The 71,426-nt window shown below is 47.0% G+C and overlaps 3 protein-coding genes across 6 annotated transcripts in view; all 3 read right to left on the reverse strand.

The window, feature by feature from the left end:
* Nucleotides 1–4,918: 4,918 nt before the first annotated feature.
* Nucleotides 4,919–55,490, reverse strand: LOC125944709 (alpha-tocopherol transfer protein-like). 2 transcript variants are annotated; one of them, XM_049665666.1, is made up of 6 exons: nucleotides 25,655–25,891; nucleotides 23,768–23,905; nucleotides 19,171–19,422; nucleotides 11,328–11,521; nucleotides 8,506–8,616; nucleotides 4,919–5,358 (listed from the first exon to the last, which is right to left on the reverse strand). In XM_049665666.1, the coding sequence occupies exons 1-6, from the start codon at nucleotides 25,686–25,688 to the stop codon at nucleotides 5,119–5,121; spliced, it is 969 nt and encodes a 322-aa protein (XP_049521623.1). In that variant the 5' UTR covers nucleotides 25,689–25,891; the 3' UTR covers nucleotides 4,919–5,118. The 2 variants fall into 2 exon arrangements, with proteins under 2 accessions (XP_049521623.1, XP_049521624.1); XM_049665667.1 differs by lacking the exons at nucleotides 23,768–23,905; nucleotides 25,655–25,891 and adding an exon at nucleotides 55,253–55,490.
* LOC119448653 (alpha-tocopherol transfer protein-like) lies at nucleotides 33,918–48,262 on the reverse strand. Of its 2 annotated transcripts, XM_049665668.1 has the most exons (6): nucleotides 48,112–48,262; nucleotides 45,763–45,900; nucleotides 42,547–42,798; nucleotides 37,452–37,645; nucleotides 35,291–35,401; nucleotides 33,918–34,372 (listed from the first exon to the last, which is right to left on the reverse strand). In XM_049665668.1, exons 2-6 carry the CDS (start codon nucleotides 45,887–45,889, stop codon nucleotides 34,127–34,129), a joined length of 930 nt encoding a protein of 309 aa, XP_049521625.1. In that variant the 5' UTR covers nucleotides 45,890–45,900; nucleotides 48,112–48,262; the 3' UTR covers nucleotides 33,918–34,126. The 2 variants fall into 2 exon arrangements, with proteins under 2 accessions (XP_049521625.1, XP_049521626.1); XM_049665669.1 differs by lacking the exon at nucleotides 35,291–35,401.
* A 12,990-nt stretch (nucleotides 55,491–68,480) lies between the features above and the next one.
* Nucleotides 68,481–71,426, reverse strand: part of LOC119448157 (alpha-tocopherol transfer protein-like) — a 15,156-nt gene continuing 12,210 nt past the window's right edge. The window contains exons 4-5 of one of the 2 annotated variants that reach the window (XM_037711615.2): nucleotides 70,774–70,884; nucleotides 68,481–69,028 (exon numbers count right to left, since the gene is read on the reverse strand). In XM_037711615.2, the coding sequence (XP_037567543.1) occupies nucleotides 68,852–69,028; nucleotides 70,774–70,884 (288 nt within the window). In that variant the 3' untranslated portion in view covers nucleotides 68,481–68,851. The remainder of the gene's footprint in view (nucleotides 69,029–70,773; nucleotides 70,885–71,426) is intronic. The other variant, XM_049665673.1, reaches the window with a different exon arrangement.

Raw genomic sequence — 71,426 nt, forward strand, 5'->3', positions numbered from 1 at the left:
TTTGTGACCCAGTTGCCAAACCTCTCGGTGTTGGTGACCACACCTTTGTCCCCACTGCTTTCAAAGCCATTCTGTGATGATTCGATTGGTGAGAAGTCGGAAATATCCTGTAAAAGTGCCGTCTTATTTACCGCATATAGTGCGGTCGTCTATAATTATGTATATTTCGAGAAAAAGCGCTGGCCCACAACACGGGAGCCTGGCTTCACGCACTGCGTGGCTACCCTACACCTGGATAATGAGAAAGGGGGAGAGAAAGCTGAGAAAAGAAGAAAGAGCGTGTGTGCTTACTCGCAGGGGAATATTCACTTAAGTACGTATACTTCTCACAAGTGCTTGTATAGGCCAGTTGCCTTTGGTGCCTTGTGCATACTAGAGTTCTTCGTCAAAGGTGTGCGCTGGCAGTCTACGCAATACAGTAAAGTGCTTAAGCTGACACGGTGACTGCACATGCGCTAGCGGTATAAGTCTTCAGATCATCAGCACCGGCCGGTGTTGAGAAGAGCGGTTGCTAAGCGCTTGAGATCCGCACTCGCCAAGCGTACAAACGATCTGAGCAAAGGCGAAGCAGAAAATTTCTAAGGACAAGGCGAGGGATAATTAACTTTATGGCACTACATTCAGTTGTAATGAGGAACGGGAGAATAACGAGAAATTAAGAAGGAAAGTGACTGTTAAGTGTATAGAAAGAAAAGGTGACGACAGCGCTTAGTTACGTCATCTAGGGTATAAAGCCAACGTCAACTCGGATGAGCACGACCTTTAGATATGTATCTTGATTATGTGCAATAAAGGAGATTATTTACACTTGCACCTGAATCAGTGTACGCTAAACGACCATCTTTGTATTAAGGACGCCGCCAACCAAATGGCATTGTCGGCGTTGGCGCTGCTTCCTTATGCTAATAGCTAATATTCCTTCTTCATGCAAAAAAAAAAAGCAATGTTGCACAGTACGTGATGAGATAACGCTCGCCAGTTGCCACGGCGTCAATCCGACTTTCATCCTAGCGACAGCTGACATTATAGCGGGACTGTACGTGTACACCTGACTGTTGCTTAATACTGTTTGGGGCAATATGCGCATTGTGTGTCGCAGTTCGTTAGTTGCCGCTGCGTTGTCTCCCAGCACCAATGAAATTCTGTCAAGGTGAGCGCCACCCTACGCGGTAGCCCACTGGTATGGCTGCGCTGCTAAGCTGGAGGTCGCGGGTTCAATTCCTGCCGTGGCGGCCGTACTTCGATGAGGGCGAACTTCAGAGATGCTGCGCGGAAAAGAACCCCAGGTGGTCAAAATTAATTCGGAGTCCCCCACTACGACGTGCTTCATGATCATTCTAATGGACAGTGCTGACCTCCGAATAAATTTTAATTGCAGAAAGAACGCTTATGTATAGGATGATGCAATGCAACGATGAGTACGGAAACACTGTTGTCATCTACTCCACACCACATGAAACGGATGTTCTACGTTATATCGAAGGCACGTGTTATATATGTGGTTGCACTAATACAACTCTTTATAGGTGCAGGAATGGCGTAATTAATCGGCGTAATTGTAGGCAGGAGTTGTGCAATAATCACCGGCGAAGTAATTTAGGCTGCCGAGATGGCGTGATGTGGCAATGTGTGTGCAAGTGTGCCGTCAATTGCCCTCACCGGTAAAGAGTTGGATTATTTGCATATAATACGTGCCTTTCATATGGCGTAGACATAGCAGTGGTTCCATGTGGCGCGATTAGATGACAAAAGTGCTTCTGCACTTGTGATTTCATTGCACAGTCCCATGTAAGTGTTCTGTCTGCAAATAAAATTCAGTTAGAAGTCAGCACTGTCCGTATTATTTTTTGCTTTTGTCCGCTTTTAGCCTTGCGCTGTCAGCATATATTTAGGAATGAACAGCGAACTATACCAAATATTTACCTTCCTTCATAACCAAATTGCGGTTCTGAAACGTCAGAATGCAGAATTTATTTATTTCATTTTAACTACGGCGAGAACCCGTTTGTCCTACATGCAAACCAACGCGATCACGTCGTGTATTTTGAGAAGCGCGACATCGAGACATTGATTGTTCAAGAGATGCCACAGCGGTGCGTGATAACAAGACCTGTCTTTTCACGAGCAAGAGAAATAGCGAGCAAGAATTTCTTTAAAAGAAGGTGAATGAGTGGGGATGAGGTCATAGCACTAACACCAGCTAATCTGCAGTGGCTCGTAATATCAGATGCCAAAAAAAAAACACCTTCTGCACTCTTAAAGTGACCGCCTAGTTCAGTATGGCTCCTGAAGGTCAAGACAGCGCAGCAAGTCGAGTACAAATAGAAAGGAAGACAACACAAGCGCTGCCTAACAACAGTTGCTTTATTGCGACAAGGCAATGCATACCGTGCTCAGCCCAACGCCTTCGTACAGATCTCATCGTCAAGGGACAATAAATAACAAAGTTGTCAAATTGCATCAATAGTAGAAGGCCATAAATGAAACGCAGGAAGAAGCCAAGAAAGACGATATTGCTGCTGGAATAAGGCCCCTATTGTTATTCAGTGCTTGTGTTGTCTCCCTTCATATCTGTTCTCGTCTTGCTGCGCTGTGTCGGCACTTCAGTAGCCAGTAGTTCACCTAGCCCTACGTCGAGCACTGCTAGTTCACTACATATGGTGTCTCCTCTCTCTCCTTTCGCTCCTATATATCTTGAAGATTAATATGCAGAAGACAAAGATAACCTTCAATAGCCTGACAAGGGAACAAAAATTGAGGATAGCCAGTCAGCTTCTAGAGTCTGTGAAGTAGTACGTTCATCTAGGCATCACGATAAGCTACGCTTTAAGAACAACTCCGGCGATTTTTTTTAACACGACAAGGTAATGGGATATTTGGGCGCGCAAGGCATGCCAGTCTTGCCTGCGGGGCGAAGGAAAGCGGCGAACAGCAGGCACTCAGTTGATTCGTGACCGCTCCGGACCTTCGGCTGACAATGACAGCCGCACCAGCTCTTCGGATTTGTCAAACAGTGACAGCTACGATCCCGACGAATTCAACAGGCACGAATCGCCGTTCGCATTCGACCCGTTACCAAGAGAGCCAGCGCTGCAACATGAACACCAAGGGTAGCCTTAACCACTGATTTTATACGTGCGGCTTTCTCTTTTACGTGTTTTACCCCTTCTCGGGGGAACGCTTCGCATACTCACTATAAGGTGCGGAGCTAGACCTTCCGCATTTGTATCCCTCGAGAACGCCGCTGAGAGTACAAAGCTCCGACCGGTTTATTTGTTTACATCGGCAGGTACAGCTACCACTCGTTGTTCGCTTGAGATACACTGCTAGCGGCTCATCAGTGACATTAGTTAATGTCAGAACATAGCTAAACACGTAGATTTTGTGCATGTAAGCACCTTTGCATCACTCTGACTCGCGCCGATATGAGCGACCGCACACTTTCGACAGCAGCGAGCGGGTGACGGTAGTATACGGAGCGTCTTTATGCTACCTAGTTATCAATTTTCGTATTCTCTTCATACACACAATTAGTGTGTTCCGTAAAGGAGACATAGATTAGTACAATGCTCGTATGATCGTTCATTTACAGAACGCGCGGTTATCTCGCGGGAACGCCGATGACAGTATGGACACCTTCGGCAGCTGAAGCTGAGGTGGTTGTTCACGCTGTTGTATATATCGAAGGGACCTCCGCTTGCTGCCCATTCGGGATAGGAGGGAAATATTGCACCTCAGAAGCCAAATAATGAGTCAGCATAACAATGCATAAAAAATACACCCATGCACGTTGCTGCATTTAATTTAGGGAAGTGCCGGCGAGTGCTACTGGTCGCCTTCGAGAATGGCAGTGTACCGATGTTGATAGCACGCCGTGTCGTCGCTTCTAGCTTTTTGTGTGTGCACTGCACGAAATTAGGAATGGTTTATTGCCAATCCGTATGATAAAAACTCAACTACAGAAACACTTTTCTTCATCCTAATGGCTAAGTTAGCTTCAGGTCAGTCGCTCAGGTCCGCCAGCAGTAGACGCACTAACTCGCCGACTGTGATAAACTTAAATTCGGCTCAACGCAATCGGCACCTGTTTAAACTATGTGTGCGGATGGCGAGGGCTGAAGTTCGTGCAGCCAACAACGCAACACCACTTGCCTCCCATCTCTTGCCCGTCCACACAGAACGTAACTTTTCAAGATAGCAACTTATCACACCAAACACTAGCTCAATATCCCTAGCTCACTTCACCGTCCTGTCGTCTGCCATTCGTTCCCAGCATGCTCTGCGTATACCTCCTTTTACGTCATAACGCAATGTTGCCAGTAGCTGAGGAGCAAGTAAGGCAGGTTTTTCGAGGGAATGAAAGAAATTCATTTGTAAAAAATCTGCGCAACTCTCAAGCCTCATGTCTTTAAGAAATGAACTCAGAAATTTCATTCCGTTGGTCCGCTGATCTCGAAAGAACATGAGCCATTCCACTATGTGAAGGTGAATCACCAGCGAACCTGTTTAGCACACGACACAGCGGTGACACAGAATTTTGATCAAAGGTACGAGCACATTTTATTATCTTGAGCGGCGGTGGCGGTCATCGTCACGAATGGCACACACACACACGGACGCGCACACACATTTATTCTTGATCGGTGGTCTTGATCATCGGTGGTACACACGCAAACACACATTTATGCTTCATCGGTAAGTCCTGATTGGTGGTATACAAACCACACACACACATTCTCGATCGTCGCCGCCTTTCAAATTCTCATCTTTGTTCTCGTCGTCGCTCTTTATAGGCGCGTTGCTCCTCGGGAGTGTGCACTACCCGAGGCCTCCCATTACGACGGGAGAAGTGAAATTCAAAATGGAGAACATCAGCTTGTCTTTATGGTTTTATTTATATGCACGGGCGACGGGACAGGAGAAGCGCGTGACGACTCGACGGTGCCGCCACCACGGGAGAGCGGCACAGAAAACTAGGCGCGCAAGCGGTTGGAACGACGACAAAGAGAAGGCGGTGTGAGTTTTTGCTCGCGCGCACGAAAAATGCACGGATGCCTAGCCATAACCAGCTTCACTGTAAAATCGCTGGATCTGCCCTTTAAGCCCATTGCAAAATTCTCAAAGGCGCACGTAATCGTCGCTTGACAGTTCCTCCTCAGGGCTCACGCCGTTTGGTTCAGGTGCCGTTTCGGTCAAGGTCTCGCGGTATCCGTAAGAGCCCATCGCCTGGTAGAAACTCTCCGCACTCTCCCAATGGTCGAAGTGGTTGCTTTCATCCTTCTCTCCGCATCCCTCCGGAATGACGTCATCTGGCACGAGATGATGCAGTTCCTCCAAATTGTAGCCGAAAAGGCGAGTCTGTAAAAATAACGTTTAAATTGATTAAAATAAGTATGGGGTTTTACGTGCGAAAACTACCATATGATTATGAGGAACGCCGTAATGGGGGACTCCGCATTATTTAGACCACCTGGGGTTCTTTAAACGTGCCACTAAATCGAAGTACACTGGTTTGTCCAAGCATATAGGTTTGATTTATATGTATATATATACACACCAGGTGTCCCACGTACCTTTCGCCAAACATTAAGAATATGCAAATGCCACGTAGCTGGACAGAACCATGGTAATGTTGTTTGCCGTCACTTGGAGATACTCCGATTACTTTTTTGCATTTCGCCTAATTGCCTAATTACATAATTAGTCTTAATTATTTTATCAACTTCTCAAATAGTATAATTACATGAAAAGTGGCAATGAGAAAATTGTAGAGCAACATGAAAACTCCCGATACAGCTTTCTGTTGCTCAATACGTGCTACATAAGTGTTTTTCTGAGCGTGAAAGAAGCCCGCGAATACACGCAAAATTGGCGCGCGATTGGCCGCTCGAGGCACTTCGCGTGTATTCGAGTGTTCGAGGGCCGATATGACCGAGGTCAGGCACGCTAATGAAAGACACGCTGGAAAATAGCGTATAACAGCGGAGACGCTAGTTTCCAGCGGATCGCTGCATGCGTAGACTGAGCGCCCAGACCGAAAAAATATCATCATCAGCAATAGCTCGAGTGTCGTCGTCTTCTTCCACAGCTGGCTCGTTGGCACCCCTCAGCGCAACCACGCGAACGCGCTCATGCCACTGCTAGCGCGTTCGTCGTCAACTTCTTCTACAGTTGGCTCCGTTGTGCAAGAAACTGAAAATAGCCAATGGGTGTATCTCGTTGGCTGGTGACGTCACGCACTGCAGAGGCACGTCATCTCAGTTGCGTTCCGGAGGCGTGATGGGTAGGCCGCGTATTGTACGGACCGAGGAAGACCAGCATGCATACGAAGAACGACGGCGCGAGCAAAAGCGGGAATGGGCGCGAAGGCGGCGGGAGGCTGCTAACGCCGAATCCATGTCGGTCGATGGTTCTGGTCCATCGCGTATACTTGCACCGGAGGAAGAACAGCGTGCCCGTGAGAGACCGACGTCGACAGCAGAAACGCGTATACGGGCACGCCGGCGGCGGGAGGACAGTACGGACGATGACCGGGCCGCTAACGCCAGCGTTTGCGTGTCGCACGTCAGGACCCGAAGTATCGCGAGGCGGAAAATGGTAGCCGTCGACGCGGACCCAATCCCGCCAACCTGGATCGCCTCTCGGGCGCAACGGCTAGGTTTCAAAGGGAGTTTGTGGGGAACCAATTTGGCGTTGCGTGACCGTTTGTGGTTTCCGGGCGACCCGAGCAGCATTAGCGCCGGGCTGGACGTTGCTGAGCGTGAGCGTGCGTTGGTAATGTTAACACAATGTGTGTCATCGTAGTGTGTTCAGCAGGTGAGCGTGTGCGGTACGTGTCGCGATGCATGGGTGAAGGGGTGCGGTGCCTCGTTTGCTACCGTAAATGGTTACGTGTACACGCCCGTACCTGGACACCTCCCCAAACTCAACGTCGTGGAGGAACGGCTAGTCTCGCCTCGCCTTGTCTCGCCTCGCCATTTTGATGCACGGGAGTGGTCAGTTCGGCATCGAGGGACAAGTCATCAACGTGCCCATTTACGTGCAGGACACCGTGCAGTGTCTTCCACGCCACATTGGTGACGATATAGCCATTGGCGTACACATCAAACGACGTTTGCTCTCTAAGCGCACGTACAAGAGGGGCATTGTCAAAAAGGCGAACGTGAACGCGTAGCTAGACTATCTGATCGACACGTCTTTTTGCGTCATCGGTCCTGCATAAACTGGCCGTCTAGCATAGCGACCACAAAGTCACCTTGGTGACAAAATAATAAAGATGATGTAAAATGACAATTCATGAGGTATATGTATTGATTTAAATCGATATAGTTTATCCCCATATCTACACCTCTGCTGGTCACCCGCCTTCACAGAGTGGAATGGCCCGCAACTACGACTTAAAGTTTGTTGACTGACTGACTTACTCGTTTACACCAGCACATTTCGAAATAAACCTTCGGTCAATTATCGCGCCTTGTATTTTGTCCTCTTCCTAACTTCTTTACCTCCATTCTGAATTTTAGAGATCGGTGATTGGCAAGTTAATTGGTAAACTGTCCTCACGTATTTTTTTACAGCGACGCTGTCTATGGCTAGGATCCCGGGATTTATTCGTGGCGTAACGTCGACAGAAAACTATCATCATCAATGGCTCATATCACCTAATGCGATGGCTCATACCCCCGTAAGGCAGAGATTGAAAGCACTCAGAAAAGTGAAGCGAACAGAGCATACATTCTGTGGAATCGCGCATGCAACCTACAAAACACCATACATTTCAATAAAGAACAGACTCAAAACAAGCATCTGAACCAAATAATTGATGATAACGCGCTGCTCCCCGCGCACGTTTCCCGGTAAATATTGCTGCTGCGCAAGCTGCCGCGGCGACGGCAGCTTGCGACGTGGGGAGTGACGTCCCTAGCCGTTCGTATATAAAATAACCAGCGTATCAGCGGATTTCAATGATTTCAATGATGTCGTTGTAGCACCGCTATGGGCGGCCACGTGCTGTAAAAATTACTATCACTCCCGTCACTATGATTACTCTATAACAGCATTACAACTATTACGCTAAAGCCGTATAGCATTGCATACCCCACTCAGCAGTTGTAGTGGTGGTTTTCAACGGCTTCGCTAGACATCCAATTTCGGAGGGCTGTGATGGCGAGCCAATTTCCTTTTTTTTTTTTGTTCTTGTTTTAGTTTGCAGTTGCTTTTGGTTTACACGAATCGGTGGTATCACTGGGAGATACTCGTTGAGGCTAGCAATAATTATTCTGCTGCGCTCGGTACATGTTCTGTAGCATCTTTTTCGAGGTTAGGTCTGAACAGTAAACTTTCTTTGCAATGCTCTTTGAATCGGAGTTGTGTGCACGTGCGTCTGTTTTGTGCTTTTGTGCGTGCGTGCGCGCGCGCGTTCGCTCGCACTGTCTGGGAGAAGCCGAAATCGTGAATGCATAACCAAAGAAAAGTTAAATAAAGAAACATGCAGGAAAGTCTTACCCGCTTCAGTAGTTTTGCCTTGAGGAAGGCCTTGACAATTGTAAACAAGAGGTCAAATATTGGAGGATTGTTGATAATATATATTCTTTTCAGGCGCAGTGGAAGAGAGTCCTGGAAAAGGTTTATGCACGTTTTTGGTTATGGGCCTGATACATACACATTGTAATCCTAATTACAGCACCACGTTCCACGCATTTTAAAAAACAGGCTCAGAGTTGTAGGGTCCGTCGATGTTTTGGTCGGCATCATATCCAACCGGATAGAATAATCTTGGCGAAAATCAAAATGCACAAGTGCCAAGAGATTCATAGCTAACAGTAATATCGTTTTATAATTTAGGAGCACTTAAAATGGAGCGAAAGGTCCATTAGAAAATTTAGCTGAGCGCCGCTAGTTAGAATTTTGTGGTCTACCTTCCTTAACCGCCCACATCGCAAGGTACAAGGAACAGCGAATACAATTCCCAAGTCCCACAAGAGTTTAAGAAATCAACGTGTTAGACTCTAGCATCTTTACTGACTCTCCGTAGGAGTAGAACAGGTGCCCAGGGGGGGTATTCTGCAAGAGTACAGCTAGTGGACTGTCCACTTCGGCTTTCGCCATTGGCTCAGGCCTCGCGAACGCGAAGGTGCCAGCCAGTCTCCTTCGCGCTCGTGAGGCCTGAGCCAACGGCGACAGCCGAAGTGGATAGTCCCCTAGGTGGACTCTTTCAAAATAACTCCCCACTTAAGGGCCAACCAAACGCGACAGATTATCACGGGACTTAAAGAAAAACTTCAGGTGGCCAAACGTGGCTAAATGTCAGCAAAGCGCCGCCGACCCTGAGTTGCTGGAGCGCGATGTTGAGGCCAAACGTCAGCGTCGTATAGCCCTCCAGGAACCCGACAACGGTGGTGCACGCCTCGACAGCGCTAGCGCAAACTTCCCCGGTGCGACGGCGAGGTTCCAACGCGAGTTTCTCAACTGGAACTTCGGAGCCAGCTGCAGTGCGTGAAACCGGTTGTGGTTCGAGCACAACGTGGTACTCGTCGGTGCAATTCGTTCGGAGGAACACCGAAGGAACACTCGACAAGCTTCGCGTACGCCATTTCCTTGACAGGGGAAGGGTCACGAATTTTTTTCTGTTCGAACTTTGCATGGTATTATTATTTAAATAAATATCAAACTGCACATAACGATGAGAGCATTACCCGCCGCGGTGGCTCAGTCAGCTAAGGCGTTGCGTCGCTGAGCACGATATCGCGGGATGGAATCCCGGCCGCGGCGGCCGCATTTCGATGGAGGCGAAATGCAAAAACGCCCGTGTGCTTGCGTTGTAGTGCACGTTAAAGAAACCCTTAGGTGTTCAAAATTAATCCGGAGCCCTCCACTACAGCGTGCCTCATAATCAGAACTGGTTTTGGCACGTGAAAAACCACAGAAATAAAATGAGAGCATCAGCGCATGTCAAATAACAATAATCTATACTTCTAGAGGAAAACTGGTCATGGCAAAAAACTGAAATCTGATGAAATGAAGTTTTGAAATTTCGCTGATGAAATGATGGTGATGTAAATTGTAACCGCATGCACAATCTGCCATGCCGCATTACGCAGTCAAAAAAAAATGATTCACCGATGATTACGATACTCCCTAATGCGCAATTTGAGCGCAGCTCGATACGTGTTCGCGATATATTTGCTAGCGCGGACAATCCGTCTCGTGCGGCGCGTTGCAAACGGAGCGAAGTGTGGCGCAACTTCCTCGCTAATCAGGAGGTCGCGACATCCAGTGCGTGGGTGACGCGTGGGCGCGATTCACAGCAGTGGCCGCCGACAGACCTACCAGACGACGTGCGTCACTCTGGCGCAATCTCGTAGCCATCGTCGCCGCACTACACTTTTCTTCTCACGCTTTCGCCATGCCCTCCTCCGGCTTCCGCCTCGTGGTGCCGCTGCACCCTCCTCTCCGCCTTTCCGCGCGTCTTTCATCCCCCTCTGCGGTCCGCGTTCGCTTTCATCTTTCGCTGTGCTCGTTCGCTCGGTTACGCCGCCGACACTCGCCGCAGGAACGGGCGTCTATATGAGCTGCGCTCTGAAAAGCTCGCTGCTTTTAGCACCTCGCCCTTGTCTAACGATGGCATATTGGCCTTGTCAAACGTAAGCCGCTGCACAAGCACGGGTACAGTGTTTCAAACCGATTTAGAATGATCAGTACGTGAAGCACCCGGTCGTTACGTGCCGGCTCACAGGCTAGAATGAAAGCAACGCGTTCCAAGTCCTCGCAAGTAAGCTATGGGTCTCAGCCATGTTAAACAATTGCCAATTTGACAGCGAAATAATGTGAGGCTGGGGCCCTCGAGCAAAAAGGTATAAACAATGTCGAGCGGCACTGCTTAGTTTAATTCAACATAATTATAACGATATGGGTATGGTATTTTCCTGTATTAAGATTTGTGTTAGAAATATGGCGGCCTCAACTCTCATATAAGAGCACCTGGTCGCTGTGACTTAGCGGCCTTGGCGCTGTGCTGCTAAGCCCAGGGTCGCGGGTTCGTTTTTATGGCTTCGGCGGGCATATTTCGATTGGAGGGCGAATGCAGAAACGCTCGTATACCGCGAAATCCTCCACTGCGGCCTCTCTCGTAGCCCGAGTGTTGCTTTTAGTGGGTGGGTGGGCGGGTCGTTCGGTCGGTCGATCATATAGAAACAGCGTCAATTTTCTGGCTTTAAAGACGTGCTTGCTCACCATACAGTGCATCTGCCTCTGTAAGCGTCGAGAGAAAATTACCTCTACAATTATCAAAGTTTTGTTCTGCAGGGAACAAAAGGCTTTGAACTTACCTGTACAATCTTGAGGAGTTTTCTTATCACAGATGGCGTGTAGTGAGCCAGATGATAGACGTTGAGGCCTTTTAAATCTACAATGCACACGATGCCCTTTATCTGAACGTCTTGCCGAAGAAGCAAGTACTCCAACCCAGCTGCGCCCACTCTGAAGTAATCGTTCAGCGTGCAGATGTCGGTATTCCAGGCTCCTAATGACCGTAAGAGAAATCAAGAAAACGCACAGTATTTTTTGTAAAGGACATCACCCGACTACTTGCTTTGAAGATAGCAAGGGTTCAGAAAATCCGTCAACAGTAATGCACTAGTCCATTGCCCCTCATTGTTTGCTTTAAGTATCCTTTTAACTTGTCGCTGAATACAAGCGTAGAAGGGAAGTAGAAAGGGAGTTCCCATGTCAGTTCTCTGTTCACGCTGTGTTTGAACGATTAATGTATACGAAGGCTCCGGGGGGGGGGGGGGGGGGGGGGGGGGGGGGCGTTCTGCGCCGTTAGCGCCCGCCCGCGCGGCTGTACCCTGAAAGCCATTTACGGCAGAGGCAGAGTCCGCCCTCCCTGTGTTTTCGCGGCTAAGATCGCATTAATGCGAGTGCCGGCACGAAGCTCAATTTGGTCGCTACTGCAGCTACGCTAACTCCAGCGTTTTGACAGCGAATTTACGTGGTCATCGAGTGATATGCGTTCATATTTGCGCGTGCGCGCGTGCCACCATGCTTGTTAATTTAGTTATTGTACCTATGTTTACAAGTTTATAGGGCCGATAAAGCTGCTATCCTTACTTTGTATGGTTGTCCACTAATTTCCTATCGCAATCGTTGCTTCGCCTTTCGGGCGAAACTGCGGTTATCATCTGTTATCAGTCGGTTATCATCTGTACAAAGCTCTAGCTTTGACTAAACTCGGTTGTAATACGGCATTGTAATGTGTATCGTGTTGACATGTCTTTTGTGTTACGTTATGTTGTTTTACCCAAGGATGGTGTTTCTTTTTTTTTTCATACCGACCTTGACGCGTATCTTCGCCTCCCTGAGCGTTAGCTCTGACATAATGCTATTTATTCTAACGGCTCCCTCGGCTTTTGTGACTGCAGTGATGTTCCTTGATTCCTTCATTAGCCTCTACCATTCGAGCATGCTAGCTATTATCAAGGCAGCCAGCTCGTCGTTGTAAACCACCTTTAAAGGACCATTGAAAGCAAAAGTTATTGCAATGCCCGTTATTAATTGCCTCATTTGTTCGAGCTAGCAGAAGTGATCCAATGAGGCTCGCGGATTTCGATGATCATTGATTTGAAAGGTCCATGAAAGTGCGCATATCAATCGTAACAAGCGAGCTGCATGCGGCTACGTTAATGAAGGGACTACATGGCGAAACACGCCACTGAACAAGACTAGTAAACTACCTTTTCTACACTATATGTTAAGCTTCTTGGACGAAATATGCGTATCCTTAGTGGATAAGGCGAAGGCCGATCGACGTGGCGGTACACATGTGTCTGCGCTCTCGCTTATTTTCATCATTATAGTGAAGAACAAATGTCCACGGAACTCGAATGCGTGAATACCTGCATGCTTAGAGATGAGTTGCAGTCAGATATTCGTATGGGGAACAGTTACATAGCCGCGAACAGACGTTAGCAACAGTGTGTGTGTGTGTGCGCGCGCGCGTGTGTGTGTGTGTGTGTGTGTGTGTGTGTGTGTGTGTGTGTGTGTGTGTGTGTGTGTGTGTGTGTGTGTGTGTGTGTGTGTGTTTTACTGCAACATCAGTGTTCGAAACTGGGTTTGCCTTGCGCGTCTGCCTGTCCGTCCGTCCGTCCATTCTGTTCGGTTAAGTGAGGTTGATGACAACCATCGTCATCATCGATGAATTTTTGTCGTCCTCAGGCCGCCTTATCATGCGCAGATTTACCCTCGCAATAGGGGAAATTTGTAAAAATACAACTTTGTTCTCAAGCGTTACCACTATAGGAGTCGAACTAACATCAGTGCAGCTCTGTGTTTTTGGAGCAGGGTGCGCTAACAGTTGAGCTATCCCACAGCTATTTTTGTAGCAGCGAAGCTGTTTAAGCCCGCCGTAATTTGTGGTGCGTGTCGATCAAGAAACTACCAAGAAAGAAAACAAACTTTCTTGTCGAGGCGGGATTCGAGCCCGCGTACCCCCGGTCCCAAAGCGAGCTTCGTAACCACTAGGTTATAGAGCCACGCTGGCAGAACATCCATTTATGCGAACCATATGATTGCGTTCGAGCGTCATCGTCTTCGTCCACAGCTGGCGCATTCGCACGCTCGTGCTCTGCGAGGTGAAGAGGTTTTGCGCGCTATGAGAGCGAGACGCATTCACGGAGCGGGTCTCCTGGAGCGCGGTGTCGGCATTGGAACGCGGTGTCGTTGCTGCAAGCTTCGCTATGCAACGCGCAGTGACGGCCGTAAGTCCGAGACGCGCGAAAAGAAATTATCATCATCCTGAGTATAATAAGGTGAAAAGTTGGCGCGCACTTCCAGAAAATGCTGGGCTACGATCGCCCAGCTTCGCTGTTTCAAGCGTTGCGCGGCCGAGTGCAAGGTTAAGCGTTTTTTTTTTATCCCCTATGCCAGACTAAGACCACAGTGCCGTCCTTCTGTTTAATAAAGGGAATAAGGTCAATTTCCAATCAATCAATTCGTCCATTTTAAAGTAGAGCTTATAAAGATTAGTGTGCAGAGGAGCGATAGGGTGCAGTAGACATGTCGTGCGTGTTCTCCCTACGCTGAAATATTGTCCTGGCTACGACGAAAATGTATTTTTGCTTTTTTTTAATAAATACCAGAGTAAGTTGGAGGAAGTACAATCCGAACTGTACAGATAAGCGCTGGACAGGTTAGGATATCCGTACGCCTGATATATGCTACTGCAGATGTCTAGAATGAACGATAAAAATTACAAGCAAAAATAAAATGAATTGAAGACATAGAAACTAAACAGCTTAGCCAAGCCGTATGCCTGGCATGCCACTTTTGTGGCAAGGGTGAACGTGAAAAAAGAACGCATTAAAATAGACAGAGGGAGAGAGAGAGAAATGAATATTTATTTTCTGAAACGGCAATCCGAGTCAGGACCCGGTTCACCCTAAGTGGGAGGACTCCTTATTCCAGGAACCCTCTGGCTTGGGCTGCCTCCTTGGCCCGGGCGACAAGACAGAGGGGAATACTTTAATTTGAATTTGGTAGTTTAGGCTATACCAGTACAAAGCCTGCCACTATGAGCCGTTTGAGTTTGAGCTGAAGTGGTCGCCTCTAAATGCAACTCAACTTGTAAGCAATGAAACCAGCGATGAATCTACATGTCAACTGTTCTAACCGCTGTTAGATGAAGGGGGCACATTTTCTCACCACTGAACAAACGAAATATGTGATAATATTTTCTTATTTTATTTCATGGCATTTATTAAAATGAGTAAAATTGTGCGTGCATAGAAATTATTTACAGTACGTATTGCATGCACCAGATGGTCATGATTATGGACAGCATAGAGACCAGTACATACAAAAAATATCAACATCACACAAAGCAACACTTTCCATTGCCCTAAAAACAAGACGGAAAAAATGAAACCCCTAATCTAAAGTGGGTACTAATCCGACTGACAGTCATCTTGATCCTGAATGTCCTTCAGGTGCATAATGATCTCACCAAAATGTACTCTTGATGAAACTTGTTTCTCTATTTCGGCGTTGCATTCGAGTTTAGCAGATGCTATGCAGCCCTATGCGTAAAAACATATCAAATGCTACACCATCATATGGTACAAGAAGATATCGAATACTCAAATAATTTAGATTAAACTGTTTTTGCAATCTCCTACGCAGAACCGCCCAGACATAATGCACTAGCAAGACTTCGCAATATCTAAGCTTCCCCTTCCACAACAAGCTTTCTTTTACAAGACCGTAGAGGCTTGGGCTAGTCGGTACATACTTACAAATTACACACTTAGTTATTTTTTACGAATGACTTCGTAAAAAAATATTTTTTCCTCCATCTACTGTCGCCTTTGTAACGTGCCTGAAACTATTGAACAGTTCTCAAATAACTGTAAAGATCCTATTTTTGTACTGGGATGCTTTCAATATGAGCTACCGTAGAACAACACCACTGGGCAATTACTGCAATTTTTTGTGTTCCACATGGACTGTGAGGCCGGTGGACGTCTATGCATGTATTTTGGAGACCATAGAAGTAGTACCACACCAGACAAGGATGACGATAGAAGCTGATATTAGTTTTATCGGCCATATGAATTTGGAAACATTCGCTCACTAAGCACGCAGTCATGGGCGCACAGGTAAAGATGAACACATCTCGCTCGATGACCGCGGAAGCTCGCTCTGAAAACGCTGGCGTGAGGAAGCGCGCGACACCAACGAGCGAACTGACCTTCGTGCTGTCTCCCGCTTCAACGCGAACTAAACGTTGAAAGCACAACGCATACGAAACTACTGTCATCGGCGTATTTTGCCCACTCCCTGTCCAAAAAGCGAGACATAACCACATACAGAGAAATTCTAGAACACTATAGAATGGGCAGAAGAACCCTGCCCCCCTCCTCCCATAGATCTCTCAAAAAGAAGAAAGAAGTTATCTGGTGAAAACTGCATATGGTACACCTTCCCAAACCCGTATATCCTACACAAATGGCATCCTGAGGTGCACTCTTCCAAATGCAAAACTGTGAAGGCATAGCGACCTTAAATCAAATGCTCAGGGCTTGCCCAGCGCTAAACGGTCTACATAGGAACAAAGAGTCATGGGAATCCTCCCTCCATAGCCAGGAAGAAGAAGCCCAAAAACAAGTCATCGGTCAAGCCCAGGCCGCCGCAGGAAACCAACTGATTCCGGCCGATGTCTAGGGGGGGGGGGGGGGGGGGGGGGGCGTAGACGGTGAAAGGGGGAGCTGCGTCTCACCCCAATCACCAATACTCTCTGACGGGTGCAAATAAAGTGTTTTCTCTCTCTTGTCCACATCGCACATTGCGATGAAGATGAGGCCCGCGCGGGCGCGCAATTTGTCCACGCTGCAGATCGCTTTGATCTGCGCGGTCCCACCGTAAGCAGCAACCGCCAGAATAGAACGCCCCCCCCCCCCCCCCCCACTCTCCCTCCCTCCCACGCCTTTTCCCGTGTTTCGCGAGTGACAGAAGACGGCGCGCTACCGCCCCGCCTTCCTTCCTCGCGCGCGCGAGATTGAACCATGATCGTAGGCTGACTTTAAGCTTTCACTCGCACATACAGCGTATGGTGCGCGACGACGATGTTATCGTTTGTGAACTATGTACGAAACATCACGGTGACGGCGACGGCAGAAATGCGCTTGGAGTGCCCATATAATTGCTGTCACAATAAAATAAGACTTTTACACAACTTCTGGGGACTTACTACGATGACAAGGTGACCTGACCAAGATAACACAGAAACTATGAAGAAAATAAGCATGATGTTGCAATATTGTCTAGTTGAAATATATTAAAATAGTAAAGCGTTGGACCGTATTAAAGAAAACTGAAATTTGCGTCAGCATTTGGCCAAACACCTGCGAACGTAAGGTTTCCTAAGGCTATGCATTTGCTCTAAGTAAATCTAACCTACTTGGGCATGGGGATCTGACAGGGTATAAGTCTGTTCATGTATTTCGGAGACCACAGAGCTCCATGTACTCACTCGCAAAGTAGCGCGCGCGTAAATAAGCGTTCATGTGCGCCGCCATGCTATGAGGGACCCGCGGCTAGCCCCTACTGCCGGTCACCGTAGCCATGGCTACGGTGGCCGGCAGCCACTCTATAGCCACGGCTCAGCCGAACCACTAGCTGCCGCGAAGACAGTTCGGTCGTTGGCGTCAACTTTTTTAGCACGTAATACGCAGAGAATAAAGCGTAAGTGCTTATGAATGCCTTATTAATACCGCGATTAATACAGCCGACGTACGTACAGTAATCTGGTTGAATACACCTCAAGTACCAAGGTGTCACTGCCAGTTCGTGCCGCATACAGTTTCTGGCAACAGTCTGCGCCAATTGAAAATTATAATTTCTACTTAAATCGTGAACAGCATGCTGCATTCTATCAATATAAATTGTGATCTCTGTATTTGCAACAACATGTCACAACACGTTCTCGGCGTTTGTTGATCCCTTTAATGAATTGTTTCCTGGCCACATTCATAGATAATAGCGAGTTAATGCCTCTAAGTTCAGACGGATTAGCAAAATCTGCACCTTTATTCGTTATACGTGCCGATATAATGGAAGATACGATGAAATATTTTTTCTGTTCTTGCCCTGCGACGAAGAAAATGTATTAAAATATTTTAATTCCAGACATTTAGATCGACATCGCCGACTGCCGGTGGAGACATGCACTGCTACGATCCGTTGATCGTTTGTTTCTTAAACGACAGGTAGCGACACCAGTCTGCTTGGCCTCCTACGCACTGGTGGATGTGGCTGGCCTCGGCGGCTCTGGTTCTCTCAGCGGAGGAGCAGCTTTAAAGTCAATGCGACCGTCAATAGTCATTTCTCTCTCTCTCTCTTGCCTAGTCTGGCTTCTCCAATGGAGAAGGTTCGATGGCAGATTACCGCCGTTTCGTCTGGATGTGTGCTTTATTTTGCGATTGATACCAGTATATGCAAACTCAGCGTGAACGTTCAGCGCTAGCAAAACAAGCGTTAAGCGCAACTTCTTCATGTCGCTCTGATAGTTGAGCTCTCTGTGGCTTCGCAGGGTACACTTGAACGCTGGCGCGCTTCAAGAAGCAACTTGGTTCATGGCAGCATTCTAGAACCATTAAGTGAATGATCACTGACCTGGTTCGTACTGGGACAATGACACTCGCCATGTATATATTGTTTTTTCTTTTAATTTTAATATAATAGGAGCAATTCCTGTAATTATTGCAGAACATTGTAATATTTCCATTCACACGTTCAGCTGAACTAATCACCTATGTGTCAAGCAATTTTCATAAGAGAAAGAAAATAAGAAAGGGTAGGAAAGCAGTCAATTCAACCAGAGTCTGATTTGCTACCCTACAAAGCGGATAACGGAAGAGGGAGAGATTGAACACTGCGGACACGCGGGAGCTTTTAGTCCAGGTAGCCATCCAGAACTATCTGGTGAATGAACTGAATGAATGAATGAATGAATGAATGAATGAATGAATGAATGAATGAATGAATGAATGAATGAATGCACAGGGAACGTATTCTCGGACGATAACTTTCGGCAATCCCTTTCGCGTGACACAGTGCTCAACCAGCGAATCAGCTGATACAGTCTTGTTCAGTACGCACTGAAAGGAATACCACCAAAAGCGACCATCCGACAATGCATCCTCAGGGGGACTATGAATGGTTGCTCAGGCGGGGGCATTTCAAAAACTGCGCTGGTCGGTTAACATAAAAATAAGGTCCATATTAGGAATTCAGAAATTTTAGAGGAAGAAACCGTAGAACTTAGCTCATTGATTGGCGTCGTGGCTAGCGTGTGGGTCACTAAATGACACATGCCCTCCTGCGTGGTGCGTCTCTATCCTTATTTTCTGCGTCTCTATCGGTATTTTCTTGTGGGTGACCGCCAGATGCCGGCAAAATTCAACGTTCTTGAAGAACCCATAACATATACCGCGGGCACTAGGAGCTCTCGTCGTACGCACGCGATGTAAGGCTTTATTGAAAGCGTGGTTTACGTGACAAAAAATTTGACTTGCTTTATAAGTTTATTTTGTGCACGCCATTTTTCTTTCAGATGCGAGGTTTAAAGGCCAACCTAATTAACCAAAATGCAGCACATAGCGACTTCATTGGGCTTACCGATCTTGTTCAGCACAACCATTCTTCCCAGTGAGTCTGTGCTGCGCGACACCCTCAACAGCCGATGCTTGCGGCAAACGACGTGGAAAGGAATGCAGCTCGGAGTTAGGTCTTTAAACACTTCCGGATGGTCCCTTCGAACCTCGAAGTATTTCTTGATGTTGTCGAAAGCGGACTGCGCATCGTACTTGCGGGCTCGCAAAAACTTCACCAGAAAGGCATCATCCGTGGGGCAGTATAACGATGGTTCACCTTGTTGGAATAGAAATGCGAGGAATACAAGAGGTCAGAAAGTGCATGCAAGTAAACAGCTATAGAATCACTGCGACTGGGGATATAGGTGGCTGTGCATAGTTCAAGCTGTTTAGCCAGGCTATTTGGGAGCACTTGACCTAAAATCACATTGAACAGCGACACTAAATCAGCTCAGATTGATAAAGTATTACTTTGAGTCCCCATTTTCGTCAATATCGCGGTAATAGAGTAGATTATTCGACGAGAAAGTGAAGGTCATATTTCCAGTATTTTTTTTTTTATGTCGCGCGGCAACCCCAGAGCCAATACGTCATTGGGACGTGAATTGATTTCAACTTGCTTTTTTCAGTCTTGGTGCCGATGTCGTGCTGTAAAATCTACTGACGATAAGTTGGGTCTAGCACTGTTCTTGAACCCTTTGTAGTACACCTATACCCGTGACGTAACTACAGACCCGAGCCCACGGCTTCGAAATCTATGACTTCACGGCATGCTAGTGCGGTAACTTGAAGATGACGTCGCCACTGCATGTTTTGTCGTTCTTGCGTCTCTTCTGCCTTGCAAATCCTGCTCTCGAGGTAAGAGTTGTTTATATTGTCACGCTTTAGTGACGTTGAAGAAGCAGACAGTAAGGAACGCTGTGAGCAACAAAAACTAACCGTTTATAGGCCGAATCTGTGCCCTGAAAAACGAGTTACACTCAATGCAGAGTGATGGCGGCTAGCACAGTCGGCTATCATCGAAACCTGATCTGCGGCTCAAGCACGGCGGCTCCTTATAAATATGTCTTCGAAGATTCCAGCGTAATCGCTGGTGCTTGCGTGCCTTCGAGAAAGTGCAGCACTATTCGTGTCGGGCATTCAATATGATTACAGAAGGTTCAGTGACAACAAAATGTTACTTACAAGCTGGCATAGGTTATCATAGCTTAGCTGTTTGTAAATTAGTTGAACAGATATAATCGGCTACAATCACAAATGTTCGGATACATGCAAGCGCGTTTTGCGCAGGGCGATGACATTAACATTTTTTTTATTGGGTGAAATAAAAAGAAGTAACAAGGACGCGCGTCAGTATTATGTTTCTCTTTAGTGTGACAGTGTTACCGCGAACTTGTTTATGTTTATTTAGCACTGCTCGATTCTCCAATCGAGATTCCCGCTGAAGATTTTTCACGAGGCCATCAGAGAATTCACTCACGAAGATCTAGCAACAGATGTTAATGATTGCGCGTGCACGCTAGAATTCGAAAAATGCCAGTTCCATTACACGTGGTAAAAGACGCAACGGAGATAGTTACCGTCAAGGCATTTTTCAAATCTGATTAACTTGGGAATGCGAATGCGCAAGAGAGTCGTCTGCCACATAAATTCCGAAGGTAGCAGTAATCGTGCAGATAACCTGGAGGACTGAAAGAAGAAAGCAAAAGAAAAAGCCCCGGCGGCTTAGTGGCTATGACGGTGCGCTGCAGAGTACAAGGTCACGGGTGTAATTCCCAAACGCGCCGGCCGCATTCCGATGGGTGTCGGAATGCAAACACGCTTGTGTACGGGTGCTTCGCCGAACGTTAATGAACCGTATAGCTCGTCAAAATTAATCCACACCATTTCACTACCGCACCCCTCATAAACCACTGGGCAATTTCGGATAGTTAAACCCCCCAATAATAAATAAATACATTGAATAATTTGGTGCGTATATGCCTCTTGTCGGGGGAAAGGCACGGCATCAGCGTCTATGAATTCAAGACTGACTTTTCCGAAATGAACAGTTGCTACTACTGCTTGTCTTACATTTTCAAACAGGAATTGCCGCAGGGAACGCTGGCGCTGCAATCCACAGTGTAAGAAGAACAGGTGCTCTGACGGAAGCGTGTGGCGTGTCTCACTAATGTTGGGCCGCCACTATAGGGGGCACACGCAACTAGGAGGCTGGGGCACCGGGGGGCCAGACATTCCCTGGCCACCGTGCTGGGAGCGCGCTTTGCAGCATGAGTTTTTTACAGTGCCTGCTACTGTTTTTAGCGACAAACCTTAAGCCACTGTCTATGCGTTACTAAATCTTAAAATGGGATTTTTAATTGCTGAGGTGCAGTGCTGCATTTTCGAAACAAAAGCGTATATTATTTCTCTCAGTGCCGCGCTGACAGTTATTAAACATTCACGACGGAAAAGAGACCAGAGACAAATACAACTTGTAAGCCAAAATAAAAAAAAAGAAATTGTCGATCGATGTGCAGAAGGCACGCACGTACCCATGTGGCCTACTCGTAGCCTAGTTTTACGCGAGCGTAGCCATATTTATCAAATTTGCTCTTCTGAACGTGCTTACGAGAACTATACTGTCCATGAATTTGTGACGTACGCCGGATCAAACTGCCTCTCGCACCCGTACTCTCCTGGTCGCAGGACACCTTTCCACGTTCGAGAGCATCCTACGAACCATGCAGTCGGCTCTTTTCACTGAGCATGGAAACTCTTCTTTGCACATGAAAGACCCGCTGTTGCATTAAGCTGCGAATCACTTCTTGCCTACAATCCGTCTCGACCAGGCAACGTCGCAGCTCGGGATGCAGACTTACTTCCCTTCCCTCTCTTGAGATTCAGACTCTTTATCTGAATATTTAAGCACTTACCAGGAACGCAGATGACAGATTGCTCAATTTTGAAGTAAACATTACTTAACTAAGCTTATCGTCTGCCCGCGCCGCTTGGCGGCGATCGCTTCCAAGGATCGCCACACGCCGTCTGCTGTCGTGCACTGTCGGAGTAATTATCGTCTGTTTCGGCGCCTGAGGGATTTTAATGATTAGTGGAAGGCAGAAACAGGGAATTTTTTATATTTTTTTTTCGAAGCGCTTTGCATACAATTACAATTACACGTTCGAATTTCCCGCTTTTTCAGCCTCCTAACGTGTGCTGCCGTGCATCGGTGCATACGTGAAGCACCACCATTATTGACACGCGTTTCTCACCAGCGGCCCCCGCGTCGTCGGACCACCTCTTCGCCTTCACGATAGCGGACGACGTGATGAGTAAATGCAGAAACGCGCTGTTTTCTCCTTGTGAGTAAATTATTATTCGCCAGTGATTCGACGCTTTCAAGCGAAAGCGTGTACGGAACGTTAGTGCTCGTGATAAGTTACACACGGCGTTATGTTAACCCGATGTCGGCGAGTGATGTCGGCACGTATGCGTGCTCGAATGAAGCGATTTACCCGATGGCGTGAACTGCTTCTTCTTCTATTTTCTCGTAATATGCAGATAGCTCTTACCGCCTCAGTACTACGTAATCCGCCGTGATAGTCTTTATGTGCAAGCAATCTGTCGGTGACATGTTGTCAGTGCATTAGAAATGCATATGTTGTTTCTACTGCCTCTCGCTACCATCGGTTCTTCCGAGCAGGCAAGAGACTGACTCTCTCTGGAGATGCATAAACAGAAACAACACCCAGAGCTATAGGTAGATAAAGGTCTGCCTACTTTGTTAAGCTATTGTTATATTAGCCTAATAGTGACCATTCGGAGTTAGTCATTCGGATAAAAGAAGGATAGAAATAATTAAAACTTTCCCCTCAAATTGCTTTGGTGGTCTTGCGCTTTAACCAAGTTGCAGTCGCTAAGGGCCACTTCGCTGTTCTTTACGTGCCCAGAACAAAATTTAGAGTGAAAGAACACTTTTTTTTAATTCCTGTACTTGCCACAACATAGGAACATTTTTCACACGGGTAACGTTCTCGGTTTATCATCATGACTGTATGCGCGATGCTCTGCGATAACGCGTACCTCTGAGCTCTGACCGGTCGTCGTCTCCTGTTAATAAAGTGCGCATTACTAGACGCGAGATCTCCGTTAAGAAGCAAGACAATGCGATGACATCAATTAAAAATGCAACCTCATTCAAAGCTGTACATATTTGTAAAAAATAGTCATTCATCCATGGCAGAAAACCATTTAGTTTCGGCACTGTCCGCAGAACACACCAAGTCATGTTTCCTTGATACCTCAGGATACGCTGATATCGCATGGTGTCGGAGGACACGTTGTCAGGTGTATTAAGCCACACTTTGCTTCATATGAGCAATATGCTATCATATATAGTTAATGGAGTTAGCACCAGACTATTTCTATTTTGTGGCGATTGAGGCATTCGGTTGCACTCAGAAGGCATCGCATGGCTTTGCAGCCGGTAGCGCCATCTATTTAGCGTTCCGCAAACTCACCGCTGTAAATGGTCTATACATCTACAATGCCAGTAACTTCCGTGCGGCAACAACGACCGTTATGGACAACAAACGACAGTATAGCATGGTTTCTGCTGCCTGCTTACTGTCACTACTTACCTGATATAAGCTTACGCAAATCATTCAGAGCCGTCTGTTTTACCGCAGGCGTTTCTCCTAATTCTCTGCGTGCAACATCCTCCAGGGATTCAAGCGACGCACTAGCATCCGGTGTCACCGCACTCATGTCAGTGGCCACTGCAAGATGAAACACATACGAGATGCAGTGGCTAAGGTCGCTGGAGAAGAGCCAGTGTAACACTGGCGGAGGTTAGCAAGTGTAAGTACTGGCTGGCTACCCTGCGCCGGGGAAAGGGTTAAAGGGAATAAACTTTGATAAAAGAAACAAATAAAGCGCGATATGAAACCGGCGGCAAATGCCAGCGCCAAATGAAAGGATTAGGGCCGCTATCTTGTACGCGTTCGAAAAGCCGACGTTAGGTTTCGTCTCACGCGATTGCCGAGGCCGCGCCAATATCGCGGCCTAAGCCAATCTAGGTCAATCGCGTTCTGCGAAACCGAACGTCGGCTTTTCGAACGCGTACAAGACAGTGGCCCTTGGTTACTGTCTAAGAGGTTGTTTTTGCCATCAAAATTTATACATGTACGCCAAAGTTCTGCTTGCAAAAAATCCGCTGGACTCGATGCAGTGATGATGCATTCCGAGCTGTGAAATGACTTTGAGCGCAGGACGAACTATCTCGATGCGCTTGTCTCCACGATCGTTTGTCTCTGCTGTCACCATGTATATGTGGTCGCCAGAACGTATTTGTAGGTGCACTCAGTCAAACTTTCGCTTTATAAGTTTCTTATTGTACGTTATGCACTTAATAATATTGGTCTTTGTCCATGTGCACCAAAGCTCCATATCGCTAATATTATGCATACGTAACCACATGTATGCTATTGGATGTTGGCGATTCAGACGAGCTAGAAATGCCACTTTGACAGCCACTGCGAAAATTTTAACTAGATAATTAAAACCAAGCTAAGGTGCCAAGAAATTGAACCTCCATTGCTAATATCGCTACTAAGACGATATCAAAACAATTTTTAAAAGCGAAGCATTTCTTTGCGAATCTCGTCGGGTTTTCGTGACCATGGGTGCTGCGTGGCTGCTCTCTAGCCTAATAGGCTAACCACTCACAGCGGAGCACGCAAGCCGCGCGCGCCGCTAGGTTCCTTTTACCACCACCGGATGCCGCTCGCCTCTGAGCATCCGCGGCAGTTGCCGCGCCGGCCGTTAGAAAAAAAAAAGGAACCAGAAAGCTCGCTTTCGCTCATCTGTGGTAGCTTCGGTGGCATCGCGTTAGCCTGTCTACAATGCCCGAATAAAGCCGTCTGTGTCACTTTGTGCGGACATTCAATAAACACAAACTCGTGTTTCGACTCTTTACGCACTCACACAAAGCTTCGCTATATATAGATTCCAGCTCGTTGGATTTGCTGCATTTCTTGAATTTCTTTTATACAGACTGTACCTGCAGAATTATGTATGTTTCGCATGGCATAGTGAAGAACACTATCTTTTATTGTTATCATTATTATTATTATCATAATTATCACTGCCTAGAAGTATTCTTAATGCCACTCCGCAAGCACGGGGAAGATGTTCATTTGCGGGACTGCGCTTTTGTAGGGAAGCTTTGTAGGGTAGGGAAGCTTTTGTAGGGTAGCTTACTTCAGAAAGACGATTGCTTGCCACTCGGTGGCGTTCAGTGTTCCCAGAAAGCCACCAGATCGTCTGAAGGGAAGTAATGCTATTGCACTGATTGCTTTTGTTTACATGTAGTGATCAGCAATACGCCATAAAAGAGGTGCCACAGACAGAGCAGTTGACCGCCTCGTCTGCCAGGCTAACCACACGTGCTCCAACATCGCCATAACCACCACCGAGAAAGTTGAAGCGCAGTATTGCTATGATTACTGAAGAAAAGGCCAACGTACCACGAATTGTCTTGATCTTCTGGGCACCTTGCATATCCTTTTCTACGAGGCAAGTGGCCACGACTCCCCCAGGAAAGCTTAGAGTTCCATTAGGCTAAGTGCTCGCTCTTCAGCGCCCAACCTTTTTTTGCCCTGCACGCTGAAGAGTGCGACTGCTAGGCATGCTTTTAAACTAACAGCTAAATACCTCAGAGGCAGGAGAAGGTATTTTGCTTACACATAGAGGAAAACCGGAGCCTACTCTCACACAGCAGCCTTGAAATCAGTCTCAATGCCATTTAGTTCAATGCCGCGATAAGCATGTATGTCTGAGATGAAGCAGGGAGGGGGGGGGGAGGCAGAATCGCCAGAAAAAACACAAACAGCGCTTCGAGAGCCGGTCAACTCCTTGCACTGTGGAGAATGCAGACCCAGTCGCTATGGAAGCCTGACGGCGAGGGAACAGTTTGCCTTCGTTTGCGTGAGCGTAAGAGTTGCACAAGAATGTCGCGTCGTCAGTCGCTGTAGAAACCGCAAAAAGGATAGACCGAGTATAGGAAAGCAGGTTATTTATACAGGGGTATTCATTTTCAACTTCATTAGTTGCCTTTCTTGCTTTTTTTATTAGTATAAATGTGCGCTTAGATTACACGCAAGCGGCAGTTTTCGATTTCTGCATTGGCTGTACGCCCCGTCAATACTATTGCCCTGTCTTCTCAGCAGGTGTGGATGGTGACGGAGCCAGTTTACCGCCATGCATACGTAATTACTTTCCACTCGACTGTGCTGTACGCCAATACGGTGCTGTCTTTAATAAACAGGATACTTGCAAATTTGTCCTTTTAACGCGGTAGCACTAAGGACCCCGTGTGCTCCAGTGGTCGTTAGGAGTACGTTGCAGTACGTGGCAGTAGAGCACTTCACGGGCTCGGGCTTACACGAAAGCCCGGGCGGGCCGGGTAAGGCAGTTTTTTCACGGGCTCGGGTTTTTTACCGCGGGCTCGGGCCGGGATCGGACTTTCTGGTGGTGTGCATATAACGTGCAGCGAGTTATTCTAGCGCGTCTCGACTCTGAAAAACATGTCGTTTTCGGTCTCAGGTCGGGTTCGGGCCGGTTTCGAGCCGGGCTCGGGCCGGGCTCGGGCCTAAGGTAAAGGGGTGGCGGGTCGGGCCGGGCGGGTAACGTAGATTATTTCCGGGCCCGGGCCGGGCCCGGGCTGGAAAAATCGGCCCGTGCAGTGCTCTACGTGGCAGTATGTCGTTAAAGTAAATTACACGGCCTACATGGACAGCGCCCTAATGGACCAATCGTCATAATGCATGGGAGAGTGATTTTCTTCGTGATTCAAATCGAAGTCAGTGGCGCAATAAATGCTCGAACTTCTCTTCTGAGGTGCAGACATCGAACGCGTTGCTTTTGGTCGTTGGAATTAGTGTATATAGCGGTGACGGAGAAGTCAAGTAAAGTGCAGCAAAAAATCGGAGAAATTTCAAAATAAAATTTGTGGCAAATCTATATATTCAATTTCTATTGACTAGCTTACACGTTCGCCTAGACCAGAAGTAACTGTACCGGCCACCTAGGGCTAGCGTCTGACCTGGTGCATCTGTAAATTACCTTGTAGAACTCGCATAATCCGCCGCAGTAACTGAGCGGCTGCGCGTTGCGCTCGAGGTCGCGGTTTCGATGCCGGTCGCGGCAGCCTCATTTCGATGGCAACGGAATGCATAGGTCCCGGTGTACTCAAATTTGGGCGCACGTTAAAGGACCCTAGATGGTATAAATTCATACGGACTCTGCCTGCCGTAACTACGGCATTTCTTTTTAAAAACCTGTTGGGATGTACTGAACCAGAGCACTAAGTTAAATATGAAATTAAATATGAGCATGCAGACCCGTGTCATGCAGATACTGCAACAGTGACTCATAAAATGTGTTGTCCATGATCTTCCAACCGAATGGCACACAGTTGTACCCATATATGTAAAACAGTGTTATAGATGCCTTCTACTTCCCGGAGACTTCCTGGAAGGTCACCTGCTAAATTGCACAAGTGTATGTGTTAAATCTAATAGTATCTTCAATTATCATTATATGACCGTCAATGAGGCGTAATATAGCTCGTTTGGGCGCTGATTAGCTGATAATCGGTGCAGAGCCTCGGAGTCTGATCTTCTTTGGGAACTGTGTTAATTGGTGACGCAACAGTGGATGTGGAGAGTCTTTGGATCCCAGTGCCCGGCATTTCTTTTAGCCTCCGTTTATCCATATTTTCTTTTCTTGGTATATCCAGTTGAAATAACGGATATCAGCTGGAATAGCCAGGATATCAATGTAATTCATAAATATAGAGGTATAATAATGACTAACGTGACCAGATTCCTGGACGGAGGGGAAGAGCGAAGGGAAGAGCGAGAGAGAGAGAGAGAAATAAACTTTTATTTTCCGAAACGGTAATCCGAGTCAGGACCCGGTTCACCCTAGGTGGGAGGATTCCTCATTCCAGGAACCCTCTGGCTTGGGCTGCCTCCTTGGCCCGGGCGACAAGACTGCGTTGATCGTCCAGGTCGTCAGAGGAAAGCTTCGCCTCCCACGTTTCAGTGAAGTGCGCTGAGTTGGGTTGCTCCTCGTGTCTTGTGTCGTCTTGTTGAGCTTGTGAGCTGGGGTCTGGGGATGTGTCACGCAGTGGGCAATCCTGGACCGTTTTTTTTTTTTTTTTTTTTTTTTCTTTTTTTTTGGGGGGGGGGGGGGGAGCGGGGTCGGAGGTCATCATCATCATATTTATTTTTCCAACATTTATAACATTTTGGCGAAAACCAGATAGAAACGAGAGTAAAAATGCCTTCTACCTTTTGCTTATCTGAAGGGAAACTCTTTACCAGGCTCTTCAGTAAATTTTCGATTGCGTTTCGGCCAGTAGTGCTCCCCGAGATTTCTTTCGGGGATGGAGTGAGAAGAACCAAATCGGGGAGGAGGGGGCTAGAATTTTCCTTGGAAAAAAAATATTGAAAGAAAGACGCAGTGATGATCCCAGACATAAAATTTTCTTGGGGGAGGGGGGAGAGGCAGGAGAGGGCGAAACATTATCCTTCGGCAAGGATAATGATAATGAGCCGCTGATCGACTTGGCATGCTTCGCTCAAGAGATGTTTGAATGGAACTCGAAATCAAGGCTTTGTGGTCGATCAGTACTCTTTGTAGTCCTTATCACGTGGCACCTATCTTTAATTGATCCCACTCGATAATCGTTGATGCGGGCAAACCCAAGCAGGGCTGCTGTTTGTGTTAGAAGATGCCTTCCTCAAAATCGTGGCATCGGACGTCGTCCTCGTGCTCGCCTCCGAAGTTCGCAGACGCATAAAGGCCAGCAGCTTCGAGAGATAGGTTTCTGCAGCAGCAGTAACGGCGTCTCGTGCTGCGTCACGCCAACATGTCGCTCCCCCCCCCCCCCCCCCTCCCGTATTGTCAGAGCAACATCTTAGGAGATTCAGCGCAAATTTAAACATTGCTATCGCTTTCGATGAGTCGCCCGTCGGGCGGTACGCGGTAAGTCATGCACCGCAGACAGAGGACACCAATGAAAGTGAACACTTCAGTCACTTGGCGTGAGGCAGCCGGTGTCATCCGAACCCGCCGTATGGCTCTTTTCGCACTCCCGTTCATCGGTCTTAAAGGGTAGTACACTCCATCGAAGGCAGGCGATACCTTCCTGATGTCAGGTGACAGCCGCAGCGGATACCTGCCAGTCGGTTTGTCCACATAGTAGCACCAGCGTTTTATAGCCGGCGGCACGCCACGCACACTTCTTTTCTAGTATGATCGGTTATATGGTGGGCTCCCCAGCAGCAAGATTTTATTGCGATAGCAATTAAATGAACACTCCAAGCAGATTTCTGTCGTCGGCGTCACCGTGCTCGTCATCGTGAGGTTCCGTATAAAGTCCAAGGGCGATAAAATCGTAGCCGCGCGCCGTATGCTGTATGTGCGAGTGAAAGCGCGCGAGGGACGCGCGCTTTCACGGAGAGCGAACGCACGGCGGAGAGCAAACGCGACGTCTTCTGTCGTGCGAAAGGCCGTGGGAGGATGGGAGGGAGGGAGGGGAGGCGACGTTCAGCTGCGGCACCAAATGCGTATCTTGCGACCGGGCACAAAGGGAACTGGCGACTCAATCTCCCACGCGAAAGGAGGACAGCGGGAAGGCAGCGCGGGAGGGAGGAGGTGCGGCTTCTACTCTGCCAGCAACTACGTAATTGTACCTTGCGTGGCTGCAGGCTGTCGCATGCACCGCGTCTTGAAAGAGATCTCCACACGGATCTTACCTTTGTATGTGCTGTGCTTTCGCCGCTCAGTGTCCGTTAAAGCGATAGACCGCACGAGCCTTCGCTCGCTGCTGCAGCCGTGCTTGCTCACGCCAGCGTTTTGACAGTGGTCACCGAATGTGATCTATTCATGTTTGCTAGTACGCGCTGACACCATGCTTGTTAATTCAGTTAGTAAGCGAATGTGTCCAAGTTTATGCAGCCGATAAAACTGCTATCCTTACTCCGTATAGCTCTGATAATTTGTTATCGCAATTGATGCTTCGCCTTTCGGACGAAACTGCCACTTTATTTTTCTTTCGCCTTCTCCGTGTTCACGCAAGTTAATGATTAATTTGCAAAAGTATTCTGCGCATACGAGAGAAACCTATTTAACAGAGAAAGAACTATCAACCGCTAACAGATAGAATTGTTGGCTCTCCTGTAATCGAGAGTAGATATAAGCATGAAACGGCGACCGGCAAAGCATATTGGTTAGAGATGATACTAGCCACAATCTTAAAAAGGGTATAGTGCATGTTCGCAAGGACACACCACACCACACAACCATCCGCGGCGCGCCGGACGCTGCCGGCGTGGTCACGTAGCGTGGCGCCATCTGTCGAAGGAGGCGGCGCAAACCTTCCATGACCAGCCGAACTCGCGGACTGCTGGCGTTCAAAAGAGCACAGGCAACCCTGTCTTAGCGCCAAAAGATGACAGTCAAGTGTATGGGGCCCTGTATCTGCATTTTGAACGTCGCTGTTGGAAATGACAAATAAACGTTCAGCGTACTAGAAGTTACAGCTCGACTGACATTGTGAACAACATTAGGAAGAACTCGGAAGCAATTTTTTGAACTTGTTTGAGCAGCAACGGGCGTATGTAATGCGGTCCTGTAGAATAGGTTGGGGGCCAGAGACCGCATTTTCTTAGCTTTTGACTGATTGCCCGGATAATCTCGTCTTGTTCACGCAACGATGCCTGGATGTTCTCGTTTGAGTGTCCGGATAACGGCTCTGGCTTTTGGCTCAAGGCCACTTGAAGGTCGCCGACAACAGGAGCTGAAAGCATTTCATGCTTAAAAATTATTGTCGCCATTCAGCAGTACCGGCTTTAGTATCGCAAAGCCCCTCTATTGTGCGAGAGAGTGGCAGTATACATTAAATGCTACTGAATGGTGACAATGCCGGATGTTTTAGCGAATACTTTAAAAAAATTATAACCGCCTGTGGCAGACAGCACAATTCTAGCCCATGAGCTGGTCTACTAGAAAGGGAGGAAATGCACAAAAAATTGAAATACATAATCACTAATCAACAAAAATTCACAAATTAAGTGTTTAACTAATTACGTTATGACATTTATTGCAATTTACAATATGCAAATTCTAGCCGGGCGGTTTGCAAGGCGGATGCACTTGGAACGAAGTGTCAGAATGACACCAGTGTCGAGATATTAATTCCCGAACTTTGCGGAGAAATGCATTGGTGTTCCAGTTACTTTCATGGCTCAATGCATAAAAAACCGTGTTGTTAAGAAAGCAAGTGGAACAACAGTGCATTTTTAACGCAAGTTAGTCGGCGCATATCTCGTATATGGAGTCATCCACACAATTATTTTCAAGTGGATATACCTTCCAGTCTCACCCACTTGAATTTGTAAACTGCATCATGTGCCACAAGGTAATCCGTTAGGAACATAATTAGTGAATTTTTGGTAATTAGGCTAATATGCATTTCAATTTCTTGTGCAAGTAATGTCCGCCTCTTCGATTAGACCAGCTCATGAACTAGAAGTATGCTATCTGCCACAGACAATGTTTAGAATTTTTTGAACAAACCTATAACGCCATCGGGAATTGCGAAGTTGGCCTTCTCGCAGCTTCTAAAAGGGCTCAGTCGTCTGAAATCTGGCAAATTTTATCAATTTCACACCTGTCATTGTCATTCATCGCTAGTGGAAGAGACTAATCTTTCAAATACCACATTGCGTCCAGGGACTCCCGGACCATAGCCTCCTATATAATCTATGCCTGCCGGATGAGCCCGAAAAGGCCATCGTCTATGGCGGCGCCACCTACGTAGGGTAAGAGTCAGCATATTGAAAGGAGCGGCAAACCTCGTCATGGGGATGTCGCAACTGCCGCATGATAGCAGTAGCAGATGACGAAAGTTGTTCACACTCTTGTCATAATAAAGGTTTAAATCGGCGGTTGCGGTGGTAGCAGACGATTTCTTTTTTGGAAGCCGCATAATTGGAAACGTCGCTGTGAATATTTCGCTGCTTTCCCTAAGTTTTTTTCTTGCAGCGATATCGTCGAAAATGCGAAGTTTACTTTCAAAAACATTAAAAAAGCGCACCTTAGACCCCTACGTAAGTGGCGCCCCCATCCCAAGTTTTGACGACGACCGCTTTATATTGCTATATTATTACAACACTAAGATATATAAGTATTTACACAATTTTTATTTACTTTAACGTATTTTTTGTCACCTATGAGCACCAAAAACGTAAAAAGCTCGCACGCGACAACCCTACGTAAGGGGCGCCACCGCCATAGTTCCGACGACGGCCGCTATCAATGGGATCGCCGATAATCCGGCAGGCATATAGAATATATAGGAGGCTATGCCCGGACTATACGTGCGTTGTTCACATACTAGTGTAGTGTTTACCAAACTTTACATGCCCCTACTTCAGCGTGCCGACTCTACCAGCGGTGATTGTTGTGACGGGCCGGAATCAGTCTGCCCATAGCACGTGCGTGAATGGAAGATGGTTGCTGACTCTCTATCCAAATTATGATATCGGCATCTTACTGAAGCTGTTCTGTACTAGGATATTTGTCTGACCGCAAGTTCATTTGGCAGTGCAATTTGTGGATTATTTGAATTTTTTACACACCATGAGTATGGACTCGTGACTAAGAAAGTCCTTGTGAAACATATTTTTGCGATTTATTTTCATATCGTCTTCATTAATAACCACTTTTCTCTCTCCTTTATCGCGGCGCAAAGTAGATGCCTTGAAGAGCCCACCTCTCTGAAATTCCTATAACTTCTTCACCTCTTTCTTGACAGGTTGCATGGTCAATGGGTCTCGCTGGCAACTGAAGCTATTTTTTACTCGCCGTATTGCAGTGCAGATACGAATTGCGCCAGCAGTGTAGGGATGAAATCCTTGACATCTTTGTTCCGTTTCCTAAACGACGTAAAAATTAAATTATGGTGTTTTACGGGCCAAAACCACGATCTCCCGTGGTGGGGGACTCCGGAAATTTGGACCACATGGGGTTCTTTAACGTGCACCTAAATCTAAGTACACGGGTGTTTTCGCATTTCGCCCCCATTGAAATGCGGCCGCATGCATAGCCGGGATTCGATCCCGCGATCTCGTGCTCAGCAGCCCAACACCATAGCCACTGGCTAAATGACGTAACTGGGCATCAACGTGTTCTGTACTGTAACACAAGTCAAAGCGACTAGATATTGCTAATCATCGAAGCAAATCTCAAGTAGCGTATCGTGACCAATAAGGCTTGATGGTCTCCTTGAACATTAGATTAATTCTATTTCACCACGGTGTTTCCACAGCAGGGACTTTACCTGTTTGCAAGAAGTGCACACTGCACCAGATCACAGATCACCAACATAAGATAAAAGAAGAGGACATTCCATATCCTCCCTTTTCTCATGAACGCTGTTATGATGACATCGGGAGAGCACCTTACTTCGTCACACTTCCACTTGGTTACGAGCGAGTGAAGTCCTACGACAAGTTAAATCTCGCTTTGTCTGAAAGATCTGCCAAGACGGGGGTCAAAAACGCTGGCTTACGTAAAATATACTTAAGAAAATGTAAACTTAATTTCTCCACCCCAGCATAGAAAAAACGAAGAAGGAGAGAGCGAGAAAAAAAAAGAAAAGCCAGAGAGGTCTACAAGCAGCCATAGAAAAACGAAGAAGGAGAGATCGAGAAAAAAAAGAAAAGCCAGAGAGGTCTACAAGGAAAAAAGTCCGGTAATGCATTTATGGTGCCATTATATGGAGGGGGAAGCAGAGTAATGAAGAGAGAACCACATGGGAGCCGCGTTATTGACAAGTGGGGAATGCAAATGAACAAACTCCTCCGCATAACTTTCAGTTTTCGCAACCCAGAGGCCACAAGAAGCTTCATTGGATCACACAGTGATTAAAGGTGCACGTAGTCTTCACTTGGCAGTTCCTCGTCAGTGAGCACGCCATTCGTTTCTTTTGTCGACAACGTCTCGCGGTATCCGTAAGAGTTCAGCGCCTGGAAGAAACCCTCTGCACTCTTCAGCTCCCTCTCCAAACGGTCGTAGTCGTACTTCTCGTTCGTCCCTTCGTGTTCCTCCGAAATGACGTCATCCGGCACAAGTTGGTGCAATTCTTTCAAATTGTAGCCAAAAAGGCGAATCTGCAAACATAACGTACGTCAAATAGTTACTGTTTATTGCAGTAAATGTGCTGGTGTGATCGAGAGAAAACAGAACCGACACCAATTATTGGCATGTGACAGATTGGCGCTTATAAAATGCCATATCGCTTCTAAAAGAACTTCTTCTTGGGCAAGTTGGTGCTGAGGTTTCTTAGGTATACTTGACTGTGGCCCGAAATTTCGTGAAAAGGAGACAGAAGAAAAGAGAGAGTGAAGCGCCATCACGAAATGTTTTTCGTGCCACAGTCAAGTATACCAAGGAAATCGTATCGCTTCATATAGAAAATTATGTGTGGTAACAGAATATGACGTAAGGAACATGAGACATCATTAGCATCATTATTTTGTAAACACGTGTAAACATATAACTTCGAAATAAACACTTGGTCGATCGTCGGTGTTTGTGTTGTGGCCTCTTTTTCGCGTCTTTGTTTGCACGCTGCCTTTTCAACGTGAATCCTTACCAAATCGATCGGCTAACTCTTTTCGTCATTTTATGTCAACTGCTTGAGTAAAATATACGAGATAATAAAGTTGTGCGTCTATGAAAGTTTCTTTGGTAGAGGAACGGCACTTCATCATGCCGATAATAAACACAGTGAGCATGTAGTTGAATGACTCATTCGTTGCAGCTTGCAGTTGTTTTCAGTGCACACGAATTCTTCATATGGACTTTTATTCTCCACACTAGATTCGCGTCGAGCTTCGAATAATTAATGTGTTGCGAAAAGTACACGTCCTATGGCATTCTTTTCTATGGTGGGTTCCAGCCATCAATTTCAATGTTCAAGCAATATTCTTTGATTCAGAGATTGGTATTTTTTTTTTACTTCATTCAAAATCATCAGTGACAAAATGATGAAAACTTGAAAGAAATGACCTGTAGAGAAATCTTACCCGTTTCGCTAGTTTTGCTTTAAGGAAGGTCTTGGCAATCGCATATAAAAAGTCAAACACTGGAGGATTGTTGATGATGTATACTTCCTTCAGACGCCAGGGAAAACAGTCCTGGAACATGTTTAAGCATGTTTCCAGGTTATCTGCCTGACGAATGCGCAAACCAAAGCAATGATAATAACAGTAGCGCTGTCCACACACTTTATTACACAACCTCATGGCTATAGTTTTCATTGAGGTTTGCATCAGCACCACATCCGGCAGGCAAAAATACTCACAGGAAGAATAAAAATCTACGAGCGCCAGGATAATCTCTACTAACGGTCATAAAATTTAACACTTTGGCGCACAAGAGAGGAAGCGAGAGTGCTTTTATAAATAAATCGAGTTGAGTGCGCAGTTTGTAGAACTTTTCGACATACGTTAATAGCCCACGTCGCAAGGGATGAAGAATTGTGAGTAATAGTTTGAGATCTCTGAAAAGTTCAAGGAAGTGGCGTTTTTCTTGTTCAATGAATCTGGCGTTTTTCTTGACTCTCGGCAATGCTGGCACGAGGAGGGGTCATCGATTTTCGACCAGGTGCCACAGACTACCACTGCAATGACTGTTACAAAAGTTTGGATGAGGCCGTACCACATTTCATGTTCATGCAAGCAGAACCCTTGCATTAACAGAGCCATAGCCTCCTCATACACACAGATGTGATTTAGGAGTGCTCGAACACTGAAATTTCCGAACCAAATTGAAGTGGCATATTCGAGAAAGATAACGTACGAAATTCAGAACGAATACCGATTGATTTTATTTTTCGAAGAATGAAAAAAGAAACGTTAAGTTTCTGTAGAGTCCCTTTGGTAAGAAAATGCTTATTCACAATTTTTCATGCATGCATCTAACGCCGTTCATAACTGGACGTTTAGTCAGTTGAGCAGTTTGTAAATGAGAAACAAGTGTTTTCAATTATCTTGCGCACCGTGACAATAGGTGCTGTCTCAATCCAAGCCCCAGCGACAGTCTTTTTTTTTTATTGCGATAGCAATTATATGGACACTCCAAAGCAGATTTCTGCCGTCGGCGTCGTCGTTTTTAAACTTCTGGATCGTAAACAGCTTGTGCACCACACCGCGTTAATCGCAGGAACTTATGTTTGCTTCTTCATTACGAGAGGTAGCTCACCCTGGCGGCCACGTGAGCGCGTCAGCACTACTACGCGCGCGGTGATTGGCGTATATATCTTTAAAAAAAAGAAAACGTCGTAGTCTTTTGTGTAAGTACTTTGTCTGTGCGTTAGCGCACAGCGTGGCTGCGGAAGGAGACCACCTACGATGAGCGGGCCGCTGACGCCAAGCGTAAGCGTGCTGCCTAACAGGACCGCGAGGCGCAAAGAAATGAGAACCGTCCATGTGGCCCCGATCTCACAAACTTGGAAGGTTTCACCGGAGCAACGGTCAGTCACCACATACACAGCATTCGCTGGTTATCCACCTAGATAGAGTGGAATGGCACTGAACTTTTTTAACAGCGGAGCTGTTAAAGCCGACCATTAGTCCGTGATGCGTCGGAGAAAATGTGGGCCGATCCTGGCGGTAGTGCAGAAAGGGTCCAAGCGCAATGGCACATACCCCAGTGAACTAGCGAAGCTGAGCCTGCCTAAGTTTAGATAAGCATGGTTGGGACTACTTAAGCTTAGTCAGTCATCGATAGCCAACGGATTGCCAATCAATAGTTAATCGATAATCAATCAATAATCAGTAAATTTCGGAAAATGCTGGGATGACTTGGTAGGTGCTTAGTCTAGCCCAAATACGTGGCCAATACCTTGCGCTAGCCAATAGATAACCAATCAATAGCTAATCTATAATCGATCAATAATAATAAATTCCGGAAAATGTTGTGGATGACTTGGAAGCGCTTAGTCTAGCCCAAAAGCCAGGACTAGCTAGGTGCCCATCAGCTCCGCTGTCTCTTTAGCATTGCGCCTCCAGAGCAAGCTACGCTAAATTTTTTTAGTCGCTATCTTAAGTTTCTGCATCCCTTCGGCAACATTTATCTGATTCAGAGCTGTTCTCTTTCTCATTGTCGTCCCTGCGTAACACTATGCTGGACGAATCTGGTTATAAAATGTTTAGCTCTGCAGAGAACAAAATGCTTTGCACTTACCTGTGTAAGACTGATGAGCATTCTTATAGCAGACGGCGTGTAGTGAGCCAAGTGGTAGATGTTGAGGCCCTTTAAATCTATAATGCACACGATGCCCCTAACCTGAAAGTGTTCCCGAAGGAGGAAGTACTCGCAGACTGCTAAGCCCACTCTGAAGTAGTCGTTCAGGGAGCAGATCTGAGTGTTCCAGGCTCCTAGGGGCAGCGAGAAAAATCGAGAAAGAACATTGTCTATAATAGGACCAGTTTCATCATCCGACTTCTGTTAGACAGAGCAAGCCCTTGGGAAATTTTTAATACGCATTGTACCAGTACAGAGCGCTTGGTTGTTTGTTTTATTTATCTCCTTAACGGTGTTGGGACTCAGGGTAGCGGTTAAGCCGGTGATCCTTCAGACATAGGGATGATTACGTTCGGGAGTAGAAGCGAGATGAAAAGGTTTATTCTACATATTAACAGTGGCTCCAGATATGAAAGCCCACTACATGTAGGAGCACTTTGACTGTCTGACTCCCTACATGTCTTAGCACACATCAGATCATGTCAGGACACACGAGGACACCAAATGTGTCCGCTTATAAAAGAGTCGTCTTCCCTAGTTCACCCGACTAGGGAATATCAGACCTTGGTGTGGCCAATCAGAGTGGTCGCATTGTTAACAGAACTTCACCTCTAATGTTGCACCCTCGCCCTCGCATTAGCCGCAACGGCAGGGCCATCTGGGAAACCGAGATCGTCGCCGTTCCCATGGTAGCAATTCCACGAAGTTGGCCCGTCGCATCAATCAGTGACACCTCCGCGATGGTCAGCTTGTCATGATCGGCGTAGCGCACTTTCGTCAGGTAGGCGGCCACTGATGAAGTGGTAGGCATCGGGGGAAACACGCAAAGAATGCGCACTGCCGATTTAGGGCGCTTGTTTGCCCGTCACGTTCTGTGTCGGGCACTGTCACCGTCTGGGCGACACTGATGATAGCGGCTGCCTCGATGGAAACAACCAAAGAATGCGCCCTGCCGATTCGGGACGCAACAACGGGTAAATAAGGAGAAGCTTCGAATCAGCGCATACTGATCTTTAGAATAAAGCTCCAAGAGGCAAAGGAAGTAGAAAAGACGTTTCTACCTCCATTGCCTGTTGACGCCTTGTGCTGAAGATGAATGTATACTAAATTATCCAGATTTTGGTTCTCTTGCAGCCTAGACTGGCAGAGTAATCTTTGAAAACCGGGTTTACAGGGAAAAACTATTCTCATTGCTAGGTCAGAAATTAATACGAATCTTTCCCTTTTAAATTTGCTCGCCTACTGCGGCGCCGATGATGTCAGAGAGGCACAGCAGACGACCAATCGAGATGGCCAAGCGAATGCCAAAATGTCACTGGGACTCTTCGATTAGTCGTCTCTGGCTGTTCAAGACTGCCCGATGCCTAATCACGAAAACAGCATTAAAAAAAAGGAAGATAACCATTTTAAAAAGCCAAAGAATTACCATACGCAATAAAATTACCCCTAACAGTCCCAGATATCCCGTGCTCTCGCGTATTCAGGTCATTACTTCAAAAAGAAACATATATATATATATATATATATATATATATATATATATATATATATATAAAGTAAGCGTATAGCTTCCTGCATCCAGGCCAGTATTCATAAAAACCTCTCGTCCTAGATTTTTCCGCGAGCGAAACTTTCAGGCAATCGTGATGCTACTGGTTAGCGAAAACGTCTGACCAATATCAAAGGGCACTTACGAATGGAAACCTCTGCGCATTCGGCCTCCAAGGCATTATCTGTTAATGTCGTTGACTCAACGTTTCTACCCGTTCCTCAGGGCTCATGGCGTACGCACGCCTTTGCCGAGCCTCGGGACATTGACGAAAAGATTACCTTCGTTCCTCAACGGTGATGGCGACTCCGACTGACGCCGAACATCACGTCGCTTTTCCAACTTCTGTTCTTTTTCTGCCACAGATGTATTAGCAGCAGGCTGGGCCACCGCTTCTTCTACCCACTTCTACCCAGAACATTTACACAAATTAGCAGAGCTCATTCTTTGCAGCAGAGGCGCACCAGGTAGGGCGCTTCAGGTACGGCGATCACCCAAAATTGGGTCAGTAAACCAGAATCTTTATATGATAACATGCGAACAAAGAAAAACCCCGGTCTGCAACACAATGCTCCGTTTTAAAAGTCCGGTCAGAAAAAGAAAATACCAAAAGCGATGATAGTTGCGCAAGATAGAATACTTGTAAGCTGTTTGATGTCATCTTCGGTAACAAAGGTAGAGCGTGCGCAACGTGAACGTCACTCGTTATCATTATTAGGTGTATAGGGGCAACTGTGAACGATACCTATTACGAACTTCAGTTGTAATTCGGCATTGTAATGTATGTTTATCGGTGTTCACGTTATGTTACGTTATGTTGCGTCATCCTAGACAGTTTGTTTTCCCGTCTCTCCGACCTTGACGTCCATCTCCATCTCGGTCTTTCTAATTTGCAACATAATACTGTATCTTCTAAACGGCTCGCTGAAAAGCACGTGATGGTGCCGGTCTTGGCATTTCATCACAACGGTGCGGTTTCTCAAATCTATCACTACTACTTCTACATTAGCGGACATGCCAAGTAGCACCATGAGTACAGAACAGACAACCCGTCATCGGAAACCACTTTCAAGAGCCATCGAAACGAAAACCAACCCACCGTGGTAGTTCAATGGCTATGACGTTGCGCTGCTAAGGTCGAGGTTGCGAGTTCGACCCCGGCTCCGGCTGCCGCATTTCGATGGGGGTCAAATGCAAAATTATTGTGTACTTGGAGAAGTGGTCAAAATTAATCCGGAGTCCTCAAAGCCACTGATATCCCCACGCCTACTGGTTCAATTGCTCAAGCTGGCAGAAAGGAGCCAATTGAGACGCGGATTTCAGTGATCTTTTGTGTGAATGGTTATTGAAAGTAGACGTGTGAGTGCAGTGTTAGGAAGTCTCAAAGTACATGAGGACATTCTCACTGCATTCGACTATGTCCTTAAATGGACAACAAGGAGAAACGCGGCACTAATGTTGGATGGTAGAGTGCTCATTGCAATACTCGCGCTCGTGCTACTGCTCCCGCGTTCGTGGTCGTCGTCTGCTTTTACAGCTTGCTGCGATGCCGCTAATCATTCCAGCGTAGAATTTCAGTTCTCTTCTGTTGTCGTAATGGGGAGGCCATTACGCTTTTACGGGGGTATGAGCCATTGTTTAAGGGGGTATCAGCCATTCATGAGCAACTGACGATGTGTCCAAACGCGTTCGAGCAACGCCGCCGCGAACGCGCTTGGGAAAGGGGTCGTCGTCGACGTGCCGATTCTACGTGAGAGCTTCCGAAGCCCAGGCGAAACGTCAGCGAAGAGCCACAGACACCGAGTTGAGAGAGCGCGATGTTGAGGTCAAACGTCAGCGTCGTCTTGCCCTCCAGGAAACCAACAACGGTGGTACACGCCTCGGTAACGCTAGCGCCAAATTTCCAGGTGCGACGGCGAAGTTTCAACGCGAGTTTCTCAACCGGAACGTTCATGATAGACATGTTCGGTTGGGTGATGCCCAACTAGGATACGCTCATTCTCATCCTGGGGACAATATTCACTACAGCAGACCCACCATAGTCACAGCTTCGCTGGCTTCCATCTTCACAGTAGTGGAAGGGCTCTGAATTTTTTTGGTTGCCATCCGTGAATGAAATATGTTAGCGCCTCTCACCACTAACGGTGAGTCGTTGTCTGAGTTTGAATTAAAAATTGAAAAAAAAAATCCTAGCAGGTTAAAATTCACTTTAGCGCACATGTTGAAGCCCAGCTATAGGGAAGCCATGTCTTAACAGAAATCCTAAGACAAGCGCCATTTCCGATATACTAACCTCCAAAATAGGCGTTACAGTTGGAGTTTCTTGACGCACGCTTTTGCGCCTACTGCTATAGCTGGAACGACAGTGTATTTCGTTCCATACTTGAAGGCTGGATATCTCGAAAGTCGTGCTATAGCCTTACGATTTCTTATAAACAAACACAGCGACCACGGTTACTCTACGGTTAGGCAGACGTACTCGCTGAAATATCCTGGGACCATGGTGCTGGGCGTCTTCGATGTGCAATGCCACGCAAGAGAGCTGCTACCTTTCTCTAGATGTACTAGCCTATATTACCACTTGGGACAAACTGAGCGATGGACACGTCAGCGTGATTTTGCGTGCGTGCTGTGAATGTTCTTTTTATTCTCTTTCACTCGTCTTTTAGGCCCCCTTTTCCCCTTTCTCAGTGCGGGGTAGCCAACTGGGCTCAGCCTGGTTTAAGCTTCCTTCCTTTCGCAATTATCCCTACCCTCTATTTCTTGCGGATGCCGAAAAAATTGACTGCTATTAAAGAACGTTTCAAATCCAACACTGTAATACAGCTGCAGTTCCGCCACATGACTTCCAGCAGTAAAAAGTTACCCTCATCCGCGCACGCTATAAGGCTTTTCTGAAAGCTTGATTTATGAGACTTATTTTATGCTCTACACTTTGTTTCTTTCAGATGCGAGAGAGAGAGAGAGCACAGAAACACGATCCCAGCAGCAGTCACACATACTATGACACCACAGCATCAGTTGTAGCACAACGAACACCAATTCAGGCTACAGCCACCTGTGCAGATAGGTTAGCCTGAAAAATCGTCCCAGTCACCCAGCCTTCGTCGCCCTCAGCGGCGATGGCTTAAGAGTTCGGCATTCCAACATGATTTCCTCTGATAACGGTCTTTGATCAAAGCACGCTAGCGCCATCGATGGCACAGTGTAGCGACGGCAGTCACTCAAAACGTTGTCAAAGAGTCTTCTCGCGACCACAATCACCACGCGAGGCGTCTTCGCCCCATCCGACGCGAAAAGCAATTTTCTTATCTTTTTACCTCCCCCTCCCCTGTTGCCCACTGCAGGCTAGCACAACGAATTTTTCCTTCTGGTTAGCCTCACTGTATTTGCCTTTTTTTTCTGTATCTCTCACTCTCAGACGCAAAGTGTAAAGGATAAACTAATTCACCAAAAGGCAACGCATAGTGACTTCACTGGGCTTACCCATCTTGTTCAGCACAACCATTCTTCCTAGTGAGTCTGTGCTGCGCGACACCGTCAACAGCCGATGCTTGCGGCAAACGACGTCGAAAGGAATGCAGCTCGGAGTTAGGTCTTTAAACACTTCCGGATGGTCCCTTCGAACCTCGAAGTATTTCTTGATGGTGTAGAAAGCGGACTGCGCATCGTACTTGCGGGCTCGCAAAAACTTGACCAGAAAGGCTTCATCCGTGGGGCAGTACAACGATGGTTCACCTTGTTGGAATAGAAATGCGAGGAAAACAAGAGGTCAGAAAGTGCATGCAAGTGAACAGCTAGAATCACAGCGACTGGGGCTATAGGTGGTTGTGCATTGTTCAAGCTGTTTAACCAGGCTGTTTGGGAGCACTTGGCTAAAATCACATTAAAGAGAGACACTAAATGAGCTCAGACTGTTAAAGTATTACTTTGAAACCCCATTTTCGTCAATATCGTGGTAATAGAGTCGATTATTCGAAGAGAAAGGGAAGGTGATATTTTTCATTTGATTTTTGGGGGGCGCGGCCACCCCAGAGCCTTTACTTCATTGTGGCGTGTATTTATTTTAATTTACGCTTTTTTTTTTGTCTTGGTGCCGATGTTGTGGTGTAAAAGCCACTGACGCAAAGTTCGGTCTAGGACTGTTCTTGGACCCATTGTAGTGCACCAATACCCGTAAAATCGTAACTATAGACCCGAGCCCACGGCTTCGAAATCTATGACTTCGCGGCATGCTAGTGCGGTAACTTGAAGATGACGTCGCCACTGCATGGTCTGTCGTTCTTGCGTGTCTTCTGCCTTGCCAAGCCTGCTCTCGGGGTAAGAGTTGCTTATATTGTCACGTTTTAGTGACGTTGAAGAAACAGGCAGTAAGGAAAGCTGTGAGCAACAAAAACTAACTGTTTATGGACCGAACCTGTGCCCAGAATAACGAGTTACGCTCAGTGCACAGCGATAGCGACTAGCACGGTCGGCTATCATCGAAACCTGATCTGCGGGTCTAGCACGTCGGCTACTTATAGATTATAAATGTCTCTTCAAAGACTTCAGCGTAATTGCTGATGCTCGCGTGCCTTCGAGAAAGTGCAGCATTATTCGTGTGGGGGCATTCAATATGATTACAGAAGGTTCAGTGACAACAAAATGTTACTTACAAGCTGGCATAGCTTATCATAGCTTAGCTGTTTGGAAATTAGTGAAACAGATATAATCGGCTAGAATCACAAATGTTCGGAAACATGCAAGCGCGTCTTGCGCGGGGCGATGACATCTAACCTTTGTTGTCGGGTGAGATTAGAAGCCGGTGTTCTAACTCTGCTCCACGCCACCACCGGTGGACCATTGACCGGTGGACCATTAGAGTTACAGAATGGATACCAAGAGAAGGGAAGCGCAGTCGAGGACGGCAGAAAACTAGGTGGAGTGACGAAGTTAGGAAATTTGCAGGTGCAAGTTGGAATCAGCTAGCGCAAGACAGGGGTAATTGGAGATAGCAGGGACAGGCCTTCGTCCTGCAGTGGGCATAAATATAGGCTGACGACGATGATGACGCAACCATTGCGAATTGTTTCATTTAAAACAAACTAGTTTGCCCCAGCGAAATGACTATTCAAAGTCACAAAGCCATTCGCAGCCAGAAGAGCGAAGCTTAGGCAAATTCGTGGACTATCCATGCTTCCCATGCCGGCTGAACCGCAGTACGTGCAGCTCCCGTAGATGCTAGTGTCAGAGTTCCATCTGATAATTTGTATAGAAACTCTATCCTCTTTGTGTGTTTTGTTTTAGGTTTTGTGTTCTCAAAAAACGCGCCTGTAGACCTTTACAGCACCGCTGCTTGTTCGCTGCCATCTTCGAACACGTGATCGTGCAGCCCTTGAACACGTTCTGGCTTCGCCTTCACGATAGCGGACGACGGGCTGAGTAAATTCAGAAACGCGCTGTTTTCTCCTCATAAGTAAATTATTATTCGTCAGTGATTCGACGCTTTCGCTTGAAAGCGTGTACGGAACGATAGTGCCTGTGATAGTGATAAGTTACACACGGCCTTATGTTAACCCGATGTCGGTGACTGAAGTCGGTGCGCATGCGTGGTCCGATGAAGCGGTTTACTCGATTGCGCGAACTGCTTTTTCTTCGATTTTCTCGTAATATGCATATAGCTCTTACCACCTCAGTACTATGTAATTCGTCGTGATAGTTTTTATGTACGAGCAACCTGCCGGTAACATTGTTACCGCATTAGAAATGCATATGTTGTTTCTACTGCCTCTCGCTACCATGGGTTCTTCCGAGCAGGCAAGAGACTGACACTCTCCGGAGATGCATAAACAGAAACAACACCCAGAGCTATATATAGATAAAGGTCTGCCTACTTTGTTAAGCTATTGTTATAACCGAGTTGGTCACTCGAATAAGAAAGGGATAACAATAATTAAAAATTTCCCCTCAGATTGCTTTGAGGGTCTTGTGCTTTAACCAAGCTGCAGTCTTCGCTATTCTTTACGCACTCAGAACAAAATTTGCAGGGAAACAACACGTTATTTTTTAATCCTGTACTTGCCAGAACATAGGAACATTTTTCACACGGGGGACGTTCTCGGTTTATCATCATGACTGTATGCGCGATCCTCTGCGATAACGCGTACCTCCGAGCTCTGTCCGGTCGTCTTCTCCTGTTAATAAAGTGCGCATTACTAGACGCGAGATCTCCGTTAAGAAGCAAGACAATGCGATGACATCAAATAAAAATCGAACCTCATTAAAAGCTGTACATATCTGTAAAGATATCAATTCATCCATGGTAGAAAAAAATTTAGTTGCGGCATTCTCCGCAGAACACGCCAAGTCACGTTTCCTTGATACTTCAGGATACGCTGATATCGCATGGTGTCGGAGGACACTTTGTCAGGAGTATTAAGCCGCACTTTACTTCATATGAGCAATATGCTATCATATACAGTTAATAGAGTTAGCACGAGCCTATTTCTATTTTATGGTGATTTAGGCATTCGGTTGCGCTCAGAAGGCATCGCATGGCTTTGCAGCCGGTAGCGCCATCTCTTTAGCGTTCCGTAATCTCGCCGCTGTAAATGGTCTATACATCTATAATGCCAGTAAATTCCGTGCAGCGAGAACGACCGTTATGGAAAACAAACGGCAGTATAGCATGTTTTTTGCTGCCTGCTTACTGTCACTGCTTACCTGAAATAAGCTTACGCAAATCATTCAGAGCCGTCTGTTTTACCGCAGGCGTTTCTCCTAATTCTCTGCGTGCAACATCCTCCAAGGATTCAAGCGAGGCAGTAACATCCGGTGTCACCGCACTCATTTCAGTGGCCACTGCAAGATGAAAAACATACGAGATGCAGTGGCTGAGGTCGCTGGAGAAGAGCCTTGTGTAACACTGGCGGAGGTTAGCCAGTGTAAGTACCGACGGCTACCCTGCGCCGGGGAAAGAGTTAAAGAGAATAAAAGGTGATAGAAGAAACAAATAAAGCATGATATGAAACCAGCGGCAAATGCCAGCGCCCAATGAAAGGATTAATTAGGGCCGCTATCTTGTACGCGTTCGAAAAGCCGACGTTAGGTTTCGTTAGGATTGGTCTAGGCCGCGCCGATATCGTGGCCTAGACCAATCTAGGCCAATCACGTTCGGCGAAACCGAACGTCAGCTTTTCGAACGCGTACAAGATAGCGGTCCTTGGTTATGGTCTAAGAGGTTGTTTTTGGCATCAAAATTTATGGATTTACGCCAAAGTTCTGCTTGCAACAAAATCTGCTGGACTAGATGCAGTGATGATGCATTCCGAGCTGTGAAATTACTTTGAGTACAGAACGAACTATCTCGTGCTCTTGTCTCCACGATGTTTGTCTCTGCTGTAGCCATGTCTCTGTTGTCGCCAGAACGTGTTTGTAGGTGCACTCAGTCAAACTTTCGTTTTATATGTTTCTTATTGTACGTTACGCACTTAATAATACTGGTTTCTGTCAATGCGCACCAAAGCTTCATATCTCGAGTATAATGCATACGTAACCAAATGTATGCTATTAGATGTTGGCGATTCAGACGATCTAGACATGCCACTTTGACAGCCACTGCGAAACTTTAACTAGATAACACCAAGCTAAAGTGCCAAGAAATTGAACCTCCATTGCTAATATCGCTACTAAGATGATATCAAAACAAAATTTAAAAGCGAAGCATTTCTTTGCGAATCTCGTCGGGTTTTCGTGACCGTGGGTGCGGCGTGGCTGCTCTCTAGCCGAATAGGCCAAACACTCACAGCGGTGCGCGCGGCGCGCGTGCTAGTCAAAAACACTATCGCATAGTCAAAAACAATGTCATGTTCTGCCTAGAAGTTTTGTTAATACCGCTCAGCAAGCGCGGGGAAGATGTTTATTTGCTAAACTGATGTTGTAGTGCTTACTTCAGAAATACGATTGCTTGCCACTCGGTGGCGTTCTGTGTTGCCAGAAAGCCACCAGATCGTTTGAAGGGAAATAATGCTATTATACTGAATTTTTTGTAGCGTGAGCAACACTATTCGGAGGTTGAGCTGTTTCGCGTGGCTCCTGGAGAGCCGTGCTGAGCATGCGCGAAGAGCAGTGATGTCACACGGCGCACAGCTGACGCGCCGGGCGTTTTCCCGGCGTTTGCGCTGTGCGTTTGCCAGTGCGGTATAACCATGGAGAAGGAGAGCGAAATTGCTGCTCAACGGCGCAGAAGAGCGGAGAAGCTTAACTCATCGGATCCCGAAGTAATTGCCTGGCAATTAGCGGTTGAGCGTAGGAAGAACGAACAGAAGAAGGCTAAACGTACTTCTGACACCGGAGCAAAGGGAGGAACGTCTAGCAAAGCGGCGTCGCCAGGAGGCTGAGCGACGTGCCCGACCATGTCAGCAGCAGCAGCAACAAGACGCCGTCGATGATGTCAGGGCTCGCCGATTGACTGACTATACTGTGAAAATTAGCGAAAGCGCCAGTGCGACTCGGACCTTCGAGACGGACTTCGTAAACAATCTGTTTGGATATGTGTGCGACGCGTGTGAAAAACTGTGGCACATGAAAGACTTGACGCTGGTAAGTAGTGCTATGCGTGAAACGCTGAGTTTAGTGGCGCCGCCTGAGTGGGGTGAAATCGTGGCGCGGGTTTGCACAACGTGCAAGAACTTTCTCGTTAAGCAGAAGATTCCACTCGTTTGCGTTACCAGTGGGTATCGTTACCCGCCCATGCCACCATGTCTACTGGTTCTGAACGATGTGGCCGACTTAGCTCAACGTACGTATATCCTGGCATAGCCGAGCTAAGCCACTGCGACTCCGTATAGCTCTCTACAAGATTTGCTATCGGCAATTGATGCTTCGCCGTTTCATTTGAAACTGCGAAACTTACGTGTGGTGATAAGCAATACACCGTGAAAGAGGGTCAACAAGCGCAATTGCCCGCCTCGTCAGCTAGGCTAGCCATGTTTGCTCCAACATCGCCATAACCATCACCACGAAAGTTGTAGCGAAGTATTGCTATGATTACTGATGAAAAGGCCAACGTACCACGAATTGTCTTGATCTTGTGGGCTCCTTGTGTATCCTGTTCAAAGGGGCAAGTGGCGACGACTCTCCTAGGAAAGCTTAGAGTTTGATTAGGCCAAGTGCTCGCTCTCAGGCGCCGAACCTTTTTCTCCCTGCACGCCAAGAGTGCGACTGCTAGAAAGTAACAACTAAATACCTCAGAGGCTGGAGAAGGTATTTTGCTTACGCATAGAGTAAAACCGGAGCTTACTCTCACACAGCAGCCTTGAAATCAGGCTCAATGCCATCGGCTCTGCGCACGATTAGCTTGTATGTCTGAGATGAAGCGGGGGGGGGGGGGGGGGGGGGGGGCGCAGTGTCGCAAACAAAAACAGTGCTTCGAGAGCCGATCAAGTCCTTGCACTGTGGCGCGGCTGCAGACCCCGTTGCTATGGCATCCTGAAGGCGAGGGAACCGTTTCCCTGAGTTTGCGTAAGCGTCGTCAGCCGTTCTGGAGACAGCAAAAAGGAAAGAGCGCGTATAGGATAGCAGATTGTTTATACAGGGGTATTCATTTTCAACTTTCCTATAGTTGCCTTTTTGTTTTTTATTCGTAGAGATGTGCGCTTTGATTACACGCAAGCGACAGTTTTCGATTTCTGCACTGACTGTATTGCCCCGTCAATATTATTGCCGTCTCTTCTCAGCAGCTGCGGATGGCGAGGGGGGCGGTTTATCGCCATGCATACGCAATTACTGTCCACTCAACTGTGCTGTACGCCAATACGGCGCTGCCTACAATGAACAGGATACCTGCATATCGGTCATTTTAACGCGACAGCGTTAAGGACCCTGTGTCGCAGAAAATCCGGTGTCGGCGTCGGCACCGTCGCCAACATTGCCGTCCGGTGAGCGAAAATTGCCGTATATATTCTATACGGCACTTAAGTTCTTCTAACACCAAAGTTGCTCATACCTTGTCTTACAGCCTTTACAAAGTTGTTCATCGGAATTTTGAGGATGCTGGCCCCCAAACAAATGTTATGAAACATAGCACTGACAGCTCATGCATTTTATAGGTTAAATCTTGTCAGACTAAAATAATAAAGATGCGCAGCAATGACAGATCGGCCCACGCAAGAAGCCGCGTTTATACCAGAGAGAGAGGAAGCAAGGAAAAGAAAGGCGGGGAGGCCAACCAGACGAGCATCCGGTTTTCTACCCTACACTCAGGGAAGGGAAAGGACAATCGAAAGAGGAAAGCAGAGACAGTGAACACCGTGTGTGCACGCGGTACACACCCAGTGGAGGTGGCGAGAGCTCCCATCCAGAGGCCGCGACTCCACTCTGGCTAGATTACACGGACAGGCCACTACCCGCATCATTCAGGCACCACTGGATCATGAATGGATGCCGAATTCCTCCGGGACCCGACTTTAGAGAACCGACTCCCGCACTGTGGCCTCCAGTGGGCTGGATTGCAGGGGCGCGCAACCAACCCCCAGCTCTAACAGCAATGGTTATTGACTCTCGCCAAGGAATGCGATTCCATACCAAGGCTTCCAGGAAGTTGGATTACAGGGGCATACCAAAGCCCCCAGCCAATTTGGTATGGTTCCAGCTCGTGCGGCTTCCCTCGTGAACTTAGATGGAACTCTTCCTTGGATGCAAGCCGGGAGTACTCAAATTCATCCGGAATCATTCGTGTGTGCGCTGATCAACACCTTGCCACCAGGCAATGGGTTACAGAGGCTCGCGACAAACCTCCAGGCACGGACCAGCCATGACATAGTACAACACCACACACTATGCGCCACAAAAGAGATGTTTGGGCCGCTCCCATGGCGGTCATTTGCCATGTGGCGCCCCAAGCACCTATTGAGGTGGGGACACCTTCGGGTTGAGGACAAACACCTCTTCCCAAGCGTTAAGGTCCTATAATAGCCGAGCACCAGGCCGGGAGTGCGCTTGTGCGTATTTTGCCGGTAGGTACCCGGCGGCAGCACTTGCCTCCCACAGCCGCGGCGGATGCTCTTCAACAAGGCCGTCCGTGGTTGGACTAGAGGCGCCCAGAGACAAGTCCTGAAATATCATTAGGGCCTCTTTCGAGATGTGAACCCCACCTCTAGGAGAGCCGAGCACCAGCCAGGGAACATCTCTACCCATTAGAAAAACACCGTATATCCACGCAGTGAATGATGATGAGTGGGTGAAGCACCGGCCGGGGGATCATTCGGGCAAAACGCCGGAAGCGTTCTCCGGAAGCCGGAGCGTGGCGTACATATACTATATATATATATATATATATATATATATATATATACTGTACATGTGTACAGTATATACAGCACTTATATAGCCCTTGTGCACCACAGCGCCCCTAGCTACGCACGAGAGAGAGAGCGCACGTCGGGAACGAATGAGAAAGAGAAGGAGAGCACAGCTGCGCCTCTAGTGGGAGCGGCGAGTACTAGCGTGGCTACGACTGCGCGACGAGGGACAAGGCTCGACCCTAAGGAGCTTCGCCCCTAAAACCGGTGGGTTCCCGGCAGCACCAGAATTTGAGCTCGGTACCTCCCACATACGAGGTGGATGCTCTACCGCTAGGCCATCGCTGCGCTCTGGCTGTCTGTCTGTCTGTCACTCGATTCAACCGCCCGGCCAAAACCAACCAAGCTACTAGAACTGGGGGCACGGGGTCATACACGTCAACATTATACAGCGCAAAGGAAACCTCAGGCCTACTCGAGGCAGAATATATGTACATAACCGTGATCCGCAGCGTTCATTTAACTAAGAATACACATTGGACTGGTTTTTACGTTAGTAAATGAAAAATCAACGCGTTACAAATGGTGTCGAAGAGACGCTACGCGTTAAAAACAAGCCGACTGAAGCCGCGGCTTTGTACCCGGCTTTAAGCCATCAGTAATAAATAGCGCTCTGTCGTGTGTGTTCCTCTTTTGTGTCTCTTGTCTAAAATGTTGCGCATTCCAACCTCTAGAGATATGCTGTACCAACACGCCCAGTCTTCGAACAACCTTGGCAAGTAATAAAAGGTCCCAACAGATGGCGCGAGAGCAGGGCGAACGCGGGAAATTTGAATTGAATTCAGCAAGACCTCTATTGCATCCATCATGGGAGGAGTGAGAGGGGAGGGGAACAGCGTCAGGGGTGGGAAGGAAGAGAAGAGAGGCTGTTACGTATCAGAAGAGGCAGAAGACTATCGTCTTTCGACATCATTTGCAGCGAAGCAAGCAGATATGCTTGCTTTTTTGTTATCTAATTGGCTGACAATGAAAGCGGAACACGCAAAAGTAGACAGAGTTTCGATGAGGCCGAGATAGTGCCGTGAGAGTAAACAACCGAGTGAGGATAGGAGTGCATGAGTTTGCGATTGGTCTGCTTCCCCTTGCTTAGCTTGACATGGTGGCTGGTCGAAAATCACCGTTGCGTGCAACGGAGAGTTAAATGTGTCGCTAAAATATGTTCGCGGCGTAGGAGAGTTGGCAGAACCATGTCGTATGCGTACCGAAAGCGTTAGACAACGTTATACTGTCATGCAAAATATTTTATTATACGAAAAAAAATGCATTCTGGCTTGTAGCTCCCAGTAGCCATGGGTCAGATCGATCGGTGCTCAACCATCTTCTATTCCTTTCGGAACGGGGCTGTCTCCGCCTATTCCAATCAAAAAGTTCAGTTTTATTCGATATATAATTGCATCTTTAGTGCGTACACGTCTCTTTGACGTGGAGAGTTTTTGCGGTTTTGTGACGTCGCGTGACAAACACACGAAATGGGCGCTGCCCGAGAACATTGTGACTATAATTGTGACGAATAGCGGAGGGGGGCTAACGGCGAAAAAGGAGTAGAATCGCAGATAACTTTTTATTCTGTTGCTCGGCCTAATAATGCATCATCAGTGGGTACACGTCATATCAGATGATTGAGTTCGCAAATGTTTGAAGTTTTCCTGACGTCGCATTACAGACCGGCTCAGTGGGCGCAGTTTGAAAATTATTTAATGACCGTGGAGTGCTAATGACAGAAACGAAGTTGATACAGATTCGAATAGCTTTAGGCGTGTCACAACGCTGGTGCGATAAGGAACACCGGCAGCAGCGTTACAGGCATCGCGGCTTGATGGTGCACGATATGATACTGACGGCAAACCATCGGCGCTAGTCAGCGTCCAATGAAATGATTAGATAGATTAACGTAGGTATTCTAGAGCGCCCCTCCACTCAACACTCATCCTCGACTCAAGTAGATGGATCGCTGCGCCGCCCCTGGACAGAATTGCTGACTGCGCTTCCTGTCACTCCCCAGCGTTTCTTGAGAAGCATAGTGTATTCTTGGGTCGAAGGGTGGTGACGTGCGCAGCTCAGTCAATGTCCGGATACGTTACAGGCATAGTAGCGGTACAAGGCAGATAGAAAAGCTTTGAGGAAGAGAAGAAAGATTAAGGAGGTGTGCGCAAAAACGCCAGAATGAAAAGCATGTATAGCACACCTGATTAACTCAAGCAGGCTAGGTGACTATTTGTTACCGCCCCATTTCAAAGGGAAAGCCAATAAATCATAATCATTATCATCAAGTTGAAGACGAACTTCGAGTCGAGGATAGTTTGATACTGCCGGGTTAAAATTCGCTATCCGTTCTGCTCAGACCAGCGCATGCCCCACTTTGTGGCACCCAAACAGTTCCTCATAAGGAACGTGTGCACATAAGGCTAACGTATAAAGTGTGCACATAACGCTCTATCTATAAGCGAAGGCGATAACGCTGCTCTGGGGCTTTGCAAGAGCTGATTGAGCGGAGCGTGATGGTGCGTCCTCTTAGCTTCGACGTTTTTGCAGCCAAACGTAAGAGGCCTTCTTTTCTTCACGCGCGTGCAACGCATGCGTTGTCGATAACAGCACAGCACAGCACGGCGGTGCGAGCGCGCCTTGAGTGTTCATAGAACTGCTATCGCTGTAAAAGAAGAACGCGTATCGCCGTTGAAAGATATGCCTCACGTAAAACCAAGCGTCATGGAGCCATATTTCTGGTGTATTTTGTGGGGTCAACAAAGAAACCCTGGCCTGTTTTGTGCTTTCACTTATACTTACACTTGAACCGAAGTTATCTGTAATTCTCGTGCTCAAGTTACCTGGCTGTCAGCAACTGCACGTTTGCATGAAATGGGATGCCGGCATTGATAAACTATGTGGGGTGTTTCAGCTGACCTTAGCCAAGCTCTTCGACAAAAAAAAAATAGTTGAACAGCTTGGGGTGTAGTGGAGGATACCTCAAGCGGTTCATACAAAAAACAAAAACATATTTAACAAACATGGTACAAGATACGACCATAAGACCTACGGTGTTCGGTCGTCAGAAATTGACGAGAGAGGAGGGCGCCGTTGCACGGAGAAGGCTACAGACAAACACATTTTCGCACGGGACATTGTTCCACGTGATGTATCCCACATGCTATGCCTATACACCTGCAAGGAATGCTCAGCGCCGTGCACTCTCTACCATATCGTACGGGAGTGTGCGCACAACAAGGCACTGCCCCCGATCCCCCAACCCCCTACTCCGGAGCAGTGGGAGATCGAAGCTGCTGACCAGCTCGTGCCCTGAGGACCAGCTTCGACTGGTGGACAGAGCGCGACGGACCGCGAGGGAGCACGGCGTCCTAGACTGTGGATGCCGCCCACCTGGGGACAGCCATCATCGTCTGCTCTTTAAATAAAGTTTCTCTCTCTCTCTCTCTCTCTCTCTCTCTCTCTCTCCTTGAGCAGCTTGGCTAACCTTAGCTGAGACAAATAGTAAAACATATTATGTGCTTTTTTTTTGTCCCTAGTATTAACATAGCATGAATACTAGTGAGAGAGAGAAACTTGAATGGATAAAATGAAATTTTAGGTCCCGTGGTTGGGGACCCTAGTCCAGGGTGAGATTCAACTTTAGGGGGCTCCTGGCCAGAGCTGCGTCCGCTAAGGCCGAGTTTGAAATACATGTCAGACTACCTTGTATTTTTTTCATGGCACCATGAACAAATTGTAACCCGTTGCACAACGCGTATCGCACTCATGGTATATGTTTTTTCTTCTGTTTTTTTTTTTTCACTATCAGCAATAATTGCCTAAGATTACCAGTCATTTGTTGCAAATAATTTGGTATCCAATAAAACATATTTTTAGTTTGAAACATTCTAAAAATTTTATTGACAAATTGACGCAGATACCTCAGCAAAACCGACAGGAACAGGGAAGTTGTTGCCCGATTTTTCGGTAACAGTCCAAGATGTCTTTTACATAAAAATTTCGCGATATACGCCGAATGCCTGCCTTCTACAAAATTCGCTTGACTGAATTCAGTGATGATGCATTTCGAGCTGCGAAAGGACTTCGAGTACTGGGTGAACTATACCGTGTGTATGTCTCCACGTCGTTTGTCTCTTTGCTGTCGCTGTTTAGATAGAGCATATCTATATGGTGGGCTTGGTTAGGCTTTCATTTAATATCTTTCTTATTGCGCCTTACACTTATTAATATTGCTCTCCGTCCATGTGCACCGAAGCACCTGATCCCGACTATAATGCATGCATAGCAACCTGTATGCTGTAATATGCTGGCGATTGAGACGAGCGAGACATACTACGGTGACTGTGACTGCGAAAACTTTGACTAGAAAACACCAAGCTAAAATGCCTAGAAATTCAACCACGATGACTAATATTGCTACTGTGACGATATCAAAACGAAATTTGATAAATTCAATACCTTCAGAATTGTGCATGTCTGGGATAGTGTATTAGAAAAAGACGCTACGCTGTTTCTGCCTAGAATTATTTCTGATGAAACTCCACAAGCGCGAGGAACATGGTTCATTTGCGAAATTGGGCTGCTGTGGTGCTTACTTAATAAAGACGATTGCTTGCCACTCGGGTGGCTTTCCGCGTTCCCCAGAAGGTCACCAAATCGTTCAAATGGAAATAATCTTATGTTGCGTCTGTTCCTTATGTTTACGTCTGGTGACAAACAACACCATGAAAGAGGCGTTACAGGCAAATCAATGGCTCGCCTCGACTGCCAATCTATACCCCGACTTGTTCCAACTTCGCCACCACCACCACCATCACAACAGTTGAAGCGAAGTATTGCTATGATTACTGATGAAAATGGCAACGTACCTCGAATAGTCTTGATCTTTTGGGTTCCCTGCATATACCCTTCTTTATGCAAGTAGCTACGGCTCTCCGAGATGAGCCTAGAGTTCCATTAAGCAACGTGCTCGCTCTTTAGCCGCGAACCTTTTATTTCGCTGATGCACTGCGACTGATCGATGTGAAGTCTAACCTACAACTAACTACCCCAGGGACAGAAGAAAGTATCTTGCTCACGTATAAAGGAGAAGAGGAACTTACTCTCTCTCACAGCGGCCTTGAAATCAAGCTCGGTGCCACTGGCTCTGCGCACAAGCAGCTTGAATGTCTAACATCCGAGTCTTGCTTGCCGTTCTCCGCAGAGTCGCAAAGGATGGTAGCGGAGAGCAGCCTAAATTATGAATACTTTATGGTGAAATTTTGCATTTTTATGCTAAATATGGGCGTGAAAATTATATATACGACAGTTCGAAAGGAACAATTAACATCGTTGAGAATGGGGCTTTGATTCTACAAAGGCGCACAAGTATACTGCGTATTATTTTATGTTAGCGTTTGGCCTTTACGAAGTGATCATAACTTCGTGGCAGTGCGTGAGGACAGGCCCGCAATGAAACGTAAGAAGCTTCCAACCTAAAAAAAAAATCCAAAAAAGTTATACTGCTTATGAGGACTGGCAGTGCGCGAACCTTCGCATTTGGTTATACTCACGCAGGTTTATCCTAATTACTTCGTACAAGTACTTCGGTGGTATCCACCTGCCCTTAGCAACGTCGTTAAATTAACTAGTGTATTCACGTAAGGAACACGTTTAGTAGGTTTCACATCGACTTGCCGAGATGTAGGTGCCCCACTATGAAACCGGTTAATCGTCAGCGCCAACGTTAGCCGACGCGAGATGAAAAACCGCAGTTGTGAAACAACGTTCACGTTCGCCTTCACCGAAAACAGCTGCTTTCGACATAATGTTGTGCCACCGGCTTTCCCACTGAGCGTGAAATTGAAAGTGCCTTGCACAACGCATTACGTTTGCACAATTTATCTCTCGGATCAGTGATGAAAAGTGAACAGAACTAAGCGAGTGCCAGGCAATGGGCCGTGGCGGAAACATGGTAGCATTAAAGAGAGTGTGGGGCTGGGGGTCTCATCGGGACAACAAACAAATAAACAAACAAAGTTGTATTGAGTTGAGATGATTTGGGCCGGTGCAATCTGCGATTGATGGGAATGCTTCAATGCACAAGAGGCAGACAGCAAGAATAGGAAATGCATGGAGATCAACAAGACGAGGCCAGTTTGTTACCCTGTATTAGGATACAAGACTGAGTGAGTTGGTGAGCGTTCATGGTGAATTTCTGTGCAGCGCTCACAATCACAACTTTCCCTTATCCTACACTGGGGTAAGGGGAATCATGTAAAGAGACTCTCTTGAAACTGCTGATAATCTCAGGATTCTTGGATATCAACATTAATTACTTCATTATCTCCCAGGTTCAATTCCGCTTATAGTCCGTACTTTCATATAATTAATTAAAGCGAATTATAGGAAGTCAGCAAGGGAAAGCTTTCTTAATTCTGCAATATAACATTACGATTTGTGCAACTAATGCACAAATTCACTTCACGTAGTCCACTTAGAGAGGTGGCATCGCAATTTCTGCTGCAGGCAATTTAAAGTAAAAGAAGTATTCAAACTAAGACCCAAACCCCTTGAGATCAATTTTGTGTGCGACGGCGACGAGCGAAGGCTTCGAGCGACGAAACGGGCCTTCGCGCGAACAGTTCACTCGTTCTTGTCACTCGGTCGCTCGGTTCTGGAAATCTAGAACTCGTCGCTCGTCGTCCGGAAGTGCTATGAGCGACAAGTCAATAGAGCGAAGCCGAAACTGGATGTACATCAGTCAAATACTACCGATTATCAGACGGAACGAGCGAACGACCAAATTTTGATACTTGCAAGGATGAGAACCTATTGAAAGACCTTCAGAAATATTTTATGCTGCCCTTTACAGGAAAGCACACCAACTTAAATTAATAAAACACGCGTCACGCCAGTTTCGGAGAGTACTTACTGCCCTCATACCGCCAACGTCGGGTAGACGTCGCTCAATCTCCTTGCTCGCATGGGGTTCGACTTGTAGACGACGAGTGAACGCGACAGCCATCTCCGTCGCGTCGTCGCTTGTCGCCGTCGCGCGCAAGATCGCTTGCATGGGGTTTATACTTAAAACACTGTCTTTCTGCATAAATTGTAAAATGCTCGCGTACTGTAATACCGGGAACTCGTACAATGTCCTGCTGCTTACATAAACCCATAGCGCGCGGCCGCCGACGTCAAACGAGTCTTCCAGGAGTACAACCTGCGGTATACTGTACCTCCTCCAACGCCAGCCCCAGGCAGCCGCCACACAGACCAGCAGTCGCCCTAGGAGACACCCACACGGTCGACCTACTAACTCACCCGCCCGCCGCTGCTTATCAGGACTAGCGCAAGCGGACGTTGTGCTTAGTTTCTTATATGCGAGAAACACGTCGAGTCCTTGACTTCGGACTCGGGTAAGTCCTTCTCGAGTTCTTCGGTCAGCGCATTCACCGCGGTTGCGCGAGAGTCGCGCGCATCGTTGCGTCAACCACGCGCAGAACCTCCGCTGCTCGTCGGTGGAGGATATCCTGCACCCCTCGGGCTGCACATCGAGCCACGGGAAGCTCTTCCGCACTCTGCTGAACTTTGCTGACGACGCCGGCTTGAACGACCGTCTGTAAACCCCCCACGCGCCTGCGGCGCTTTGGATGATGCTGCTGCTGCTTCCGCTGCTGCTACGCCTGCGATCTCTTTCTCTACGCTCTTATCTTTCAGTCCCCATCCCCCTGTGCTGCGCGGTTGAGGTGTCCTCTATTGAGAGACAGTTATCGCGTTGCACTTAACCCAAACTTTCACCCTTTCAACAATACTCTCCTTTACCGGGGTTGCACCGCTCGCACTGCTAATTATTTGAGTTCGTTATGCACAGAGTTACTGTGCGCTCACGTCGCGATGGCAACACAATGTTCCGAGTGACGCTCGTGTTTGTCTCTAGCCATTCGCTACACTATTTGTCCTAATTACCTCTACTGAACATGATTGCACGTATAATCTGGGCTATCGTATATCTGCCTATTGTCTACATCAGTACTCTGAAATGTGGGTAGCCAACCGGAGATATTATCTGCTTAATCTTCCCGTCTTTCTTGTGATTTTATATATCTCTATTTCTTTCTCTCTCTGAAATTGTAGTTGAGCGCCCTAAATACTTCATAGATGCTTTCAAAAAGTGTCCTCCGTTGCCACCGTTGAAGCTCGGAGCTATAGATGTTCACTACGCATGCTACAGTTAAAGCGCTAAGGGCACAATTAGTAAGTTTTCCCTGGCCGCTTCTTTACCATTTTATTTCTCTCTCTCGAGAGAGAGAGAGAGAGATTTTATCGAAGGAAAGGCAGAGAAGTCGGCCTGAGTTAGTATGGTATAGCCTGCTACTCTGTGCAGGAATCAAGAGGCGGAGATCAGGAAGAAAGACGGAATGAATGATGATGACAACAGAGTTCGAGGAATTCCAGAAGTACGATCTTGCAGCGCTGCTCATGGCACGGGCGCATGTCGATGTTGTGGAAATGTTCCAGAAATTCCAATGAACATTAATTGCATATCTTGTGAAGCGACCGTGGACGCAAGAGTCGAAGGTGTAAAGACCGGTCGGACATCAATCTGCATCTATAGAATGAACTGGTGACCGGCACTCATTCACGGGCGTATGAAGGCACATAAAGTCTGAGCTTCGTAAGTGTTACAGAAGAGCTGTAAGGAGCCGCTCAAGTACTGCAAGCGCCTGTAGAAAAGAATTAACTGCTGGCGTTTGGAAATCGTAACGAACTACGCGCATAAAGTTGAGTAGACTTTTCAGCCTGTTATGAATCGCCTCTTTTTCTTTAATTTCAGTCCATTTTTAGCTTAGATCACCCCTAGGTTCGTCAGCTTGTATGTTCTCTTTTTTGTGCAATGATTTGGTGCAATGTGGAGTACAGTGCGCGGGTCTGGATGGCAGCAAAGGCCATTCCACGTCTGAAGTGGCCAGTTGCGAAGAATGACAACCTTGCGCTCTCGTTGTGTGTGATTGAGTTGAACTAGGTTTATCATTTTGCTTGTTGGAAAACAGCACACGTGGTAGCAGAGAGGGCTGGTCTGGAAGGGAAAGTTCATCTCGATGGACGTTCTACGAGCCAGCCTTAAACGGCGCCTGCAGCACCGTCGAGCCGTTGCGGCTTGATCTGTGCGTAGACTTGTCCTGAGTCATCGTCCGAAAAATGCTTACTTTATTTTTTATCTTCGGCCACAGTTTTGATGCTGTCCCGAGGTTAGAGCAGTAGTTTGAAAAATTTGGAGTATGCTTAAGCTTCGCCTTTAAGAGTGGAACGCAAAAGCATTCAAAGATCCCTGACTGCTTCTCACGCTTCCCGGCAACTGCAGCTTTTGCAACCGTAATGTTTACTGGGGAACGCTGGCGGCGAAAACTATGCAAGAAGGCGAGCTTTCTGGTAGAAACGCGGCCTCTTGCGTGGGCTGATCCCAGAGGTAGCCCAATGCCGCGCCCCAAAAAATTACATTTTCAGGTCTCTGTTATTGTTTCGTACTTTAAATATTTCAGTGTGAGAAGATTTAACATAAAAGGCATGCGCTGTCGGTGTTTTATTTGATGACATTTGTTTGTGGGCTGTCATTCCCTAAATTCCGAGGAATAACTTTTTTTCAAAAATGTAAGACAAGGTATGAGCAATTTCAGTGATAGTATGGTGTGGCAATATAACCCGCATATGCCACATTTCATATAGCAAGGCGTGGCATATACATATACCTAAATATATACGGAAGCTTTCGCTTACCGAAGCTCCGCCGACGCCGACAGCGGATTTTCTGCGACACGGGGCCCTTAACGCTATTGCGCGTTAGCACTTCACGGTGGCCTGGAAGTTCTCGTCTTTATGGAACTCACCGCATCGTTTACAGGTTTCATTATTCTTGCAAAGTCCACTGGCATGGCACAGTTTCATGCATCTGTGGAAGTGTACCGGTTTTAGCACTAAGGGCGTACTGAATGCTTCACGCAGCCGATTTTCACGTGCAATTAAAGACAGGGTTTCCGACTGGAATGCTAGTTCGAGGCACCCGGATTGTCCCAATCGATGTATGGTAATAACTGGTATTGCCGACGACAGATGTTTAGCGAGATCATGGTCCATAACTACATGGTCCTCATCGGAAATAACACCTGTTATTGTTCTTTCCTCCTAAACCAAGGAATTGCTTCCCTGTGTCGCCTTAAATCGCCTTAAAGGTATCCATTATAGTGGGTGTGTTCACGTCGACAGGAAGAATGTTCATCCAGGCGTATATTCGAATTTCTTCGACTTGGCCTGGAGTCACGTGCTCAAAATACTCTGACAAGCTTTGTCAATTCAGCGAATTTAAGACGCCTGTTGCTGAACACGGTACAAACGCGATACAAACGCGGTACAAACGCGGTACAAACGCGAACACGTACTGTAAGTTGCTCGCTGGTGAAGTCCTTCGTAGTTTTTTCTTCAAGCGGCGGCTTGACACCAGAAGCCATTGCCCAAGGTCATCTATTCCGTTGATGAATCTTCGGAAGACACAAGTGAGGCTGCGCTGGGGCCGAAATTGTCAACCAGGCACAAAAAAAACGATGACGTGGTCGTCCAAGGTCCATTCGCCGTGTCGTGTATCGGTTCCCCATCCTGGAAGAGATCGTCTTCCCTTGCGCAGACCACCAACGTCAAGTAGACACGGAAAAGAGAGAAAAAAAAATAGAAGGACCAAGGCATTGGCTCAGCAGTTGAGCCACCTCTTTCTATTTTCTTATATTTACCTACCTGCAAACAGACCATTTCACGTCGTTGTGAGAAGCGATATTAGCTCGATCAGCTTGAGTTACGATGTGGCCTCACGCCAGCAGCGAGGGCTTCGACCGCTTCCTCGAAGACTGATTCAAACCCATGTCCACCTCACTATGTCTGGTGCCCAGAAAAAAATAAACTTGTTATCGCCGGCCCTCGAGAAGGTTACCCTAATGGCTTTGCAACAGCGAGTACGCTCACATATATCATTAAAGGTTCGATCCTGCCGAACAACCGTACTGCAGCTGTTTTCATTCATCTAAAATATTGCCACCATACAACATCCTATTTTCTCACTTGACAACATCGCTGTTTGCACAACTTGTAGCCCTTCATGCCGCACCACGTTTCACTGATGACTAAAAAGTGCACAAATTATTGATTTTCTGCGACTCGAAGACGCACTGCCGTGTTCGCTATCGCGCTCCGCATGAACGATTGGTATCTGACATGTTATAAACGACCCTCCACCTGGTCGAGAAGAGACACCAAGTCATTATTCACTAGCTACCAAGTCCTGTTTCGTTAACGACGATGAACGTGCTGGGCAAAATGCGCGATTAGCCCATGGAGAGGACTAGTATTTATACATCCCTTTTTCAAGGACTTTCAAAGACAGACGCTGCAAAAAAAAAAAAAAACTTCGTATATTTACACGCGAGTGCACAGTATATGTTTGGCATAAGCCCCACTACTGACGTGTCCAATTAAATATCCTGGACAATATCGTAACCCTTCGGTTACCATCGAGACTGCCCTGAAGAGACGCGACCCTCTTGTGTACAAACTTGGTGTGGTTGCGCGTGATGTTCACCAATTCTACGCCTTCCGCAGAGGGATGGCAGACACCGCAGCCTGCGACCACTACGGTGAAAAGGAAACTAAGAGTGACATTCTATGCCAGTGCCCGCAGTATTCTGAGCAGAGACGCTCAGTAACCGTTGTGCTGAACAAGTTGGATGATCGGCCTCCGTTGGAAGAGATAATTATAAGACATAGGCGTGACTCATGATCTCATCAGAAGACCGTGGAAGCATTATGGGTACTGCCCTTAAGCCCTCGTTTGGCTTGGGCAGGCCTGTTTTTATATGTTGCTATTGTATTCTAAGAACCCTATTATTATTGTGCTTGCAGCAACCGACCGGACTCTGTGAACGCCCATTGATTTTTTGTTTTGTTTTTGGATTTCTTTACCTATTCTTTCACCCTTCCTCTAACCCCTTTTCCCTCTCTCAAAGTGTGGCCAGTCAGAAACTTGCACCGGATTATCGTTCGGATCATTAGAAGCGTGTTTTACGAACCGCGTAAGAAGTTTTCCCGCTGTCCTGAAAGAACTAAATGTGGCGCTGAGTTTATATTCAGAGGCAACAGGAGGCATATAAAGCTGACGTTGGGCCAAAGTTTCGGAAGCTTCAGGTAAATTACGGTGTTTGCTGTAAACTACTTATGCACGTGCTCGAAAGTGTTATACAGCCAGTATACGCAATGTTTCCCAGTTTCCTAAGAGAACTGGTCACTAGGCATCGAGTTCACATTTGTTGTAATGTGGACATCTAGAGGTAATGTGTGGCAAACGCTTTAGAAGCTTCTTGTTTAATTGACGGCTTTGCAAAAATGAATGAATGCTCGTTATCCCCCATTCTTTTTTCTTCATATTTTTCAGCGTTGTACGAAGCGCGCCTCGGTGTGCTAGGTGAACTAATAGTGCATTAACTTTATATTCAATGACAATGGTAGACAGGTTATGTACGAATGGTAGGCAAAGCTTAAAGTATGTGAGTGAATCACGGAGATTACTTATGCAAACGCTCCATAACGTTCCGTGTGTGTTTTGAGAACTGCACAGAATGGTTGCTCGCTTCCCTGAGAAAAATATAACTCGCACCGTTGAGCATTATTAAGAATTCGGAACGGCACCCTGGCTTATGTAGGTTATGTAGGTTAATGTGTGTAGGTTAAATGCGGCTTTCGCAGTAAATTATTGAAGAGCTCGAAAGCATTGCAGAACCTTTATACACAATGTTTTCCTGTGTCATGCGGGCTAACATTATATTTTTAAAACGAAGCTTGTATTGCCTCACAAGTGTCGGTGGTGGTGGTGGTGGTGGTGTGGTATGGTATGATAAAGCTTTAAGGTCCCTCGGAACGCGCGTCAGCACGTAGCGGGCCGCTCCCACGTCGGTACAGAAAGGCCGAGCCTCTGTGCTGCGTCATGGGCCCGATGGACAGCCCATAGCTGTGCTTCAAGATCGGGGATGCTTAGGGCAGCCTCCCATTTGGACGACGTGACACCGTCGCGTAACGCGTGGCACCGCCAGAGCATATGTTCCAAGTCAGCTAGTTCTGAGCATAGCTCGCAAACATTGGCCGATTGTATCTCTGGATAGATTCTGTGTAACAGTGCGGGGTTAGGGTATGCCCCGACCTGGAGTAACCTGAGTGTTAACGCCTGTGGTCTGCCTAGTTTCTTATGTGGTGGAGGATATCGTCTCCGTCCCAAATAAAAATGTTTGGTAAGTTCGTTATATGAGGAGAGAGGGTCCCGATTGTGCATAACCTCAGCGCCGCGCCACCCGGTAGCTACGTGGTCAACGACTCCTCGCGCAGCTCTGTGGGCCCACTCGTTGAGTTTGGGCGGGGCGCCCTCGATCTGCCCCATGTGTGCGGAGAACCAGATGATCGTGTGCGACTTGATGTCCTTGTCCCACAGAATGCGCAGGACCTGCTCCGAAACAGTGCCTTTGGCGAAAGCTCGGGCAGCCATCCGCGAGTCGCTGTAGATCGTGGTCCTTCTGTCGTCCAGCAGGGTCAGGGCTATGGCCACCTGCTCCGCCACCTTGGCCGACTTCGTTCGAACCATCGCAGAGTTCGTGATTTTCCCATCGTGATCGATGCCCACCGCTACGAACGCCGTGCTCTCGGGGTACCGGGCAGCATCAACAAAACAGCAATCCCGAGCCTGTTCCCGAGGCTTCTCCAGGAGAGCCTTGGCCCTAGCTCGTCTCCGACCCACGTTGTGTTCGGTATGAACATTGTGTGGAATTGGAGCGATGACAATGCGTTCCCGCTGTTCCCGAGGGAGACCGCAGAAGCGGGACTCCATTTTCGCCGGACGAAACTCCAGCTCCCGCAGGATGCTCCTACCCGTTTGGGTGGTGCACAGCCTGGCGTACTGCGCCCTCTCCTGCGCTTCCGCAATCTCTTCCAGCGTGTTGTGCATGCCGAGAAGCCTCAGTCTCTCCGAGCTTGTGTACGTGGGGAGGCCAAGGGCCCTCTTGATAGTCTTCCGGATCAACGTGTTGAGCTTGTCCCTCTCCGACCTTTGCCAACTGTGCATGACCGCCACGTAGGTAAAATGACACATCACAAGCGCGTGCACCAGTCTCACAAGATTGTCCTCTCCAAGGCCCTGCTGCCGGTTGGCAACTCTCCGTATGAGTCTGATGGCATTGTCCGTTTTCTTGGCTAGTTTAGACACCGTCAGGTTATTGGAGTCGTTCTCACACTAAAAACCTATCGAAAAGCTGTCGAAAACTTGCGTCTCGTTCACTTGGTATAAACCAAAATTGGCATGGAAGGGTACGAATGTGTGAATAACATGACTGATAGGTCATGACATCAATAACATCAAATGCCCGTCAGTTACGTCACGATTAACGATAATGAAATCACGTGTGGCGCATACACGCATTTGGTTATACTCGTGCAGAGGTATCCGTGTTTTATGATGCAAATTTTTCGATGACACAACCTGCATCTAGCAATGACGTTAAATAACCTAGGCTATTCGCGGTAAGAAACACGCTCGGTGGGTTTCACATCAACTTGCAGTGATGCCAATGTCTTGCTTTGAAACCAATTAATCGTTAACGCCAGCTTTAACCGACGTCAGATGACAAACAAGCGTTGCGACACAACGTTCCTCGTTCGTCCTCACCGAAAGCAGCTGCTTTCAACACGATGGTATGCGGATGATTCTCGCGCTAGCACCTGACCTGCCTCTTGCGTGCTTTTGAATGTGCCTTGCGCAAGTGTCACGTTTCCAAAGTGTACCTCTCGGATCGTCGAGGAAAACTGAGGAGGACTAAGGTAATGCCAAGCCAAATGCTGGGGCTGATCCACGGTAGCATCGAGAACGCTTTGCGTTGTTGTTACAGTTTCACACATTGTTCAACTGCCTTTCCGCTTTCTTCTTCTTTTGTATTTATATTTCGCTTTGCTGTATGTGCACACTTCTTTTCAATGTTGCTCTTTTTATTCATTGTTCTTTTTACTTATATTCCTCTGCAGTTCTTGCTTATTTTTTAATGTATACTTGCGCCAGCACTCAGACCATAGGGCTGTTTTTGGGCATGGTAAATAAATAATCGACTATCAAATTTCGTTTAAGTTGAGTTCTTTTAGGTCAGTGACCTCCCTGCCTTTCCCACGCTTGATCTCTCTCTCGTGTAATGCGGCGTATCCAAGAGTATAGTGAATTGGCGTTCCAGCTACTTTCTTAATAAAATGTAGTTTTATGCATTCAAGAACAAAAGTAACTGGAATGCCAATGCATTTCTCCACAAAGTTCTGAAATAATATCTCGAAAGTGGTCTCATCCTGAAATTCGTTCCAGGTGGATCAACCTTGTGAACTCCATTGCTAGAATTTGTAAATTGCAATATGGGCTATAAGGTACTTCGTAAAAACTTAGTGAATTTTTGTTAACTAGTCGAATATGCCTTGCAATTTTATGTGCATGTAATGTCCGCCTCTTCGAGTATAGGCTAGCTCATGAACTAGAATTGTGCTATCTGCCTTAGGCAACCTTTAAAAATTTTGAGAGTGTTCGCTGAAACACTCTGTATAAGTTTGCGCCTTCTGAATGTCTGTTGATTGGCGTATGTCATGCAAGAACCTCGCATGGTTAGTACAGGAAGAGTCAAAGAGTGAGAGAAGGAGGAAAGGCAGGGATGTTGACTAAGGTCTCGCCCGATTGGCTACCCTACACGTGGGGAAGGGGGAAAGAAAGGTAAGAACGAGAGTCATTGTGCGCGCAGCCGCAGATGAATGTTCCTCACAAGCGATCATCTAGTCCGGCTGTCTTCAAAAAATGTCACAGTTTCGCCCTAAGGGCGAAGCAATGAATGCGATAGCAACACAGCAATGTCATACGAAGTAAGGTGAGCGGCTTTGGTAGCAATATGAATTGTAGTAAACATGAGCTGATTAAGTAAGCAGGTGTGCTGCGGCGTAAGTAGACCGACATGAAGAGAGACTCGATGACCACGAGAAGGCACGTGTGAAACGGTGGCGTTGATGAGAAGCGCTTCCCGTGGGCAGCGCGTGCGAAGGGACACACCTGTAGCGCTGCACTGCCGATCCGGGCAGCATTGCATGTGTATCGTGCGTTGGAAAATGTGGCCCGACTATTACTAACTGAATGAACAAGCGTGGTGTGAGTGCGCACAAACAAACAGGAATAGATTACACTGAACGACTGCAGACAACGACTGTCAAAACGCTGGCAGCGAGCGTATATACGCCGCAGCGGGCGAAGGTACGTGCGGTCTATCGCTTCAACGGAAACTGAGCGGCGAATGCACGGCGCATAAAGGTCAGAGCCGTGTGGAGATAAGAGACGGTGCGAGCGAGCGACGAGCGCGGTTGTTCGCAGAGTAGAAGTGCGCCCCCCCCCCCCCCCCCCCCCGCTCCCTCCGGCGCTGGCTTCCTGCTTCTTTGCTTGCGCGTGGGAGATTGAGTGCGTTCGCTCTCCGTGATAGCGCGCGTACCCCGCACGCTTCCGCTCGGGCATACGGCGCGCGGCGAAGATTTTATCTATAGGGAACCTCACGGCGACGGCGACGGCGACGCCGACGGCACGAATCCGGTTGAAGTGTCCATATAATTGCTATCGCAATAAAAGAGAGTTAGTGCTTTGGTGGCCTTGTACGTACTATAGGAGTCGGCGGCCAAGGACAGACCATTCAGAGCACGGTCTGTCATCTAACCTACTAAGACTCATACGGAGAACATGTCGTTGAGAGCAGAAGGTTGAACAATGTGACAGAATGTGTTCTATGGTCTCATCTCATCCTCAATTATGTTCACTGCACCCTGACATGCTACATCGCCTGCCACCCGGATTCTCTCGTCGTGAAACAATTTTAGTGTGCCGTTCGCGCTTCGACGTCGCGTCTTATTCATTCATGGCGAAAATCGCCACATGCAAGAGTGAAATAAAATCTTAGCACACCAAGCGGGGAAGTCTAAGAGAAGATACCTTTAAAAAGAAAGAAGATCCATTGTCCGTGCGCGCGCGTACACAAGCACAATGTAACGCTGATCAAAGCCGTTCTATGTTAATGTAAAGGACATGCCGCTTCTTTGTGCATCCTTTTAGACAACCGCCCGCTTGTTTATCTTCCTGCTTTTCATACTCTCTCCAGCTTACAAATGAACAGCAGTCTTTTCACTGATTATCCCTAGTGAACGGCACGGTGTCAGCAATTTATTCTCGAGGAATGGTTTAAGCATGAGGGAAATAATAGAGCACAAAAGCAAGAGATGCGCTTTAATTTTCCGCGCAGAGGGAAAGAAAAAACAGGATCGCGAAGAGAAAGGAAAGGGAGAGGGCCAGAAAAAGCGTCTTTCGGCGCACGATCAACAGATGACATACAACCATTTAAAATCATATGCCTCGAGTTTAGAGTGATGGTCCTAGCTGACCACGCCGAATAGGGAGTCCTTGATTCTCCGCACTGCCACACGGGTATGACACCACACTATAGAACAAGGTGCGTGCATCCGTGTCTCCTCACAGTGGTTAAAGCATGTCTGAGAAAAAGCCAACCAGGTAATTTGTGAATAGCTTTATTTGCTGGCAAAACGAACGTGTACTTTAAATTGACTGACGCGCTTCAAATAATACAGTACGAGTAAGCTGCATGGAAAAAATACAAAGCCGGTGACGGAAGTGCGTAGACATTTAACGAAATACACAGGTTGTCATAGATATATGAATAACGTTCGCGATCGATGACTAGTTGTCGTACTGGCTCTTTGGCTACCCTTACCGCTTAGGACAGAGAAGAGTGCACAGTGAACTAAAGTAAATGCTAACCAAAATCGAAAGTAGCCGGGTGCTCGTCACACAGCAGGTTTATTGCTCTCTTTACCTCTTTGAATACACATTACAGTTTAATAAATAAGCCGAGTAAAGAGAGACTCGCTGTTCATAAACATAGATACCAAAGTGGGAAATGAATGCGAATAATCAAGGAAGGGATGCGCTTGTTTCTAAGCATGACTACAAGCATTACCGTCAAATTATCAGGGCATCCTATTTCAATACTGCCCACTAACGCCAGGTTTGATAAGGATAACAGCACGCTATCACTTCCTTCAATGAGTTCGCGACTAGAGTTCCAAGGTCCTAGATGAGGTACGACACAAACTTTCATATCCGTTTCCTGACATCAATCTCTGCAGGGACTATGCACACGTCTCAAAGACATACGTAGAGATGGCGCGACAAAGTGTCTTTCGGTAACTACAGGCAGTATGCTTCATGTTTTTTGGTGTAAATGACCATGGACCAACTCGCCTTTGCCAACTCCATCCTTGATGCAGCGTGAGGCTAGGCTGTTCGCAAAGCGTTCTATATATGGTACTCTGTTCAGACATCCTTTCATGTTTTTTTACTGCTTGCGATACCCGTAGGAGTTCAGATTCTGGAAAAATTCCTTTTCTCGCAGCAGATCCTTCTCCATCACGTCGTAGTCGTAGCTCTCGTTCGTGCCCCCAAGCTCCTCTGGAATGACGTCATCAGGCACAAGGCTCTTCAGTTTCTCCAGGTCGTTGCCAATGAAGTGGGTCTGGAAACATGGATGTTTAACAGGATGTCACCTGGTTAATTCAACACTCAATAGATTTTTCAAGAAAACCGGTCATTTTCCAAGAAAACAGACCTCCCGGAAGTAGAAAAAGTAACTATTCGATTGAAGTAAGCTTGCAAAGTTTCCCATTTGAAGACGCTCTATAAAGAGTCAGTACTTGTGTCTACCTTTTTATTTTATTTTCTTTTTTTTCCAAGTGAATAAGTAATGAGATGTTTGCATCAACAGATGGAGCTGGCTACTCCTATTTACATGAGTAATATGCAAATCCAACATTAAGTTCTCTCACGGCTTCCCATCCTCTCCTTATCCCAGCAACTCTCCCCAGCCGCCCCTCTTTATTTTTATTTTTTTCGTCTCGTGCTGTACGAGCGGAAAAGGGATCTACTCTAGATCTCGGACTTTCAGCATGTCTATCACACAACCTGCTCCGCTAGAGGCTATGCAAGCCGATCAGTATAATCATCTAGTAAGACAGCTGACTGAGTCTTCTAAACGGAGGATAACGTATTGCCTCTGACGAGGAATAATCCTTTTTAGTGGCCAAAACTTTGTCGTTAGAGTGCGCTCTGACCTGTCGCCTTCTAGGCAGCCTACATTCAAGCGCTGCGTTGTATGTAGGCTCCCTATCGCCTTCTTCCTTCCATCAACGTGTTGCGGAATAAAAAGGATTTTTCCTTGTCTGAAGTAATGTTTCACGAACCAGCCCAATCAGCCACCACTTTGCAGTATTACGAGTTCAAGATTTGTTGATCTCAGTGTCATTCACTAGCGTTGCGTATAGGATTTCCAAAAACAACACAGTGTCTCAACGACGGAACAATGATAGATTGTTTCAGAGCTTAGACATAGACGGCAATATGCCGACCATGCTACCAGGGAACTTGGTCTGCTTGCCCGCAGAAAGACAAGTTTCTGAAGTTCTTCAAGTGTCTCCAATTACCGACTGCGTAAGCGCTACCCCTCGCTACCGCTACAAGTTCCATGTAGATTTTCCCGCTGCCAAGCATTGTTGTTGTACCGCGTATGGCTGGGAGTGGGGTTTACGAACGCTCACTCCTACCGCATTGGAATGGTCGTTAGCTCGACGTGAGACGCCTGTGGGTGCGATGGAACAACTGAGCATCTTTTGTGTATCTGTCTTCGTTACGACACCCAACACCTTTCAATCGAGACAACTTTAGAACGGATAGATTCGAGACCATTTTCTGAGTCAAAGATACTCGGTGACCGTGGCCACATCGGTCGCTGCCGCAAAAGGTTCGTGCCCTGGTGTAGTTAATAAAGTGCACTAGCCTGAGCAACCGTTTATAATCACGTGCATTCTTCCCGCGTTCACGCTCTGCTCACTCTCCCCCTCTTTTCTCTTTCTCCTCTCTTTTAGTCTTTTTTCATACAACTATGGCATTGTCTTTGACATTCCATTTTATTTCATTGTAGCACTTTTGTTACGATGTACCTTGCGCGATAGCGGTTGTTCCTTGGTCTTTCTTTTTTCTTGTAATATTCTATCTGGGTTTCTGCTTTTTTCATTTGTCTCTTCACTTTTATTATTAAACTAAGGTCGCATCGCAGTCTTTGGCTCCGGGAACCTCGTCTGGAAATTAATTGTAGTTCGAATCCTGTTGGCTGCAGTGGTAGTGCTGTCGCAGTGAAAGGGTGTTTCTGTTTGAGGTACAAGTATTGAAATAAAAACCGAAATGGGAAAAAATAATGCTGCTTACCCTTCGCACCAGTTTCGCCTTCATGAAACGCTTGGCGATAGCGAAGAAGAATTGAAATATCCAAGGACTGTTTATAATGTAAACTCCTTTCATTCGCAGGGGAAAGCAGTCCTAAAGAAAGTAAAGATGCAGTCCTGATCAATTATCAATCCAAGTTAAATATACGCACACAATATGCGCTTGCGCACCACGTCCTGCACGTGTAACGTGTTATTTTTTCCCCTAAACAACAATTACTATGTAACCTCGCTTACCGAGGATGGGAATCCTATTCACGCAACATTCACTAAACTTTCTGCACGGGCATGTTGTCTGCTTTCCAATACTGTGTGCTGATTCGCGAACTTTCAGGCTATAGATAGTGGTGCGGAGTGTTGGCAAACGTTTCGGAAACAATTACTAGACAACGGCGGACAGCATAAAATCAGTGATACATTTAAAAAGCCGCACCGCTAACCCGACTCTCGAGTAAAGCTTTTAGGGCTCAGGGATGCAGCGCATGGCGGTAATAATAAAACTTTAGTGGCCCCACACTAGCACCTAAATTACAATTTTCTGTGAGCTATCGGCTAATATACGGGCACCACATACCAGGTGTTTCAGCGAAAATTCTCAAAAATGTTTAAAGGGGCCCTGAACCACTTTTTATCGAA

This window comes from Dermacentor silvarum, chromosome 4, assembly GCF_013339745.2.
Source record: "Dermacentor silvarum isolate Dsil-2018 chromosome 4, BIME_Dsil_1.4, whole genome shotgun sequence".
Classification (NCBI taxonomy): domain Eukaryota; kingdom Metazoa; phylum Arthropoda; class Arachnida; order Ixodida; family Ixodidae; genus Dermacentor; species Dermacentor silvarum.

Bases quoted from the DNA above. Each gene is read 5' to 3' on its own strand.
- LOC125944709 (XM_049665666.1), bottom strand. From the start codon at position 25,688: ATGCAAGGTGCCCAGAAGATCAAGACAATTCGTG. The intron at 23,906-25,654 runs GTACGTTGGCCT...TTCATCTTGCAG, and splicing joins GAAGATCAAGACAATTCGTG to TGGCCACTGACATGAGTGCG. The intron at 5,359-8,505 runs GTAAGACTTTCC...TTATTTTTACAG, and splicing joins AGGCAAAACTACTGAAGCGG to ACTCGCCTTTTCGGCTACAA.
- LOC119448653 (XM_049665668.1), bottom strand. From the start codon at position 45,889: ATGAGTGCGGTGACACCGGATGTTACTGCCTCGCTTGAATCCTTGGAG. The intron at 37,646-42,546 runs GTAAGCCCAGTG...CGCTGCCCCTAG, and splicing joins GGTTGTGCTGAACAAGATGG to GAGCCTGGAACACTCAGATC. The intron at 35,402-37,451 runs GTAAGTGCAAAG...AACATGTTCCAG, and splicing joins TGCTCATCAGTCTTACACAG to GACTGTTTTCCCTGGCGTCT.